This window comes from Salvia miltiorrhiza, chromosome 3, assembly GCF_028751815.1.
Source record: "Salvia miltiorrhiza cultivar Shanhuang (shh) chromosome 3, IMPLAD_Smil_shh, whole genome shotgun sequence".
Classification (NCBI taxonomy): domain Eukaryota; kingdom Viridiplantae; phylum Streptophyta; class Magnoliopsida; order Lamiales; family Lamiaceae; genus Salvia; species Salvia miltiorrhiza.
The window spans coordinates 42,335,902-42,407,990 of record NC_080389.1 but is presented as its reverse complement, the minus strand read 5'-3'; the positions used below and the strand labels follow the sequence as shown (position 1 = coordinate 42,407,990).

The following is a 72,089-nucleotide window of genomic DNA, read 5'->3' as shown; positions in this document are numbered from 1 at the left end:
TACTCCCTCCGTCCATAAAAACGAGCATAATTTTTCTTTTTCATCTGTCCCATAAAAACTGTGGCGGATCCAGAATTTTTAAATTGGGGTACGAAAATATAATCTCATAAACATAAATATAAAAAATATTTTATTAAAACATTGTTCAAAGATAGTATGATGCAAAAGAAAATTAAATAACTATATATCTAGTTTATCTTCCGACGAGTCTTCATTTCTTCAAAGCGTTTGACGACCTCGTCATTGGAAACTTGTAGAAACATATCTTTCTCAATGAAAGTGACCAAACAATCATTTAATACTTAATCCCCCATGCTATTTTGCAGCTTATTCTTGACATAAGTCATTCCATAAAACACTCTCTCCACACTTACAGTGGCAACCGGAAGAATCAACACCAACTTAATTAGCAAAAACACTAGAGGATAAGTGATATGTCTCTTTGTTTCAACAAGCTTCATCGAAAGAGAACTAATATCCTCCAAGTTTTTAAACTCATCATCTCTCCTTATATCTTCCATGAAAATATCAAGTTGACATTCAAGAATTGACAAATCAATGCTTGAAAATTCGGAGGGATACAAAGTTGCAAGTTTGAGTACATTTTCCTTGTCATAAGAAGATAAGCCATCTTTAGGATTTAATGAAGCCATGCATATGAGCAACTTCATATTGACCTCATCAAATCGGTTGTTAAGTTCTTGAAGTAGTAAATCAATTACCTCTATAAACACATCAACCCGAAAATAATTAAGATATGAAACTTGTTAAGCAAATCGCTTTGATCTTCCTTGAGGGATACAACAAGCCTCTATATCCGGGACAACAATCTCATTATTATTGCAAAATGAGATTACCTTATTTAAGTGAGTCTCCCATCCATCATCTCTCATTTTCTGCAATGTCACTTTGGTCAAAGTGACAAGTCTCATAGCACTAACAATATCTTCATCTCTTCTTTGCAAAGCAAGACACAAATCATTAGTGTACCCAAATATAGTAGTCATTAGATGTGCCAAAAATACAAAATTAAATGACTCTAATGAGTACAAAATGCCTTGAGCTTTTACCTTATCATTCGAATTAGAGTCATTATTCCCAATCACCACAAGAACCTTAACAATTGTAGAAAACAAGTTCATGACATTCAAAAGACTTTTGCAATGAGAACTCCAACAAGTTTCTCCAGGCCTCTTCGAACCAAGTTCTTGATTTAATCCCAATCCTGTTTCGAGTTCACCAATTTCCAAAGCTTGAGCAACTTTTTGTGCTTGAAATTCCCTAATCATTTATCTTCTCTTACAAAAAACGCCAATCACATTCAACAAGATTGCAAACGTATCAAAAAGCCAAACACACTCATTGTTCTTTTTTTGGCAATAGCTACAAGAGTTAGTTGAAGTTGATGAGCAAAGCAATGGACATAGTAAGCACTTGGATTATCTCCCCTAATCAAAGTCTTGATGCTATTTATCTCACCTTTCATGTTACTAGCCCCATCATATCCTTGCCCTCGAATCTTGGATGGAGTCAATGAATATTCAACAAGTAAGGATATAATTGCACTTCTAAGAGACAAAGCTGTGGTATCACCAATATGAACCAGTCCAAGAAATCGTTCCACCACCTTTCTCATTTATCCTTCAACATAACGCAAACAAAGAGCTAGTTGTTCCTTTTAGGGCACATCACTAGACTCATCGGCCAATATAGCAAAGTAGCCATCACCTAGCTCCTCCACAATTTGCTTTGTTGTTTCTTTAGCACAACAATTAATAATATCTTTCTGAATAATTGGAAATATCAATTGACAATTGCTGGGAGCATTTTCAAAAGTGACCTTTGAGATAACTTCATTATGTGTGTTCAACCATTTCAAAAGTTCAAGAAATTTCCCCTATTAAGGGATTTTTCATTTTTCTCTATGCCCACAAATGCCATCTCTTGTCCCAATAGAAAATGCAAATAAGAAATTGAAGCTTTCAAGCGAATTTCATACTCTCTTCGAATCACATCAGTGGCATTTTCAAAAGAAATAAGAATTGATTTTTTCTTCCCATCTCTTAAGTTTGCATATTTCTCATAAGCAAGATTGTGAGCACTTTTAACACCACCAACATGTTTAAAAAATCTTTCCGGTTTATTCCATGCCTTAAATCCTCAATTAACAAATTCATCTCCCCCAACATTAATCCCAACTTCATTCTTGAACAAATAGCAAACAAAACAAAATGCGGCATCTTTCTCAATACTATATTCAAGCCAATCCCATTTTTCAAACCAAGAAGCGCTAAATCGACGCAAACCTCCAAGGTCTTTGCGGGGAAAATCATGAGTTTTTGGTTGACAAGGTTTTTTCAGAATATATGCTCTCCTAACCGCATCTCGCTCATTTTGAGGATAATTCATCATGTTAATTCTTTTTCCCGGGTCATGAGGAAGAAACTCAACATCATAAATCAATTCTTTATCCTCTAATGGCACACTAGTACTACTTGAATCACCCAAATTTATAACATTTTCTTGAGCTTGAGGTAACTTATCTGTAGGAGAAGAAGAGTCGCTCTCTTGAGATTTCATTTTCTTGAATTAAATTGCCGAAGATCGGGTTGTTTTGTCATTCCTTTTGATTTTTTTGATTTAAGAGTTTCACTTGCCATTCCTATATGCAATACACAAATGTAAGAGTTCTATAAAAAAAATTAAAGTCTAAAGTTATTCACAAACATAAGCAAATTCGCATATCAAATAAATATAAATATAATTTACAAATAAATTGGTTATTTTATGAAATAGATTATGTGTATTATATAATATCTCTAATTTAAACAAAAAATATATAATAATACTTTAGAATTGAATGAATGAATCGAATTCTAAACGAAAAACTAGAGAACACAATAAACTTAAAATTAATAAAATATTTTTCTTACCTCCAAAACTCTCAATATTTCTTTTAGAACAGCTTGTTTTGTAGTCAATAAGGCGTGCAATATGCCAATATTTGTCCTCTGACTCTATTAACCTCTCTTTGATTCTAACTCTTTTTTCTTTGGAATAGTGTCTCACAGCCGCCACTTTTTCTCAAACAATTGTATTTGTAGGCTTGTAGCTCTCACAATATTATATACACAGCCGCCCTTTTTGAATGTTTAATGGGCCCAAGCCCAAATATATTTACGACACACAAACACAAATCGGCTGGATTTGTTTGGGGGGACAAAAATAATTAAATAACTCTAACTACATAATATTACTAGTAATTTTTTTTTTTGGGTACGGCCATCGCCCCCTATAGATTCGCTGCTGCATAAAAATATGCATACCCTATTTATAGTAATAACTCTCCCATTAAACATCACAATCAATGTGATATTCTTTCTCCACTCACACTACACTTTACGGGATTTCTTAAAACCCGTGTTGTTCTATATTATGCATGTTTTTATGGGACGGAGGGAGTACTAAATAGATTATGACAAACCTTTTGGGGACACTCCAAAAAAAAAAAAAAATTGGGGCAAACTAAATTTTTTGGGGACCAAGGGAATAATATCCATTCAAAAAATAATTTGTATGCACGCGACTTATAATATGTAGTACCAAATTACAATAGAATAAGATAAAATATAATACTAAAATATTAAAATACACGATGAAAGCTATAATTAAAAATTTATTAAATATGGTAGGAGTTCAGTTAGGCAGAAAAACAGGAAACTGATCGATCACTTCAACCCACGGGTTATCCAGCTGATGAGGACTGATAGTCCTCAAGGCCCGCCACACTCCACTGGCACACTTGAAACCCGACCCGAACCCGATCTGCCAAACACGGTCTCCCCTCTGAACCCGACCCTTGGCTTCGGCATAAGCCAGTTGGTACCAGAGCGAGCTGCTCGAAGTATTAGAATACCTATAAAGTGTCATCCTCGAGGGCTCCATGTCCCACGTCGTCAGCTTCAAACTCTTCTCCACCTCATCCAACACCGCTTTCCCACCGGCATGGATGCAGAAATGTTCGAACGCCAACTTGAAATCTGGCACGTATGGGGTTAGGCCTTTTATGTGAAGATATTTTCGAGCGATTAATGTTGCGAGGAACAAGAGCTGTTCGGAGATGGGGAGCACTAGTGAGCCTAAGGTGGTGATGTTGGCCTTGAGGGCTTCGCCGGCAACGACCATTAGGTCTTTGGATATGGACATGCCCAATATTCCTTCTTTGTCGGGCTCTTGGAGAACGCATCTGTAAGCGCGATCGTCAGCACCGCGGTGGGTGCGGTGGGTGTGGTTGAGTTCGTATTTGGAGATGTGGCGGTCGGAAGGTCGGTTGGATAAGAGGACCGCGGCGCCGCCCATGCGGAAGAGGCAGTTGGAGAGGAGCTTTGATCTATCATTGCCGAGGTAGTAGCTCGAGGTTGGGCTTTCTAGACTCATTATTAGGGCATAAGTATTGCGTCCAACCTGCAGTATCATATATATATATATATATAGGGTTAGCTTATATTGAGATTTTAAATATTTTGAGATTTTGAGATAAATGAACATATCAATAAATTCTTTGAACATAACCAATATAACTGATGAACATATGAATCTATTTAATTTATTTAAAAAACACGCCACTTGTAGGGATTGAACCCTAGACCAACGCGCGTTCATAAAAATTAATTGACAAGTTCATCAAAATGTACTTATATGTTCATTTATCTCAAAATCTCAAAATATATATAAATCTCAATTGAACCAATTCCTATATATATATATATATATATATATATATATATATATACTTAGCTCTTACAAACAATTAGACTGATATTATTATAGTATATTCAAATGAAAACCACCTCTTTTCGTGAGAACTAAGAACCATGAACAAACACATAAAATACATGAATAAGAGATGTTCGAATCTTGTATACATGCTATATTTAAGTATTCACGATCTGAATCTCTCTTGTTCATATATTTTATGTGATTGTTCATGGTTCTTTGATTTCACAAAAAGATGCGGTTCTCACCTTATCCTTTTATATATATATATATATATATATATATATATATATATATAGGAAGCGGATCATACATGTCCTCCCCCTTATCATAGTATATAGATCCCAACTATGAATCACACAATGTGTGTATGTGGTGCACTAGGAGCGTGACACATGCCTTCCAAAGGCTTACAGGGTGAAATACATGTCGGAGTAAAATATGAATATATTTTTCAAAAATTAAAATATATATATATATATATATATATATATATATATTTCTAATTTTTTTTGTTTTGGTTGAATTTTTTTTTTTTTGGCATGGCCGTCGTCATAATTAGCACATAATTGAACACAAATATGCATAAACATAAATATATATATGCATATTGTTGGATAAAAATATGCATGGGAATATACGACCCGTCAGATGCCCTCGCTGCTGGTCACCTGACGGATCGCATAGTGTTATGCATATAAATTTATGTGTAACATTATGCATATATGTGTTTATGTATATATGTATATTTGTGTTCAGTAATATGTATAGGGCTATGCCACACCGTCAAGTGGCTTTCACCGCTGGTCACCTGACGAGTCGTATAGTGCTATGCATATTTGTGTGTAACGTTATGCATATATGTGTTTATGTATATGCATATTTGTGTTCAACTATATGCATAATTATGGGAACGACGAACAACAGCGAGAGACACTTAAGGGGTTGTATAATGATATGCATATTTGTGTGTAATGTTATGCATATATGTGTTTATGTATTTGTATATTTGTATGCAACTATATGAATAATTATGGCAGCGGCCGTGTGAAAAAAAGAAAAAAGATTCGACGAAATAAAAATTTAAAAAAAAATTAAAAAAAAAACTTTTTTTATTTTAAAAATTTTATTTCTATTTTACACCGGCATGTATTTTGCTTGGGAAGGCCTTTGCCACATGTCGCGTGTCTAGTGAGGCATGTAGACAAAATAAGTGGTTCAAATTTAGACCTATATACTATGAGGGAGTGAGATCTAAAGGATCTCATCCATATATATATATAGGGATGAGCTAAAATAAAAATACATTTTAGAATACAAAATAAGAACTATTTTCAGCTCTTAGATCATCAAAATCTATGATTGATTCATCACCTTATTGGATGAATTCATGGTCTCGATTTCAAACCTTATAGGTAGCAAAAAAAATTATTTTTTGAAATTCATACAGTTACACAGTACATTCATACATGTTCTACATAGAATTCATCCATTTTAGATAGTTCTTATTTTATATAGAATTCATATCCTAGCCCTCCCCTATCTATCTATCTCTCTATATATATATATATCGAGAGAGTAGATCATGTAGATCCACCCCGTTATCATAGTATATAGATCCAAAATATGGACTACGCAATGTGTGTATGTAGCGCACTAGGAGCGTGTCACATGGCAGATATCTTCCAAGGGCTTCAAAGGCAAAACACACGCAAGGGTAAAATATGAATAAATTTTTTTGAAATTAAAAAATAAATAATTTTTTAGTCAAAAATTCAATTTTGTGGCACGGCTGCCGTCAAAATTATGCATATAACTGAACACAAATATGCATGAGAATATATCACCATGTGACTCCTCAGGTGCCTTTCGTTGCTGCTTGTCGCTGTCATAGTTATGCATATAGTTGAATACAAATATACATAAACACATATGTGCATAACGTTACACACATATATGCATAGCACTTTGCGACACATGAGATCACCAGCAACGAGAGCCACCTAATTTAGTCGCATAGTCCTATGCATATAATTGAACACAAATATGCATGTATACATAAACACATATGTGGTATGCATAACGTTACACACAAATATGTATCGCACTATGCAACCTGTTAGGTGACCAACGACGAGAAGCACCTGATGGGGTCATATATTCTCTTGCATATTTTATTATTTCTATCCAATGTAATGCATATATGTGTTTAGATTTATGCATATTTGTATTCAATTAAATGCATAATTTTGACAGCGGCCATACGAAAAAAATGAATTTTAGACCAAAAATAAGAAATAAATGAATTTATTATTATTATTTTTTGTACCCTTGCTTGTATTTTGCTTTAAAATGATTTGGAAGACATCTATCGCGTTTCGCGTGTTTAGTGAACCACATAATTAAATTGTGTGGCTTAAATTTAGATCTATATATTAGGAAGTGGTGGATATTACAAAATTTCATCCATATATATAGTGTTCGACTATTTCCGCATGATTTAAGAATAGAAGATAGAATCACGCACAATTTGTAGCAGAAGACCTTTATGATATACATAATCGTGCCCGTAACTATTAATTAGAAATATATCTATTCATCACAATTATTTTTTGGGTAAACATTATGAAAACCTCTAAATTATACTCGCTTTATCAAAAATATCTCGAAAGTTTCAAAATGTTATCTAAACCCTCAAACTATCAAGTTTTTATCAAATATATCTCGTATCTATTTTTCGGTCACAAAAAATGTGATGTGGCTCGTCGGATGCCACAATTTAATTTATATTCTATTCTTTTTTTAAAATGACATGGCAAAAACGACGTCGTTTCGTACCATATCATTTTTAAAAAATTCATTATGGAATTTAAAATTCACTTCTATCGTGTTTTTTTTAATATCATGTTTTTAAATTTCATAGTGGATTTTTAAAAAAATGATATGGTATGAAACGACATCGTTTTTGCCATGTCATTTTAAAAAAATAGAATATAAATTACACTGTGGCATCCGGCAAGCCATATCACATTTCTGGTGATCGAAAAATAGATGCGGAATATATTTGATAAAAACCTGGTTTGAGGGTTTAGAGAATATTTCAAAACTTTCAGTATATTTTTGAGAAAGTGAGAATAATTCAGAAATTTTCATGATATTTACCCTTATTTTTTTGGGGGAACTCATCTCAATACCCATGAAGATCACTAACCTGACTGCAATAGGAAACAAATGGATTATAGTATCAATTGATATTTATGTGCCTAAAAAAAACTGATATTTATGAGTCACTTTAATTAAGGATTAATAATTGGATACGATTGTACATAATAAATTATGAAATAGAAGATTTTATCTAATAGAAATATTCTATTGGATTTCCTTTTCATATATTATTTAAAGGACATCACTGATGATTTATTAAAGGATGGTCATGCATAGTGTTGTTAAAATACTAAGTGATATTTTACTCGATTGTTTTGGAAATTCGTTACCTGAGATAGTGTCAAACACTTATCCACTATATACTAATGATGTTTATTAATTACATGATATTCACTAAGGCTTCTCCCTCACGGGTTTTCCTTAATGAGGTTTTAACGAGGCTCGGCCCTAAGTCTGTTTTTCTGTGCTTTCAAGGGTTCTTTAGGTTTTCTTTTTTCTAATAAAATTATTATTAATTAATTTATTAATTACATGATACAACTATATATACTTGCTGCTACATTGGATGTAGTTGATATCATGAATCAATATATGATCAATTTCAATAAATTTGATAATAAAAATTATTTGATACTTCCAGAATGTTTTACGTAGGTATCTTAATATATTACTTCATCCATCTACACTTTTTTATTTGAATCCATTCAATTTTAAGTCAATATTTACAAAAAGGACTACTATTTACAACATCAACTTTAATTTGTCCCTTTCTCCGTTCAATTTTGGTGGATTATATTTCCTTTTTTACTTTATATATTGTATTTGTATTTTTAAAATTTTTTGTATGTTTTTTATATATTTGTATATTAATTATTCATATATGAAAAGTTTTATATATTTATAGATCGTGCATCGCACGGGTACAACACTAACTAAGCATTAATAGTTGGATACGATTGTACATAATAAATTATGAAATAGAAGATTTCATCCGTTTATTTATATATTTATAATTAGTTTGAAATTGTTTGCGAGCAATGGCAGAGACAAACTTTTGATACAGGGGATCTATTTTTTCAATGAAATTATTTATTAATTTAAAAATAAAAAAAATAAATTAAATTGAATAAAAAATTATTAACACAATTATAATATCATTAAATTATAAAAAGTATATTTCAAAATGACTTTCAAGTTCATACAAATAAACTTAAAGAAATTAAGACGAATAACAACACTTTGTAAGACAGTAACTTTCGATATCAATTTCAAAAAATGAATCTCTAGGCTCCTAGCACGCCATGCATAAATTAATTATGTACGTTCACTTCATCAAAACGTCTATTCAATTCTAAAGCTTGCATGTCAATTACAATATAAAATAGCTCAACTCGATAACGTTGAAGATAAAATCATATATATATATATATATATATATATATATAATATTTTAAAAAATTATAAAATTACCTCTACTTTCCTTGAAAATATCAAGGGAGTCAAAGTGACCCTGTGCCCACCCTAGCTCCGCCTATGTGTGTGGGGGATTAATCCATTTATAGATTAAAAAAAAAAAAATTAAAGGAATATATATATATATAAGAACCTGGAGAAGGTTTTTGGCGAGGTCGACGGCAATGAGACCGGCGCTGCAGCCCATACCTCCCAAGTTATAGCTCAGCACATCCTCTCTCAGCTTGTACCTATTGACGATCATGGCGGAGAGCGACGGCACCGGATTGAACGTCGATATGTTCACCACAACCACCCCAATCTCACTAGCATCCACCCCAGTCTTGGCCATCAGCTCATCCACAGCTCCGCACACCACAATCTCCGCCTCCTCCCTCGCGCACGCGAACGAGGATTTTGGCGGGAAATCGTGGTGGCCGTACACAAAGGCGTCGCGGCCGGCCCCCGACCTCTCGATGACCTTGCTGGAGAAGGCGAGGCTTTCCGGGCTGAGCAGGCCCGACATCGTCTCCCTTATAGCATCCCTATTCGTTAAGAAGGCCCGGTCGTGTTTGTAGCATGCAAAGTCCACCAAGTATACCTTTCTGCGACGGAGGAAGTAGGCCCTTGCCGTCAACAAGGTGAAGATGGTGGCGGCGGTGGCGATGAAACTCATGTGGTTGTAGAGATCATGGGGATTGATGGAGAGATGGTGGATTGCGGTGGAGAGGAGTGCTGGAATGATGAGAAATAGTGCGTTGGAGATGAGGTGATGGTAGCAGTGTTTTATCAAGATTTTGAGGTTTTTCAGTGCCATGGTTTGATCTTGGTGTAGGTTTGGCAGTGAGAATGGGGAGAAAGGTGGTGGGATTAAATAGGCGACAGAACATGGATAAATAAAATTTTGGATTAATTATCGTAAATTCACGAAATTTCATTTTTTTTAGATATTTTCCACGACTTTTTAAATTTTCATAGTAATCCACTACTTGTAAATTTATTCTTAATATTTCTGCAGTCATAAAATCGTGCCATTTTTTTTTTTCAAGACCATGCAAAATTACAAATACCAGTAAAAAAGAATCCCCAACCATTAATTAATACTCCCCCGTCCCAATAAATGTGGCCACCTTTTCATTTTGATTTGTCCCACTAAAAATGGTCACTTTCTAAAATTAAGTGGGCTTAATTAAAATTAGGGCTCTCTAATTAAATCCTCTCTCTCTCACTTCTCATTCACCCACGGAAAGCAGACCGACGCCGCCCCCTTCTTCCCCGGCGGAGAGCACCGTCGTCAGCCACGACCACCGGCCACCCCTCGCCAGTTACCCTCTCAACTCCCTCTCTCGTCTATCACCTCTTCTCCCTCCAAAAACACAACACCCTCACTAAAACAGATCTCTTTCTCTTTCTCTCTCTCTTTGAAGACTCCGCCGCCCACCTCGTCAGCAGTGCGGGTTTGCTCTTTGCCGCCGCAGCCGATTTGGGGCTAGGGCTTTGCTGCCGCAACCGCCGCCGATTTTTTCTGTCGCATCTGGTTTGGGTGTCTGGTTTTGGAGAAGTAGTCGCAGGCGACGCTGTTAGGGGCGAAGGAGCAGAGGTCGTTGTGAATCTTGATACGTGTGTGTCGAGTGGGGTAGAAGGCAGCGACGACGACGGCGGTGTTGGGCTACTGTTGTTCTGAAATAGAAGGAAAATGAGGGGGCTGGATTTGGGGATCTAGGGTTTGTAGGTGGCGCCGCCGCTCATATGCGGGCGGCGGTTACTGGGAAGCAGATAGGAAATGAGAGGGGAAGAAGGAGCGAGGGCAGCAGTTGTGGCCCTGCTGCGGTCGTCGGAGCTTGAGAGGCGGCTGCTCTGTCGTCGTTCCGACTAGAGCAGGGGAGAGAAGATGAAGGTTAGAGAGGGAGGCTGCGGTCGTCGGAGATGAGAGAGGGACGCGGTGGCCGTGGCCCTGCTGCGGTCGTCAGAGCTTGAGAGGCAGCGGTAGATCGCCGGAAGAAGATGAAGCCAATTCTTTAATTTCATTAATTAAGACATTTAATAATAGTGGGGCCACACAATTAAAACATAACTATCAATTTCTTAATCTCCGTGCCCAAAAGAAAGTAGCCACATTTATTGGGATGGAGGGAGTAGATTAGAGTTCAATGCTGAAGAAATTTTGTCAACGTGGAAACAATATTAGAAGAAATTTGTATGTAGTGGATTACTATGCAAAACTAAAACGTCATGAAAAACGACATCCGAAAAAAATGAAACTTCGTGAATTTAAAGGCAAACCCTAAATTTTTTAAATACTACTCGCTTCATCCTCTCACATTTTAGTATCCATTTGAGAATTAATTGCACGATAAGTTTTAATATATTGAATGAGTGTATTGTGAGTGAGATAAGGGTCTTACCTTTATGAAAGTGTTAATTATTAAAGTGGAGTAAGAGTTTTACCTACTTTTACTAAAAATAAAAATGAATACAAAATTGTGAGACAGACTAAAATGGAAAAATAACTAAAATGTGGAACGGAGGGAGTAGTAAGTAACCCGTCAAAATTCGACGAAAATTCATTATTATATGATCAAATAGCGGTCATATATATAAAAAAGAAAAGAGAAAAATCTAAAACCCCTGAAAGCACAACGGAGTAGACTAAGGGCCGAGCCTCATTAAAATCTATATAGGAAAACCCACGTGTGGAAAACTTCAGATAGGAAAAATAGTGCTCGTCTAAAACAATCCAACATTAGGAGAAACCAAAAACAAATAGCAGATGACGACTTCGGGAGTTCCGGCCTAACCATCGTCCCCAAGCCGTCGTAGCTCTCCAAAAACGCAACAAGAAAACAAACACCTAGCCCAAGGAAAACGGCAAAGCGCCGACGGACTAAAGCAAAAAACCAAGAATAAAATCTCATAAAAGAACACCAAGAAAAAGAGCTCATAAAAGAGCTGGACATGGCTCATTACTGACCAAAGCTCTCCGGCCAAGACAACTCTACGCCTACAAGAGATGCGTGAGCAATCTCCAATCGCGAAGCTACCAAAGAGACCTGACCATCCCGGCCCCAGCTTCGAGCGCACCCGAAAATTGAAAAAGAACCAAAATGATGCTCCCAAAGAGACCCGACCATCCCGGCCCCAGCACTGTATGCAGATCATAGCTCTCCAGGAGGAACTCCTGGCCGAACCACATCAAGAAATCGCTCCAGACAGGTCGCACGGCACCACAACTCCAGAATATGTGATCAATAGTCTCTGCATACCTTGGACAAAGCGAGCACCAATTAGGCGAAGTGAAATTGTTCCTGAATTCATTATTATATAAAATAATGAAATTATCTAATGCAATTTTTGATTCATGAATTCCATTTTACTAAAATAAAGTATTGAATGAAATAGTTTTAAACTAAAAACTACAACATTTATTTGAAACTAGCATGTCCGCCCATGCAATGCAAGGTTAGCATTGAAATTAAATGACATGTTTGAATAGATATAAAAATTAAACATAAAAAAAATATAAGCAAATGCAAGATATATTTTAAAATAAAATAAAATAATGCACTCAATTACTCAATAAAACCGTAAATTTAAAGACGTAAATTTTCAACTTTGTATAAAGTGTGATCATAATTATACTTATTAAATAATCAAAAATTATTTGACAATGAAAATTAACATTGCACATTATTATTATTATTATTATTATTATTATTATTATTATTATTATTATTATTATTATTATTATTATTATTACACATCGTAATAAATTAATAAATAAATATTTTCATACACAAACATATATAAGAATTCATATTTGAAATTATATTTTTAATATATACTATAACTAATTATTTATTTAATGGCTCTTATTTGAACCCCTCCCTATAACTAATTATAGGGAGAGGTTCAAGTAAGAACCACTAAATAAAATAAGAATGGAGAATCATTTTCAGTCATTCGATCATCAAGATCTACGGTGGATGCATCATCTGGGTTCGAATCCTGAAGGGAGCAATTTTTTTTTATTTTTTTAATGCATTAATTTTAACAGCGAATGCATTAATTTTTACAGTGGATACATTAAATTTGGTTCTAACGTTCTCACAAATAATGTAGTTTTCTCTAGAACCACACCCTATATATATATATATATATATATATATATATATATATGGGGGCGGTTATTCAATAAACCACCCTTATTTTAAGAATTACGAACCAGCAAAAATGCATGAATTTTATGTATAACACGCATGAATAAACTGTATAAAGGCATGAATTGCGAAAAATAATTTTTTGCTACTTTTGGGATTCGAACTCAGGACCATGAATTTATCCAATAAGGTGATGAATCAACCGTAGATCTTGATGATCTAAGGGCTGAAAATGGTTCCTAATTTATATTTTAAGAAGCGTTCTTATTTTAGCCTTCCCCTATATAGGGGAGGGCTACCGTGAGAACACCTTTAAGAAATAAGAACTAGAAAAAATATATGAATTTTTATGTAGAATATATATGAATTCGCTATATAAGGACATGAATTGCGAAAAATAAATTTTTGTTATATTTGGAATTCGAACTCATAAAATATGACAAATATTTGTTTTCTGCCATGTACATAAATGAGAATGTATCATACAGAATATATGAAACATCAATTTATTTTACTTTGAATATAAAAAATTGTTCCAACTAAAAAAAAATTGTTTACCAGATTAGAAGCGGCGCACCTTATTAAATTGCGATTTTATTAAAGAAGGAAAAAAGAAAAAAGAAAAGAACCTAAAACCCTTGAAAGCACAAGAAAGCAGACTAAGGGCCGAGCCTCGTTAAAACCTCTATAAGAAAAACCCAAAGGGAAAAACCTTATAGAGGGAAAAAGAGTACTCGTCTAAAACAAAGCCAGCAAAGGGAAAAGAGCGGAAAAGGGACCGCTTCCAGAACTCCGGCCTAACCATCGTCCTGAAGCAGACCCGGCTCGTTTCCCTAACAAAAAACAACAAAAAAAAACTCCAAAAAGACTGAGACCCGAAAGACCAAACAGATCGGCCAGTACAAGAACAAAAGCAGCAGCAAAACAAAACGAAAGGCAGCTCCACCATCATCAACGAAGGAAACGACAGAAACAAATACCAAACCAAGGGTTTTGCCTGAAGACTCCTGTCGCTAGCAAAGGCATTGCCACGATGCAACCAACGGAACCCGACTCCATATGACATTCACATGCTACACCTAACAAAAGTAGAGCAACCAATCCTTATCTAAATTACATTCACATGCTACACTAAAGATTTGGTTCATACTTTCTTATAATATCACAAAATATATGACATTTACCTACCTTGTTGAAATTCATTTAGTCGATAATAAATTCTGAAAATTCAATTTACAAAATTTAAGATTAGCTAACTGGAATTTCAAGTAAAAACTAGTACGTCCATCCGCGATGCACAACGAAATCGAAATTTTAAATAAATAAATATAAATATTAAACAAAAACAAAATATATATAAATACAAAATATGATTTAAAAATAAAATATCAATTACTCAATAAAATCTCGAATTAAAAATGTAATTTTCAACTATGTATAAAGTGTAATGATAATTATAGTTATTAAATAATTTAAAATTATTTGATAATGAAAATTAATATACACATTATTATATAGTATTCCACATAATAAATAAATAAATATTTTTATACACGGACATAAATCAAAAAGTTGTAAAATTTTAACAAAGAGAAAGAAAATAACATATTTTAAAACTTTAATTTCATATTCATTTTGAATTAATTTTTGATGATTTTTATACCATATTAAAGATCTTGTTACGAACTTTAACTTAAAATGCATATTGAATATTTCTTCATAAATTAAATTTGACGATATTTAGAAAATAATTAAAATTATAAAATATAGGGAAAAAAAAGATGGGTAAAGAAAGAGAGAGAAAATGAAGGGAAAAAATGAAGGGAGAAAACTCATCTTTTATGTATATCTTTTATGTATATTATATAGATATATAGATTACTTGTGCAGGGAAGAATGCATGGTTTCGGAAGGGATATAACAGATTGGAATATTTACCAAAAGTATATCTTCTTTAAAATAGAAAAACTAAATTTATCTACTTGGCATTCTACAATTCAAGCATTTTAAAATTTCTCTATTCTCCTTAATTCTCACATTTTCACAAGTCACGTCTCTTATCCCACATTATTTTTAATCAAACTTCATTTTAATTATCCCACATTATTTTTAATCAAACTTCATTTTAATTAAAGCCCATATAAATATTTGTGTAGTATCTCATCCTTTATGTATTTGCAGCACCAATTTAATTTAATCAATTAACTTTTAGTTGGCCAAAAAAAATAGTTATATTTTTATCAAAAATTAATTTAATTTATCTAATATTACTTTAGACAATAATTAAATTTATAGAAAAATTGAGTCCATATATTAAAATAATGAATTAATAAATTACATTTTTCTTATGTTATTTATATTTTATTAATTTTATGATTCAACGTTTATCTTTACGATATTTTAACAAATGTAAAATCTATATAAAATCTGATTTATAAAAATAAAATGATGCAATTTGAATCTCGTATTGATTTTTATGACACTTTTTCAGTTCATAACCTAAACAAAACTATATATTTTATGCAATTTTATTAATAAATTTTTAATCCCAAATACTTTTTTAATAAAACTTCACAAATTAAAAATCTAAATTGAAAATTACAAATTAATTTTTCATTAGACTTCACAAATTGAAAATATAAATAGAATGATATAATTTAAATCTCACATCAATTTTTGTCATTCTATTAAGATATAGGGTTAATTGCATATAATATCACGAACTTTGCCCGAAATTCATTTTCCCCACGATCTTTAAAAATTTCATTTTTTATCAAATACTTTGACATTTGTTCAATTTTCCCACGATTTTTCCCCCTCAAATCAGAATCGACGTGGCGCTGATGTGGCTCGCCGGCACACGCAATTCCGGTAAATGAAACGTTGCGTTCAGTGTAAATATTAAAACCCTAGTTCCTAAATTTAAAATAGCGCCCACATAAAAAAATAAGTGTCCCTTTTCTTCCACTTTCCCTCTTCTTCTTCTTTCTCGTTTTGCCTGGCGAAGCACTGGCCAGCAATCGGCGTATTGCCCGGTGAAGCACCGGTCAACAATTAGTGCCACCAATGGGCGAAGCACCGGCGCCAGCAATCGACGCACTGGTTTGGAATACTGGAAATACGAAGATTAATTATGAGGTATATGAGCGAGCAATCGGCACCACTGGCTTGGAAGAATTCGACACAAAAACATCCACATTGGTCTGGAGAGGAACCCTTCGACAGAGGTGGTGGAAAGAAAAGCAATCGTTTTTTTCTAGCGCCGAAAGCAATCTTTAATTTCCTTTTGCCCGAAAAAAATGATAAATTAAAATAAATTAGGGCTTTTAATATTATTCCACGTCAGTGTTACGCGTAAAATTAAATCCACATCATTGCTATGTCATTTTTCCGATATCGTGAAAAAACTGAACAAATGTCAAAGTATTTGATAAAAAATAAATTTTTTAAAGATCATGGGGAAAATGAATTTCAGGCAAAGTTCGTGATATTATATGCAATTGGCCCTAAGATATAACATAGTATATTACTTTACGTAAAGAAAATAAATATTTGTAAGCGTATCCTATCAATGATAAGCGTATTTAAGATATTCTATCAAGCTTCATAGGTACTCAGAACTCAATTTTTGCTCCAAACAATATGATGCTTACAAGTTAGAAGTGGTTTGTCAAGCTCCAAACAAGATGATGTTCGTAACTTAATTCTGGCATTTGAAGCTCCAAATGAGATAATACTTAGGACTCGGCTCCAGTATTTCGAACTCCACATGAGCGATGCTTAGAACTCAGCTTCGGTCTATCAAATTATGAATGAGATGATGTTCACAAGTTAGTTATGGTATTTCAAGCTTCACACGAGATGATGATAATAAGTCGGTTATGGTCTTACGAGCTCCAGATGAGATGATGTTCACAAGTCAATTCTTATCTTTCAAGCTGCAGATGAGATGATACTCAAAAGTTATTTATATTCTTTCAAGCTCCATATGGTGATACTCATAAGTCAAATCTCATATAACAAGTTTCAAACAAAATGATGATTAGAAGTTCGGTGTTCAAAAGTTAAATGTAATATTTCGAGTTACAGACAAGATGATGCTCAAAAGTCTTATAAGGTTCGAATGAGATGATGTTCACATGTAAGATGAGGTCTTAGATTTTTATCTATCAATTTAAAAAAAATTATACACCTATAACATTAGTAAATTTTTTCTATTTACGATTTACAAAAAATACAATGTATCAATCCTACATCATATTTGATGTCAAATTTATCTAAATTTTTTTCTTTCTTATTTTCTTAAAATATCCCACCCGATATCAACTTTTTATGAAATTTCATCAGATAAGAACTTATATAAAAAGACAATATAGTTTAGTTCTCAACAAAAAATTAAAACATATGACTGACAAAAACTGATGAAATTATTATAGTTTAAACTATACCACCAATTTGGTAAAATAAAATTGATATGAGATTTTTTTTAGAGATGCGAGAAACCCTAGCCTCAAGCCTTCCTTAACCGCCGCCGCCGTCCATCCTTCCGGCAGATGGATTCCACAGTCGTCGGTCCGGATAAGGGGAGACTCAATCTCCCTTCGGTTTCAGCCAATTTTGAAGCACCTCGATCTCAATCTACTTACTCATCCCTCTCTCATTTTCAGCGATCTCTGATCATGGGGCCGAGATCTTCTGCCGGAGTAGTTGCAGGTCGGCCGCGCTCGCCCGCTGCTGCTAAGGCTTCGATCGGTTCTATCGTTCCTACTACTGTAGCCGACAACAACACCTCCAACAACCCTAACGTGCATGAAGATAGGGCTTCTTATGCGCTTGCCACAGGCAAGAAGAAATCGGATCTGGCAGCGCATAACTTCCATGATCTTAAGCCCACGAAAGAGGGTGATCAATTCTCCCTCAAAATACCGATGGATTTGTATCTTAAGGAAGTCAAGGAATTCGAATTTGCTTTGACAGGGCGCTTGTTGCTTCGGAAAGGTGATAAGCCTCGATCAACTATGGAAATTAAGCTGGAACTTCAGCAATTATGGAGTTTGACATCTTATTGGCAACTCATTCCGTTGGGAAAGGGTTATTTTACGCTCCGATTTACTTCGGCAGTGGACTTTTCGATTGCAAAGGAGAAGGTGGTTTGGGAGCTCTCTAAGGGGCATCTCCGACTCCGTAAATGGACCCGGAATTTTGATCCTTTTAAAGAGAACTCCCCTTTGGCGAATGTTTGGGTTCGCATTCACTATCTGCCAATTGAGTATTGGAATCCACAGGTGATCTCCGGGATTGGACGGTTTTTGGGTCATCCGTTGAAGATTGATGGAGCAACGGTGGGGCGCGACTTTGGGCAATTTGCACGCATACTAGTTGAAATGGATATGTCTCACAATCCCCCGTCTTCTCTTCTGATTGACCGCGGGGATATTTCTTTTTACGTTGAATTTGTCTTCGAAAATTTGCCGCTCTACTGTGATAGTTGCAAAATAACTGGTCATGCCCAGGATACTTGTTGGAAAAAAAGACGTGTAGAGCCGGCCGCTAAGCCGACTGATGCAGGCGTGCCTGAACTATCAGATCCGACGACATTGCCTGACAAAGAGTGGCAGGTTGTTGAGAGGGGAAAGAAGCATGTTGATTCCACGGATCGGGCCGCCGGGGCGCAACAGCGTTCTCCGGGGAACTCCTTTGCTCTTCTATCGACGGAAGTGCATGCAAGAATTACAGCAAGAGCAGCAACAACTCCAGGAGGTTTCGGCGGTTCAGGAGCTGCGGCCTCTTAGTCCTGATCCGTCTGCTGCGGCGACGGTTTCGGATGACAGGGGGGATGAGATTCAGCAAGCTGGGAGCGATGTGGAGGTGGACGAGGAGCTTCAGGTCGAGATGCCGGATGGAAGCGCGGCTGAGGTTGCTTTGGGGACTGACCTTACTTCCTCAAATTCGGCCATTAAGGCTTCAGTTCATGACAGAAGCAGCGGGAGTGAGGATGCAATTGCGGCAGCGGGAATTTCTCATCATGGCAGGGATTCGGCCACTACTATGACAGATGATTTTGCTAGTCGCCTAGGTAGGTTAGAGGAGCAAGTTAACCAGGGCATGCAAATGCTCACTGACAATGTGACGCCTAAGAGACGGGGCCGTCCTCCGAAGGGGATGGAACGTCCACGTGTTCCACAGAGTTCAGAAGATAATATAAAAAATCGCCTCAGGAACGCAGTGGAAATGGGCTATAAGCCGAGAGACTTTGTCATTGATCATGGCAGAAGTGCTAGTATGCAGGTTATGAATAATATTGCCAACGGTAGATGGGCAGATGAAATGGAGTTGCAAGAGCAGCACACAAATATGGATTTTCCTTTTTATTAGTTAGTTAGGTGCTTAGGGTGCTGAAGCCTTTCAGGCTTGGGAGTTCTTTTTTCGTTGTTTTTCCTTGATCTCTTTTTGAGTCTCAATCTCATAGTCTGCGTCTTTGTGCTTTCATGAGATCCTTTTTTCTTTTTCCTTTTATATAAAACCGCATTTTAATAATTTGGTAAAATAAAATTAATTAAAAAATAATTTACATAAAAAAATTCATATACTGTGATTATAAACGATGTGATTCTCCGTCGAATTTGACGGATTACACGCAAGTAATGTATTTATATGAATTACTATACATTTCTCGCAATTATAGATTGATTGGGTATTTCTTTCTTAGTTAATATACATTTACATATTTTAATGTGCTAATATATCAAAGTACCCACTTTCTTATAACAAAAATAAATTTTACCCACTCAAATTAAAACTTAAAATTTTACCCACTTTTTTGTTGAAATGACTAAATTACCCTTCTATATAAATGGGCAAACCCTAATTTCCTCTCATTATCTCATTTCTCTCTCTCTCTTCTCTCTCTCTCTACCCGCTCTCTCCTCTTTCTCTCTGTACACGACACGCCCACTCTCTTCTCTCTCAGCCCTAGAGGCGCCGCCCGTGGGCGAAATCGTGCCCCGGGAAGTGGCTGTCGCCGTTGTTACTCCGACGTTTTCAAGGCGGCGGCGTGGTTCGATCCACGACGAGGCGACGTCGACGCCTTCTACCAGAGTGAGTCGCGTCGGTTGGTGGTCAAGGAAGAGGTCGCGGAAGTCGAGGATCCGCAGGGAGAGGATGATGGCTGCCAATTTCGCGTCTCGCGCGGCGGCGGTTCGTCCGGAGCTGGAGCATCTGATTCTTCTGAGGAGGAGTCAATCGGCGCCGCTATACGGCCGGATTGCTCAGCTGGAGGGAAGAGATGCGAAATCGGCTTTGTTGAAAGGCGATTTGTTTCCCCGTCGCAGACGCCGCGTTCGAGTGATAAGGCGGGGAGAGATCTGTGATCCGGTGAGGGGAGTTTCAAAGGGAGGCAAGACAAGGAGAAATGTGTTAATCTGGATTAATATCATCTGTTGGTGCAATTGGCTTTCTTTTAGGTTTTCTGTATAAGCTTTGCTTTGATTGAATACTAAGTATATTGGATCACAAATTGAAGAAATTGATGAAAATCGCTCAATTTTGTGCAAAAATGTTCTTGAATTCACAACTGAATTATCGGCGTTGGTTGTAAATTCATAATTGAAATAGTGTTAATTAGTGTTGATTGTGAATTTAATTTAATTGGTTGTGAATTCACAACTTGAAAAAATGTTGGTTGTGAATTCAAGTTTTATCGGTTGTGAATTCACAACTTGAAATAGTGCGGGTTGTGAATTCGTGTGAATTCACAACCAACACTTGAATTCGAATTGAATTCACAACCAGTGAACAGTGGGGATTTGTAAAATTTTATATGTAAGGGTAAAATGGTAAATGTGGGTATATTTTTAAGTTTTTATATTAGTGGGTAAAATTTATTTTTACTATATGAAAGTGGCTATTTTCAAAATCCACTCTATTTTAATTGCGTCATTTAGGCAGATTGATTAATCAGTTATAGCTTCCAAATGTATAATGAAAATGCCAGGTAAATATATGTATACAGTTTATAATTGAGTTAATAATAAATAATTCAATTATAATATAATTTATTTTTAAAATGAAAAAATAAATTGAGCATAAAAGGAATGTTTCGAACAATCTAGATTTAAATACACGAGAATAAAACTTACATTAATACCAATAAATTAAAAATTAGAAGCTTGACCTATTTAAAAACCAATAATAATTTCGAACAAATTGATATATCATTAATAATGTTTTTTTTTATTTGAGAGTAATAATGTTTCTTCTTCCTTCATGAGCTTCATGTGTTATTTTTTGTATTGAGGCTGAAAAATCATCGGATGAACATGGTAAATTTCTAAACATCAATTTATTAATCTCATAAAACATTTTTTCTTAATATGTTAACAATATTAAATAAAAAAATTTAAAGATCGCATCACAGTGAATTCAAACTCAAAACTTTTGGTCTTAGACATTAACCACTCTACCGCTTGACCAACACACCATACAATCTCATATAACTTTTGAATGTTAAGTAGAGCTTTCAACAATTAAAAGTTTTATTTTTCAATATTAAGTAGAGCTTTCCTAGATTTTATGTCCCAACATGTATTTATTAAATTACAAATTATAAGTAAAATAAAAAGTAATATGTATTTTTTTTTTAAAAGAAAAACTAATATGCATTTACTTGCAATTGTCAGAACTTTGTTATGTAATGCGTAAAATCTTCTCCTTTTTGGCTTTCACTTTTACTAACTTCCAACATATTTTGAGAGTTAATTATTTAAGGGCAAAGGTGCATATTGGTCCCTGAACTCGACTCCCCTAGAGCGTTGAGCCCCTCATACTCGGTCAAGGCGCATTGACCACCCTGAACTCCCAAAAAAAGGTGCAATTAAACCCACGAGTTTAACGCCGTTAAATAATTTTTTTTTTTTATTTTCTGGTCATCTTCTTCGGCTGGATTCCTTCAATTTTCTGGCGAGAACCACTGGCTCGGACGGCCAAGAATGGAGCGCCGCCGCCGCCGCCGCTCGCCTCCCCCTCATCCCTCTCTCGCGTTTCCGACAACGGATCTGTCTTCCCTCTCTATTGCGCATCTCTGACAGCGGACGACCAAGGATGGAGCGCCGCCGCCGTTCGCCTCTCCCTCATCCCTTTCTCGTGTTTTCGGCAACGGATCTGTCCTTCCTTTCTCTCTCGCATCTCCGACAGCGCCGGACGGCCAAGGATGGAGCGTTGCCGCTGCCGCTCGCCTCCCCTTCATCCCTCTCTCGTGTTTTCAGCAACAGATCTGTTCTCTATTTCTCTCTCTCGCATCTCCGACAGCGGTCGACCAAGGATAGAGCGCTGTTGCCACCGCTCGCCTCCCCCTCATCCCTCTCTAGCGTTTCCGGCAGCAGACGGCCAAGGAGGAGCCGCCGCTGCAGATCTGCTCAGGTTACGCCTCGCATTTGGTTGGGGTGGGGCGCTCTTCGGAGAAGAAGTGGCGCCGTCAAGATTTCCCCTTTCGACAGATGAATGTCGCCGGAAAATTGAAGGAATCTAACCGGAGAAGATGACCAAATTTAAAAAAAAACGTTTAATGGCGTTAAACCGCCGTTAAACTCGTGGGTGTAGTTGCACCTTTTTCTCGAGAGTTCAGGGAGATCAACGCGCCTTGATCGAGTATGGGGGGCTCAACGCTCTAGGGGGGTCGAGTTCAGGGACCAATATGCACCTTTGCCCATTATTTAATAACTAATCATAACTATCTTTATTTTGTAAAGTTCAGTCTTCATAATTAATTTCGTCATCAAATCTACTTATTATTATTTTGATATTTTTATATTTAAACGACTGATTAATCAATTCAACCAAAAATAGTTATATATCATTATTATTTTTGAAAATTTCTGCAAACATTAATCTTTAACTAAAATAGATTATGATGAGGACAAAAGTGTGCATTCCTGAAAAAATACAGTTAAAACCAACGAATTAAGGCAAAACCGACTTAATCCAACCGTTAACAGCGCTGCAAGCTTGACAACGGCCCTAATCAGGCGGGATTCAAAGTTATCTTGAAGAAATCACACGTCCGATAAAGTAGGAAATTAGTTCGAAGACTTGGATATATTCGAAGAATATATTATAGTTTTATTTTGTTAGAAACAAAGTCTTATTCCTACTAGGATTCTTAATATTTTTAGCATATAAATACACGAAAAGTTTCATTGTAAAATACGCACGCTATACGGCACACATTACGCACACGCAAATTACTTACCAATATTAGGAAGCACGTTTGACATTTCAAGAAAAAACTACTCAGAAAAAGCATTGTGTAAAAAAAAGTTTCAAGAAAAAATGAATTAATAACTGCAATATATAAAATTATTTAATATGTGTAATCTTTAAATTAGCATAATTTTTTCATTTTAAATCTTTTTTATGCATCCTATATTGAATTAAAGGTATTTTCAGTTATCTCTTATTCAAGATGCATATTGCATGTTTATTTAGGCCAAAATTATATGAAAAAAAAAAACGTGTTTTGTGCATAAATAGAGAATAAAAAGAACAAAGTATTGTTTTAAAAGTTTTGGCTAAGTGACTCGTGAATATGGCTCGATTGGTGACTCACAACGGCTCGCTTACAAACTTGGTGTAGTTCAATGTGTACGTGTACGAGTGACGTGGCAAAGGGCGAACACGTGTGGCAGTAGTTGCGCCACGTGCCACGAACGTGGCAGCAGTTGTGGATGGGTGGCACACGCCCTAACCCAGAGTCAGGAGACGCATCCGTTCGGACCAACTGCTCACACATGTTCAAGGTTCAATCGCAGGCACCTGTTCAGTTCAGTCACTATGAACCACCTCGCACCCTTCACGAACAAGCACACTCTGGCAATAAATAGGAGGCCCTCTCATGGTCAGAATAACAAGTCCAACATATCATTTCGATCGTATTCGAATGTTCTATCATATTTTGCATTTAGTTTGAGTCATATAAGTGATATTCAGACCCGAATATCGAAGAGTTCGTCAGAACATTGACATGTGGTGCAACATATCGAGTTCAACCTAATCGTTCTATTTTGGAGACAAACCTAATCGTTTTATCTTGGAGATATATGTTGTGGACCGCAAGCTCCTGTAGCAGAGCATTTTTATATTGCAAATAAAAAGTCCAACTCTTGCCTCGACTCGTCAATAAAAATAATAGTTGTTATTTCCGTTTTATTATTATTAATTTTGTTATATTGTTTTCCAATTTTTCAACGCTTCATATTTATATATATTCCATATATATCACAGAAACAACCAAACATAAAACATGAAAAATATTAGTTTTCTCTCATATACATAAATGAGAATGCATCATATAGAATATATGAAACATTAATTTATTTTACATTTAAGATAAAAATGATTCCAACTTAAAAATTAAAAAATGATAAAAATATTTACCAGATTAGAAGGGCCCACCTAACAAAAGCAGAGCCAACAACCCTTACCTACATTACATTCACATGTTACACTAAATATTCGGTTCGTACATTCTTATTATATCAAAAACAATCCTTAACTACATTACATTACATTCACTTGTTACACTAAATATTTGGTTCATACTTTCTTATTATATCACAAAATATATGACATTTACCTAACTTGTCGAAAATTCATTCAGTCGGATAATAAATTCTGAAAATTCAATTTACAAAATTAAGATATGCAAAGAATTTAAACATTTATAATGATATTATTTGTGCCGGGAAGAATGCATGGTTTCAGTAATGAGTTAGGGGGCTATCTTATCTTATTCCATTCTTCACTTGTAATATATAAATACTCTTGATATAGTGGAAAACTCGGAAGAACTCCCGTGGATGTAGGTCTCAATGACCGAACCGCGTAAATATTGTGTCGTTTATTGCTTTCTAGCTAGGTGTTGATTTCATGCTTCATCAGGAGGGGAAATAAGAAATTGAAATATTTACAAAAAGTAATATTTATATAAATTTCCATACATTCCTCAGCACTTTGAAATTGTAGACTGATTGGGTGTTTCTTTCTAGGTTAATATACACTAGTATTTGCACCCCGTGCATGCACAAGAAATATTTTTATATTTTTATAAAATTGATATCATTCAATTATCATATTTATCAATATAATAAAAAAAATAATGTTAACTCAATACATTTGAGTTGAATATTGAAAAAAAATCAACATAATAAAAATTGATACTATAAAAAAAGAAAATAATAAGTTAAAAAAATAAAATAAAAATAAAAAATTTAAAAATAGATTTATTTAAAAAAGGATGAGAGAGGAGAGAGAATTTTTTAAAAAATAAATCTTTAAATAAATACTCCCTCCGTCTCATTACAAATGTCTCATTACTTTTGGATACGGAGATTAAGAAATGTATAGAAGATACGAGTGGGTGGAAATTATTTAAGGGGGATTTGCAAAAGTACCCAACTTTGCAAAAGTGTCTATAACTTTTAACCAAAATTTGAATCATCTACAACTTTTAACCATTTGTATTTTTTAATCTATATTTCACTGCACATCTTCACGCGTGTTGATTGGTGTCAGATACTTTCAATTATTGAAAGTTGAAACAATTGATTAAATTGTACTTTGAGTCTCCCCCTTTTGTCTTGTTATGTTTTATCATTGTTTGTGCCTAACATTTATATATTTCAATAATTTTTGTGCACATATCTAATATCACATGAAAATAATATTTACAGGTTAAAATGACACAAAAGATTCTTTATACCGTCGGAAAAATAGAAAATACCGTCGAAAAAACTTAAAATACCGTAGGAAAAAATGAGAATATCGTTGGTCGATATTCTCAAATATTCAGACGGTATAGTGATTATGACGACGGTATTTTTATTTTTTCAACGACGGTATTAAATTTATTTCCAATGGTATTCTAAGTAGGGTTAATTGCTCGTAAATTCACGAACTGTAGCGAAAATTCATTTTTAACACGTTCTTTCAAAATTTCAATTTAATACACCAACTTTAACCCGTTGTTCAATTTTAACAACGATCAAATCTCCGGCGTATTAGAAACACACGTGGCTATGACGTGGCTTCTAGTTTCGGAGTCCAGATCTGGTGCGCCTCTCGCTTCATACACGAGCCACAGAGCACCCAAATCCTCCGCTACTTCCGCTAGGCCGCCGCGCCGGATGAGGATTTTCAGGAAGGGCGCGCGGCGGAGGAGGATGAAGGAGAGAAGGGTTTGAAGAGGGACATTGGAGAAGAAGAATTTGAAGAAGAATTTCAGAGAGGGAGAGGAAGGGCCGCGGGGCTGTGGAGGAAGAAGGAGGTCTGCAAGCTTAGATCTGCGAATTGTGGAGGAAGAGGGAGGGTGACGGGCGGCGAAAATCGTGGAAGAGGAGGGAGTGTGGCGGGAGGAAAGGAGAGTGTGGCGGGGCGGCGGAATAAGAGGGAGGGCCACGGGCCTAGATCTGTAAATCATGGAGGAAGAAAGAGGGCGGCGAGAGGCGAAAATCATGGAGGAAGAGGGAGGGCTGCGGGGCGGCGGAGGAAGAGGGAGGGCCACGGGCCTAGATCTGTAAATTGTGGAGGAAGAAGAAGGGCCATGGGGCGGCGAAAAATGTGGAGGAAGAGGGAGTGTGGCGGAAGGAAGAGAGAGTGCAGCGGGGCGGCGGAGGAAGAGGGAGGGCCGGCTGGGCGGCGAAAAACGACGACGTTTTAAGCTTCTCTAAAACGCTGCATATTACTCATCGGCGAACAATTACAAAAGCGTGTTCCGGGAAACCACGTCAGTGCCATGTGTGTTTTTAAGTCGCCGGAGATTTAATGATTGTTAAAATTGAACAACGGATCAAAGTTGGTGTATTAAATTGAAATTTCGAAAGAACGTGTTAAAAATGGATTTTCACTAAAGTTCGTGAATTTACAAGCAAACCCTTCTAAGTATGTCCGGCGCCTGACATTTTCACTTTCATGCGATTATAAAGTTCTTCCAAGTACACTCATGTGAATATAAAGTTATTCCAAGTACATTCACGGGTGGGTAAATTAAACACAAAAGACCTCCATGCATGTTGAAAGGATGAATCAAATATGACACACTATAATATAAACAAGTTGTCTCAAAGCAGAAGAAAAAAAATCTCAAAAAAAATATATACGCTTATATTTGTTAAGTTATAATTCTTCTTCTTGGAAGCTTTCGGGTTCTCAGCTGCCATTTCATTGGAAAGCCGGGAGAAAAATAAATTCCGTCGCATATCTATCAACTAAAGGTAATTTTTATTTTTATTTTAAATACTGTCACATATTTCGTAAATACCATTAAGTAATTGTTTAATACCGTCACATATTTATCGTTCTAGTTTACATGTAATTTGTTGCTATTATTAGGTATTTTTTTAATGTGAAAAACATACCTTTGAGTAATAACTTAATATCGTTGTATAATATGTAAATACCGTCGTAGAAATTGTAAATACCATCGCTAACTGATTTAATACCTTCGCATATCTATCATGTTAGTGTCCATGCAATTTTGTCTGTAATTAATTATTTTTTCAATGATTTGTAAAAACATTCGCATAATAGTTAAATACCTTCGTAATTTTGATAAATACCGTCGAATACTTGATTAATACCATCGCCTAATAGTTTAATACCGTTGCTTATTTATCATTATAATGTACATAGAAATTGTTGCTATTATCAGGTGATTTTTGAATGTGGAAAACATACCTTCGATTAATAATTTAATACCATTGTCTAATATGTAAATACCTTCGTCGAAATGGTAAATACCATCGCTTACTCATTTAATACCGTCTGATGTCTATCATGATAATGTCCATGCAATTGTGTCTGTAATTAAGCGTTCTTTCAATGATTTGTAAATACCTTCGAATAGTAGTTAAATACCTTCGGAATTTCGATAAATACCGTCGCATAATTGTTAAATACCATCGTGTAATAGTTTAATATTTTCGCATATTGATGAATACAGATTTAATTGATGGGTTCTTCGTAAATAATTTTTAAATATTTTGGTTTAGAGCGATTAGGGGTGAGCAAAATCGGATCAAAACCGACGGACCGGACCGAATCGATCGGTTTTTTCGGTCCAGGTCGGTTTTGGTCCATGTATTGGTCCGGTCCGGTCCTATTTTCTTGGACCGAATATATTTCGGTTCGGTCCCGGTCCCGGGGAGGCCAAAACTGACGAAAATCGGACCGAACCAAATATATATATATATATATATATATATATATATATATATATATTTTAAATATATATTAATATTTTTATTAATATTATTAATATTGTAAAAATTTAGTGCCCCAAATTACCACAAGTAAAAACTGTGAATTCGTAAGAGTAATGTTGATAGGAATGTTATCAACAGAATGTTAATAACATTGAAACCAACATGCAGCGGAAATTAAAGAACACACAAGAATACTTTTTCACGGATTATATCACTATAATCCGCGAGTGCCTCAAGGCTAAAAACACTATGATCATCAACAATACAGAGTACAGATTTGAGATCTCTTGGAGATCTATCTTTACAGAATAGCTGCCTAAGATAAATCAACCTATCTACTCGCTGCACTAGAATGTTGAATCAACACAGAACCAAAACACCCTGCTACGCTCCAATGGCCTTGTACTTCAATTCTTGCCCTTGACATCCCGTCAATACAAAGTGAGACTTTACAGATTAGCTGCCTAAGCCCTCTTTGTCAAAGCAATCCTTGAAGAACCGGTATCACGTTTGCAGCAGGAATGTTGAAACAACACAGCCGAGTGACTCGGACAAAACAGTCTGCTACGCTCCGATGTCCTCGATCTTCAACCCTTACCCTTGACCTCCCGTCAATACAGAGTGAGCCTTTACAGATGGGCTGCCTAAGACTCCTCCGTCAAGGCAAGGTTTGAAGAACTGGTGTCATGTTTGCAGCAAGACAAAATGACGAGTTGGTTGTGAGCGAATGTTAGGTCGGTGAAAATGCACTCCCAAAACGTAAGGATGAATGAGGCTTCTTGCTGCTTTTATAGACCTTCATGTCGTGGTTAGTTACCTCCACTTCCCACTTCCAGAAGCTTCCAATAACCGCTGCAATCCACCTCCGAAAACTGTCAGTCGACCAGTCTGGAATGTTGGTTGAGAGATCATGGGTCCTGAAAAATAAGAACTAATAGCCCACCACTTTGGACCATGATAAACCACCTTTCCACTTATTAAAAATGTGGTCAACAAGCATAAAACCTTTATTCCACAACCAAAGAATAAGAAAACGTGAAAGGAAGGTAAAGATTAAATATATACAATTACCAATGGAGAGTCAAAGTATGGAGTCAAGGCAGACTCCGGAATGTTGGTTGAAACCCAGAAATGTTGACACCATGAATGTTATCAACATTCCACCCAACATTGAAAACACGAATGTTATCAACATTGGTCCCAACATTGTCGGAGTCAACATTGACTCTAACAGATACAATATAGAATTTTAAAACTTTTTTTTGAGACGTATAGAATTTAAGCTAAATATTGATTTATCGTTTAAGTTAAATATTGTATTCCTTAATTACGGTGTAAAGATAAATATATAAAATATTATTTAAGTTAATAATTTATTAAATTGCCTATAATAGAAAATGACTATAATATCCCAATTATGTAAGTACATATTATGTTAATCTATCACTAGAAAATGCCAGGTAAATATATGTATACAATTTAGAATTGAGTTCATAATAAATAATTTAATTATAATATAATTTATTTTCAAAAAAAAAAGTGAGCATAAAAGGCAAGTTTCTAATTAACATTTATGTCTCGAATTCTGTAAAATTATTAGTGTTATACTAAAATTAGTATAACAATCTATATTTTAATACATGAGAATACAACTTACATTAATACCAATAAATTAAAGGGTTAAGGTGCGAATACACCCCTGAAGTGGACACCCCTAGAGCGTTGACCCCCTTATTGTCGACCTTGGCACAAAAATCTTCCACATAGTCCAGAATAAGGGTCAATTTAAACCCATAAATTAAACGGTTGTTTGGCGATGTTTTCTTATTTATTTTTTTATTTTTATTTTTGAAGTCATCTTCTCCAACTTCTTCTCCGGCTGGATTCTTTCAATTTTCCGGCGACATTCATTTTTCCTCAGCCGGTCGTACCTCATCCTCACCACATCCGACGCCTTGGACGTCGGGAACGTGTCGAACTCCTCGTCCAGCTCGTCCCGGCCCACCACGTCCGCCCCCGAGAGGCTCACGTCCATGTGCGGCGGGTGCCTCGGCTTCCACTGGTAGTTCCAAACGCCAATGAAAAACAGGTAAAGGAAGAAAGTCGGGAAGACGAGCTCAGGGTAGAGCACGAGTATCACAACTAGTATGTGAATCGGACGTTGTGAAAGGATTTCTCCACTGACAAATCTAATCAAACCACTTGGCAATACCCACCACACCACTCATGAAACTCATCACCCTCACGAAGATGGCAATTCCTGCAGCCAGCATCCTCGAAAACTCAGGTATCTAAGAAACACTAATTTATCCACCCCTTTTGGAAACCTTCGAGCTTTGAAAGTGACGCCATCAAAGTTCAAGATCCTCAAATGGCCGAATTCTGTGAGGTCTATCTCTGATTTTTGCTCGTCAGTGGAAGTCCAGGATGCACGCCAGCTTCTGATTGAGGTCCCGCCGGAACACCACCGTCGACGGAGGGTACAACACGTCGAGGACGCCGAGGTTGTGCGGGGTCGTAACAGCGACCTTCCGGTGGAGGCTGAGCGAGACTAGAGCGGTTGTTCAATGAATGTCGCTGGAAAATTGAAGGAATCCAGCCAGAGAAGATGATTTCAAAATAAAAATAAATAAATTTAAGAAAACGGCGTCAAACAGCCGTTTAATTTATAGATTTAAGTTGACCCTTATTCTGGATTATGGGGGACGTTTTTTATCCAAGGTCGACAATGGAGAGGTCAACGCTCTAGGGATGTCCACTTCAGGGGTGTATCCGCACCTTAACCCTAAATTAAAAATTAAAAACTTGACCTGTTTAAAAATCAATGATAATTTTTAACAAATTGATATATGATTAATAAGGTTTCTTCTTCCTTCATGAGCTTCATGTGTTATTTTTTGTATTGAGGCTGAAAAATCATCCATGAACACGATGAATTTCTAAACATTAATTTATCAATCTCAATTTTTTTAATATATTAACAATATTACATAAAAAAATTTAAAAATTGCACTATGTTGAACTCAAACCCAAATTTTTTGATCTTATACACTGACCACTCGACTAACACACGCACACAATCTCGGGTAACTTTTGATTCAACAAAAGTTGTACTTCTTAATGTTTAGTAGTTCCTACATTTGTGTCTCCGTGCAATGCACGGGGCGTACTAAGAGCATCTCCAATGCATTGGTGCTTAGAGGGGTCTTAGATGGTGGTCCCCACCTAAGACACACCCATCTCCAATGCATTGAGTCTTAGAGTGTGTCTTAAATCCTCATTTCCACAAAATTCACATATTTACACTTTTATTTTTAAATTTCAAATTTCATTAAAATTAAAATTCAACATTACAATAAAAATAAAAATTACATAATTTAAATTTTAATTTAAAATTTTATTAAAATTAAATATTCAATATTGCATCAATTAAAATAAAATATAAAATTTTAAAATTAAAAATATTACAATAACTAACCATCTTGTGAAAAAAATTAAAATAATTAAAAACCAAAATAAGAAAACAAACAATAAAAATGGTTATTTAGAGCACTCCCAGCAGATCACCTAAATGCATCACTAACTCTAAATTTAGGCTAAAACAATTGAAAATGAGATAAAAAAATGCATCCAGCAGATCCCCTAAATTGGATGGGGTCCATAAAAAATTTTACACCTACCTAAATTCAATCTTAAATTTACACCCACCCTAAATTTATTTTAAGCTTATAATTAGTAGGGCCCACACATAGTTATTATTTTTATGTAGAAAATAGGAGATCTGGTGTATGCATTTATAAAATCGGGATCCTAAAATTAAATAGGGAAGCTTTAGGGAAGAATATAGGAGCATAATTTTGGGATTTCTGCTGGGAGTGCTCTTACTCAACCCACCCACCGCCCCACTATCTCTTTCTTCCCCAAATTTCCGAACATCTCAAGTTTAGTTTCTCTGCATATTTATTCCCCAAATTTTTTAGCATCTCAAATTTTCGAGCATCAAATTTAAGCAAATTACAATTTTTTTTTTAAATGGGGCGCATCCCAACCATTTGTCCTCTTCGCCCTGGGTCTCCGCCAAGCATCGGCTTCGACCCCCCCCCCCCCCCCCCCCCCCCCGGTTCTCCAACGTGGAGCAGCTGAGGAAGCACTGGGTCGACGCCTCCTTCGCAACGAGCGTTGGAGATGCTCTAATATATTCTAAAAAAAAAAGGTGCTAACACCGTGTGCAACATATAAAATGCTGCAACAAAGCATATCACAACAATAAAAAGACTGCACTGCCTTGAAAGTTACATGACGCCTATATGCACCAAATTTTTAGGCAGACACAATAACACATTGGCATCAAAGGTTTCGTATCATGGCTGAATAAACTAGATCTCGCCAAACAAATCACAATTGAAGAACAAGCTGCAGCTAGCAACCAAATACCACAAGAGTCACTAAATAATTCTAATGGGAAATGCAAACCTTCGAAGCTACAAGTTCAAAACTTGATCTCAATCAACTAAGCAAAAAGTAGATAAACCTCACAGGGTCAATGATAATATAACATAATCCGAATCTAGATTGAATTAACTTAAAAGGTTACATAAAGAAACATAGCATGTCTTGAATGATGAAAATGAAAACACGAAACCAGAATCCATTCCTCAATCGCCCTTTCTCCGGAAGGAGCAGCCCTCGGTGAGCCTGGCGCGGCCGCCAGTCGGTTGGCACAGCACCGTCTGGCAATTTCCGCACACAACAACTGTTTGGGAGTGGCTGAACACAGTGGTTCTGCACACACATACACATACACATATTCACACAGATCAACAATCACTCAAAATCTCACAAATAATTCAACAAACTTGATTCACAATTTCACAAATCCAATTATCCAGTTTACAAAATCCGATGCAACTTACATATTGAAGCAACCCTGGCACTTGACATCCTACAACAATTACAAAAAACCAATAAAAAACAATGACAGAAAAAACTAAAAACCATAAATCAAATTAGCGAAAACGAAACCGAAATTGAAGAGAGGTTACCATGAAGAAAGAGTTGGGAGATTGCACAAGGCGCTTAAGCTTGTGCTTCCTTTTCTCAAGCTCCGCCGGTGGGTTGAGCAAATCGTAGTCGTTCGAGAGAACCTATCAACAAGCAGCAATTTTATCAAATTAGTGAAAAATCAATCGTCATCAGCTAGAGAAATTCGCAAGAACCGCGACAAAAATACCATCTTTGCTGTTGAATCGGGGCGAGACGGGAGAGAGAGAGAGAGAGAGAGAGAGAGAGAGAGAGGAGGCAATGGCGTGTTGGCGTCGCGTTGAGCTAAATAAAGTAGGGTTTTAGGTGTATTTGGGCGTTTCTCCGTTGGGCCAAATACTACACATAAATTTATGCAAATATGGGATCCTATTGGGCCGATGCAGAAATTAATTTAGGTCGCTCAGTTTTTCAGTAATTCAATTTTGAAGTTTACGAAACGAATGTTTGTAGATGTAGTCTATATATATTAAAAGAAAAGTGATTGTGTATATAAATTTATTAGAATGGTATAATTGGAATTGGAAAAAGATTATATTATCCACAATTAAAAAATATGGACAAAAAGAAAAAGAAAAAAATGCTACATGAGCTAATGATGCAATTACTCTGAATATTTAAACTTGAATGAGCCCAAAACTATAATTCTCTTACGGTAGTAAATACAATATTGGTGATTAGTAAATTTACTATTCATTAACTACTAGTGAGCTTTTCCGTGCGATCGGACTGATATTGATGAGAAGTAAAGTCTGCATCATCCAATAATATTTAACATTCATATATAAATAAGAAAATTCATGGAAATAATTATTGAAAGGTGTTAAAAAGCAAGCCCGCGAAGCCCACGCCATAGTAGATTCCGTGAGGTTCTTGCCCGAGTTGGGCTCACGAGGTCTCCCGCTAGAGTTGAATTAAGGAAGCTCAAGTCAAAGACGATCCCATTGAGCCTCGCCTCGAGGGAGGGGGGCCCACGAATTTCTTGACCTGGTTAAGCCTGATAGGCCCATGCCAGAGTTGAGCTGGAGAGGTTTGGATCATAGATAGGCTCGCGAAGCTTCGCCCCCAAGTTGAATACACAAAGCCCCTAGCCGGAGTTGAATGCGCGAGGCTCGGTACCAGGGTTGAGCCCGTCTCACACAAGAGTTGAGTTCGTACAACCCCAAGCCAGAGTGGAACACGCGAGGCTAGGCGCTAAAGTTGAGCCCCACAATCGAACCCGAGAAGTCTGAGGTCGGAGTCGAGCCCGCCAAACCCCGTATCTAAGTTGAGTTTGTCGAGCCCAAGATTAGAGTTGAGTCCGCCAAGTGTTGGGCCAGAGTTGAGCTCACCAAACGCAATTTTAGAATCAAAGCCCATATTGTTTTCAACCCCTGACAAAAGCTACAGAATTAGTTATAACGGAGATAAAAGGACAGATTACGACGGGGAAGTTAGAGAGTACCTACGGAGTACGTGAAGAATAGATTTTACATTTATACCCTTTGTAACCCACTCATATAAATAGGAGAATCGTCGTCATTATAAAGGATCACGCTGAAAAATCAATACAAAAACTAAGTGTTCTCAATATTTTTTTCCTTATTTTGTCCTCTGCCTTTCCTTTTGTATTTATGACATTTTGATTTATGAAAATATGCACTCATATAGTCATATTGAGCAATGAAACTCAATTTTCGGCTACTCATATGAAAAACACAAATTATGACCATTTTTTACAATTTCGTTCCAAAATAACCTGACCTCGCAGATCCTACTCTACCCAGCTCAACTCGTACACGTTATTTTCCCTCCGTCTCTCTCCCCCCTTTCTCTTGACACAAATGGGTATGATTGTGCCAAGTGTACCTAATGAATGACACAATTGACATGAATTTATCCATTTGTACCATCATTCAATCTTCAGTCACATTTGGCACAAAAGAGCATAATTGTGCGAAGTATAACTAATGAATGACACAATTGGCACGAATTTACGCATTCGTACCAACTGTACCAACATAACCTGCACCACCCCAACCCGAACCTGAAGCCCAACCCGCGCGCAAATCCGAACCCGGTCTGCCCTAATTAAGGGGAAAACAATCCTAAAACGTGGAAAATGACCAAAATTTGTGTTTTAGATGGGAAGCCAAATATTGAGTTTCATTGCTCGATATGACTATATCAAAAGTTGACTCTTGATTTATTATATTATGCACTTCTATTTATTTTATGTATAAAAATTATTAATATAACAAAATAACATTCTTCCTATCAAATTATATAGGAGTATTATAGTTTATTTTATGAAGGAAAGTTAATGAAATTAAAAGTCAAATATAGATGATTATGCAAAAGTTACAACATAAAGTCTTAAAAATTCAAATGAGAATAAATTGTTCTAAGAAGTGAAAAAAATTACTATATCAGTCCACGAAATGTTGTTATAATTTGTCATTTTGATATGTCCATAAAAAGTTGTCATAATCTATTTTTAATAAATTTGTGGGTTCCTTTCTCCACTCACTAACGTGTGGGCCTTATTTTCTATTCATTAACTTAACTACTCCACTAGTGGGCCTCTTACAATTTTTTTTCACTTTTCTTCATTTGTGGGCATCTTTCTCCACTAATTAAATAAACAACACAAATTTTCTTAAAACTTGTGCCACCCTTTCTTAGGTCAACATTTCATGGATAGAGGGAGAATAAAATAAATCACGAATTTATATTCATTTTGTAATTTCGATCTCACCTTTAAATCTTTTTTTTTTTTAATATATATCAAATATGAATTAACGAGATTTTTTAATACATAGAATAATATTTTTGAAAAGTAGACATAAAATTAATGTAATCCAATAATCTGCAGCAGCAAGTCGAGTCCTTTTTGATCATTTAAAGAAGGGCAAATTCCAAGTCTCCGTACATAACAAAATGGAATGAAAAAGAAAGCAGAGAAAAGGTAGTTGCAGAAGATGATTAATTATTTATGAGCAGAGCGTCTTGTAATAGTTCCAAGACAGTTATCCTTAGGCCTCGTATGCGGTAGGTACATCAACGGACTACCAGGATTATGGCGTTTCAGCCTGCAAACCACAACATATATAAATCTCAAACTCAAATCATTTCTCCAATCCAATCAAATCATGAAAACCTTATAACTCACTTGTAATTCAAGAGAAAATGGTGCAGAAAGATGGAGATTTCAATCTTGGCAAGATCATTCCCCGGGCACAATCTGCTTCCTCCACCAAAAGGAAGGAAATTCCCTGCCTTGGGTGTGAATCCCTACGAGACGCGTTTAAGGATGAAGTCAGTTTATCATTATATATTGGAGAGTCGAGGAGGAGGAATGAGGGCTCACATCCCATCTGCTAGGATCAAACTTCTTCGGATCAGGGTACGTCTCAGGGTCGAAATGAACACCTCTGAACCAGACCAACACTTTCCATCCCTTGGGAATTGTGTAGCCTGAAAGAGGAAAGAAACAACATACATGTTGGACTATTCGTTTCAATTGTTTGCTGCATCAAACAAGTTGCTAAGCATACCACAGACGTGGACATCTTTCTTCGCCTCTCTGAACATAGTGAGTGAGAATGTCACCAAACGAAGTGTTTCATCGATTACCTGTACAAGAAATTTGATGAGATGTTGGATGGAGTGTTCTTCATGCATTTTGTTTTTTGGAAGACATACCTTATCAAGATAGTCCATTTCACGTATTTCTTTGAGCGTTAGGCCTTTTTGACCAGGTGGCCTTTTCTTCACAATCTGTTCTTGCTCTGCCTGATTGAGTAAATTAACCGTACGTGTCACAAAATATTGATCAGAGTTTGGGATAATGATGATACAAATAGTAGTATATATACCTTAGCTCGTTGGAGGACATCGGGATGGTTCTGCAGGAAGAGGGTCGCCCACATAGTGATGTGTCCAGACGATTGATGGCCCGCATTGAGATACATAACTAAAACATCAATGATCTCCTCGTCTTTCAAGCTTCGACCCTTGTCATCTTGAGCATTCATCAGCGCATCCATCATGTCTTTCTTCGACCCTACAGGGTTCTTCGTCCTCCATTCCCTTCGTGCAGTTACTATAGATTGGAGAACAGCCACCAGCCATTTACGCGCCTGCAATGACCACCAATCAAGCAGAATGTTATAAAAGAGTTGGAAAGAATGAAACAACATGAGATTTGAAAGTGGTGTTACTTTGAGAGCAGAATGGTAAGCAAATCCGGGTATGTTGATTGCCATTGCTCGAACGCCATAGTTGAGCATGGTGTACTCCCTCTCCATTACCTCCATGACCTGCTCACTCTCTGAGCTCAGGAATATATACATGATTATTCTAAATGTGAGCTTTCTGAGCTCAGTCAAGAACTCCATCTTTCCCATGCCTGCCCATCTTTCTAAAGCGACTATGACATTGTCTTCGATGTATTTCATGTACAAGGACAACACTTCGTGTCCATTCACGGGGGCTGCTGTTAACTTGCGCAGCCACCTGTGCTCTTCATCAGAAATCGCTACAAACGAGTTCTTCCCAATAAGGTTCATCGTTGAAGATGGCCATCCCGGCTTGAAGGCCTCATCGTCAGTTAGAACTTTCCGGCATGCTTATGCCGTGGTAACAATTATACTAGGATTACCAAACATGTGAACTTTATACATTCCACCATGCCCATATCTGCAAAACCCACACACACTTTGTCAATATGCATCCATCCAAGAGGCACAATTCATGATTCATTTAATTAGCATAGTTTATGATCCTTTCAATGAAGATTTGCCACTGTTTAGATGGCATAAAAAGCTTTTACAAAGTCACAATCAATTAGTTAATATTTCACTTCTAATTTTCTTGTTTCACTCATGAATAGGCAACCATCACTTTCATGATTAAGTTTGGGTCTTCCTCCTAAATGCTCAATAATCATGGAAGTTGGGACTAGCATCACTGTCCAAATATCTTGACATGTTGGAGCATTTTTAGGATCTTGAAAGCCACTAATTGACAAGAAAACCAAACTTAATAACCACCAACAGAAAATCTTCAAGGAAATTACAAAATAAGATATATGGCCTAGCTAGTGTTATACTCTATAGATGAAAGATAATACAGGAGATGATGTTGAAATATCACATCAATCACAAGGCTGAAAGAGACTAATTTTCACTCTAAAGATTCCAATAAACAAAAACAAAACAGCATAAATCATGTCCTATGTGGTGTGGGAGAGTACTTTTTTTTTTTTTTGCATTAATATAATCGAACCATACAGTAGTAATAAAGAGGCCTGCAATCCTTTAAGGTTAATTATATTAGATTTTACCACTATACCAAGACAAAAGGAGCCGGCAAAAAGGTAAAATAAAAACCCTTTGTTCTCTTTTCCCTTTTTGATCTTTATTCTAACTATTGGGATACTACTGTCATTGTTACACTTTTGCAAGTTTGATAATAATCATACTGATAAATGCAACAACACTTAAACATGGGCAACTCATTAGAATCCAACAAAATGAATAGAGAGGGAGAGAGAGAGACCTGTCAACAAAAGAGGAGATGAAAGATTCAGGTCTGCTGCACATGAAAGCTCTAAGGAAGGACCATATATTGGCAATGAAAGGCCAACCAAGATCACCTGGTGGCAGTTCATACCTTCTCTCTCCTAAATTCCTCTCATAACACCACCCATTCAGCCTCCTCATAACACATATTGCCAACATGGGCATACTGATATATTTAAAAAAAAAAAAAAAAAAAAGTGCTCGCCCGTGTGCAACATATAAAATGCAGCGACAAAGCATATCACAACAATAAAAAGACTGCACTGCCTTAAAAGTTACATGACGCCTATATGCACCAAATTTTTAGGCAGACACAATAACACATTGGCATCAAATGTTTCGTATCATGGCTGAATAAACTAGATCTCGCCAAACAAATCACAATTGAAGAACAAGCTGCAGCTAGCAACCAAATGCCACAAGAGTCACTAAATAATTCTAATGGGAAATGCAAACCTTCGAAGCTACAAGTTCAAAACTTGATCTCAATCAACTAAGCAAAAAGTAGATAAACCTCACAGGGTCAATGATAATATAACATAATCCGAATCTAGATTGAATTAACTTAAAAGGTTACATAAAGAAACATAGCATGTCTTGAATGATGAAAATGAAAACACGAAACCAGAATCCATTCCTCAATCGCCCTTTCTCCGGAAGGAGCAGCCCTCGGTGAGCCTGGCGCGGCCGCCAGTCGGTTGGCACAGCACCGTCTGGCAATTTCCGCACACAACAACTGTTTGGGAGTGGCTGAACACAGTGGTTCTGCACACACATACACATACACATATTCACACAGATCAACAATCACTCAAAATCTCACAAATAATTCAACAAACTTGATTCACAATTTCACAAATCCAATTATCCAGTTTACAAAATCCGATGCAACTTACATATTGAAACAACCCTGGCACTTGACATCCTACAACAATTACAAAAAACCAATAAAAAACAATGACAGAAAAAACTAAAAACCATATCAAATTAGCGAAAACGAAACCGAAATTGAAGAGAGGTTACCATGAAGAAAGAGTTGGGAGATTGCACAAGGCGCTTAAGCTTGTGCTTCCTTTTCTCAAGCTCCGCCGGTGGGTTGAGCAAATCGTAGTCGTTCGAGAGAACCTATCAACAAGCAGCAATTTTATCAAATTAGCGAAAAATCAATCGTCATCAGCTAGAGAAATTCGCAAAAACCGCGACAAAAATACCATCTTTGCTGTAGAATCGGGGCGAGACGGGAGAGAGAAAGAGAGAGAGAGAAGAGGCAATGGCGTGGCGTTCAGCTAAATTAAGTAGGGTTTTAGGTGTATTTGGGTGTTTCTCTGTTGGGCCAAATACTACAGATAAATCTATGCAAATATGGGGATCCTATTGGGCCGATACAAATCTATGCAAATATGGGGTTCCTATTGGGCCGATGCAGAAATCAATTTAGGTCGCTCGGTTTTTCAGTAGGGTAATTATATTCACAATCCCCATTTTTCTCATATAAAATAATAATAATAATAATAAATTATTATAAATTTACTATTTCATCCTACAATTTATAGCCTCTAAATTAAATTCTTATTTTTGTATAACCCCCAACCTCAGCATCTCACGATAGAAATCCTATTTTATGCAACTATTTTATGAATCTCTGGACTCTAAATTAAATCCCTATCTTGATTCCAACCTAGTATCTTATAGAATCGTGAAGCTTATTGCTTAAAAATTATACTAAAGTTTAATGGTATATTCGAAATCCTATTTTATGCAACTACATATTTTTAGAATCAGTTTTCAATGTGCAATCATATCAAATCCATTTGTTTCCCATCAAACATATAGTTTGGGAAAGAGTAGGCAAAGCAGATGCGAAACAAGAGCTATTCTATTTTGAACACATGATTGGAACACAGAACAAAACCAATCACTCAGAAATGCTTGCACGTGTTTGAATTTAGCATCAGTGACGAGGGAATTGGTAATCTTTGTCGGCTACTGTGATATAGATGAAAAATGGGGGGGTAAAATTAAAGGAGTTTATAGCTCTTGCGTTTTTCATTTATCTCCTCACAAATGCTCTAGTCTCACTGAACACGGTATTAACATCGATGTTTTCTTTGCTTGCATGGGCTCTGTTATCTGGTGATTGTCTTACTGATAAATCTTAACTTGCTCCAGCAATTGGAGATGTATTCGCCTCAGATTGAGTTGCGTGTGATATGGGGCTTATATAAAATAGAGATTTAATTGGAGGTTATGATTGTAGGGTAAAATAGTAAATTATAATTCTTTATTAATGTTATTTTATATGAAGGGCTATAGTGAATAAAATGGGGGCTGGGAATATTTTTTTTTTTTAAAATTTGTTACAACCAAAGAAAGGAAAAAAACCCACTCACACTCTAGCTCCTAGGGTGACTCGAACCCCCGACCTATTGGTTGGAGGGAAAGCGTCTTACCAACAGACTGCGCTTCATCGTCATGGGGGCTGGGAATATAATTACCCTAAATACAATTGGTGGTTGGTAAATTCACTATTCATTAACTACTAGTGAGCTCTCCCGTGTGAACGGACTGATATTGTTGAGGAGTAAAATCTGCATCATCCAATAATATTTAACATTCATATATAAATAAGAAAATTCATGGAAATAATTATTGAAAGGTGTTAAAAAGCAAGCCCGCGAAGCCCACGCCATAGTAGATTCGGTGAGGTTCTTGCCCGAGTTGGGCTCATGAGGTCTCCTGCCAGAATTGAGCTTGGAAGGTGCAGGTTAGAGTTGAATTTAGAGAGCTCAAGTCAAAGACGATCCCATGGAGCCTCGCCTCAAGGGCGGGGGGGCCACGAATCTCTTGACCTAGTTGAGCCTGTTAGGCCCATGCCAGAGTTGAGCTGGAGAGGTTCGGATCACAGATGGGCCCGCGAAGCTTTGCCCCAAAGTTGAATACACAAATCCCCTAGTCGGAGTTGAATGCGCGAGGCCCGGTACCAGGGTTGAGCCCGTCTCACGCAAGAGTTGAGTTCATACAGCCCCAAGCTAGAGTGAACACGCGAGGCTAGGCGCAAGAGTTGAGCCCCAAAATCGAATCCGAGAAGTCTGAGGTCAAAGTCGAGCCCGCCAAACCCCGTATCTGAGTTGAGTTCGTCGAGCCCAAGGCTAGAATTGAGTCCACCAAGTGTTGGGCCAGAGTTGAGCTCGCTGAATTCAAAGCCAGAGTTGAGCTCACCAAACGCCATTTTAGAATCAAAGCTCGGATTGTTTTCAACCCCTGACAAAAGCTGCAAAATTAGTTATCAATGGGATAAAAAGACAAATTACAACGGGAAAGTTAGAGAGTACCTACGGAGTACGTGAAGAATAGATTTTACATTTATACCCTTTGTAACCTACTCATATAAATAGGAGAATCGTCATCATTGTAAAGGATCACGTTGAAAAATCAATACAACAACTAAGTGTTCTCAATACTTTTCCTTATTTTGTCCTTTGCTTTTTCTTTTATATTTATGACATTTTAATTTATGAGAATATGCATTCATATAGTCATATTGAGCAATGAAACTCAATTTTTGGCCACCCATCTGAAAAACACAAATTATGACCTTTTTTACAATTTCATTCCAAAATAACCTGACCTCGCGGATCCTACACTACCTAGCTCAACCCATACACATTATTCTCCCTCTGTCTCTCTCCCACTTTCTCTTGACACAAATGGGCATAATTGTGTCAAGTGTACCTAATGAATGACGCAATTGGCACGAATTTACCCATTTGTACCATCATTCAATCTTCAGTCACATTTGGCACAAAAGAGCATAATTGTGGTGTACCTAATGAATGACACAATTGGCACGAATTTACGCATTTATACCAACTGTACCATCATAACCTGCGCCGTCCTAACCCGAACCTGAAGCCCAATCCACACGCAAACCTGAACCCGGTCTGCCTAATTAATGGGAAAACAGTCCTAAACGTAAAAAATGACCAAAATTTATGCTTTAGATGAAGTGCTCACCCGTGTGCAACATATAAAATACAGCGACAAAGCATATCACAAAAATAAAAAGACTGCACTGCCTTAAAAGTTACATGACGCCTATATGCACCAAATTTTTAGGCAGACACAATAACACATTGGCATCAAATGTTTCGTATCATGGCTGAATAAACTAGATCTCGCCAAACAAATCACAATTGAAGAACAAGCTGCAGCTAGCAACCAAATGCCACAAGAGTCACTAAATAATTCTAATGGGAAATGCAAACCTTCGAAGCTACAAGTTCAAAACTTGATCTCAATCAACTAAGCAAAAAGTAGATAAACCTCACAGGGTCAATGATAATATAACATAATCTGAATCTAGATTGAATTAACTTAAAAGGTTACATAAAGAAACATAGCAGAATTAACTTAAAAGGTTACATAAAGAAACATAGCATGTCTTGAATGATGAAAATGAAAACACGAAACCAGAATCCATTCCATTCTATCAAGAATATGTTCCTCAATCGCCCTTTCTCCGGAAGGAGCAGCCCTCGGTGAGCCTGGCACGGCCGCCAGTCGGTTGGCACAGCACCGTCTGGCAATTTCCGCACACAACAACTGTTTGGGAGTGGCTGAACACAGTGGTTCTGCACACACATACACATATTCACACAGATCAACAATCACTCAAAATCTCACAAATAATTCAACAAACTTGATTCACAATTTCACAAATCCAATTATCCAGTTTACAAAATCCGATGCAACTTACATATTGAAGCAACCCTGGCACTTGACATCCTACAACAATTACAAAAAATCAATAAAAAACAATGACAGAAAAAACTAAAAACCATAAATCAAATTAGCGAAAACGAAACCGAAATTGAAGAGAGGTTACCATGAAGAAAGAGTTGGGAGATTGCACAAGGCGCTTAAGCTTGTGCTTCCTTTTCTCAAGCTCGGCCGGTGGGTTGAGCAAATCGTAGTCGTTCGAGAGAACCTATCAACAAGCAGCAATTTTATCAAATTAACGAAAAATCAATCGTCATCAGCTAGAGAAATTCGCAAGAACCGCGACAAAAATACCATCTTTGCTGTAGAATCGGGGCGAGACGGGAGAGAGAAAGAGAGAGAGAGAGGAGGCAATGGCGTGGCGTTCAGCTAAATTAAGTAGGGTTTTAGGTGTACTTGGGCGTTTCTCTGTTGGGCCAAATACTAAAGATAAATGTATGCAAATATGGGGATCCTATTGGGCCGATGCAAATCTATGCAAATACGGGGTTCCTATTGGGCCGATGCAGAAATCAATTTAGGTCGCTCGGTTTTTTAGTAGGGTAATTATATTCACAACCCCCATTTTTCTCATATAAAATAATAATAATAAATTATTATAAATTTATTATTTTATCCTACAATTTATAGCCTCTAAATTAAATTCTTATTTTTGTATAACCCCCAACCTCAGCATCTCACGATAAAAATCCTATTTTATGCAACTATTTCATGAGTCTCTGGACTCTAAATTAAATCCCTATCTTGATTCCCCACCTAGTATCTTATAGAATCGTGAAGCTTATTGCTTAAAAATTATACTAAAGTTTAATGGCATATTTGAAATCCTATTTTATGCAACTACATATTTTTAGAAGGGATATTTGCCGTAAAATACACGAACTTTCAACGAATTCTGATTTTTCCCATGACCTTTAAAATTTGAAAAAAAATACATAACCTTTCGATTTTTTCTGTTTTTTTCCCCCGAGTATAAAACACCCCAAATCGAAGCTGAGTTGGACGTCTGAATTCCAGCGTGGCAAGATCGCTGGTAAACTAATACAACGTCGTTTTATGAGAATCAAGTCAAATAAATAATTAGGGCTAGTGAAAGGCAGCAACTCATTCTTAAATCCTGCACTTCCAAGTGAAATCCTGCTCTTCGTCGCTCTCAGTTGCTGATTTTGATTCCAGATTTCTTGAGCAGCTCGCTTATTTCTTTATTTCTTTTCTCTCCGCGTAGAATAAAGAGAGAATCTTGGTTTTTTTTTTCTTTTTTTCTTTACATTCTTTGTTAGTAAAACAGTTGAGCGTCGACATTTGGGCTAGCTTCAGCTCCTCTGATTTCTTGTGCAGCTCGCTTTCTTTTATTTTTGATTTTTGGATTGCCTTTGCAAGTGTGTGTGTTAATATGCGCAAACAAAGAAGAATCGCCCCAAGAAGAATCAGCAACTCAAGGAATATTCGCAGTAAAAAAGGAAAAATCACAACAGTTGATTTTTTTTTCTTTTGATACCTTAAGCTTGAGAGAGTAGAAGTTCAATCGCAGCAGTTGACTTGTGTTTATTTTGATTCCAAATTTGGGAGTTAATCGTGAGGATAGGCATTAGCTTTAAGTTATTTTTCTTTTTTTTCAAAATCATTAGGAATTAAAATTGGCTTTAATTTAATTTATTCTGCCACCTCACTAAATAGAAAATAAGGTTATTTTCCACATTGGCATTATTATTCCACCTCATCTTTAATTTCACCGGAAAAAGTTACCGTGGGAAAAATCAGAAAAAATGGAAAGGTATTGTATTTTTTTTCAAATTTTAAAGGTCATGGGAAAAACTAGAATTTGTTGAAAGTTCGTGTATTTTACGGCAAGTATCCCTTTTTAGAATCAGTTTTCAATGTGCAATCATATCAAATCCATTTTTTCCCATCAAACATATAGTTTGGGAAAGAGTAGGCAAAGCAGATGCGAAACAAGAGCTATTCTATTTTTAACACATGATTGGAATACAGAACAAAACCAATAACTCAGAAATGCTTGCACGTGTTTGAATATAGCATCAGTGACGAGGGAATTGGTAATCTTTGTCGGCTACTGTGATATAGATGAAAAATGGGGGGGGGGGGGGGGTAACAATTAAAGGAGTTTATAGCTCTTGCGTTTTTCATTTATCTCCTCACAGATGCTCCAATCTCACTAAACACGGTATTAACATCGATGTTTTCTTTGCTAGCATGGGCTCTGTTATCTGGTGATTGTCTTACTGATAAATCTTAACTTGCTGCAGTAATTGGAGATGTATTCGCCTCAGATTGAGTTGCGTGTGATATGGGGCTTATATAAAATATAGATTTAATTGGAGGTTATGATTGTAGGGTAAAATAGTAAATTATAATTCTTTATTAATGTTATTTTATATGAATGGCTATAGTGAATAAAATGGGGGCTGGGAATATAATTACCCTAAATACAATATTGGTGGTTGGTAAATTCACTATTCATTAACTACAAGTGAGCTCTCCCGTGTGAACGGACTGATATTGTTGAGGAGTAAAATCTGCATCATCCAATAATATTTAACATTCATATATAAATAAGAAAATTCATGGAAATAATTATTGAAAGGTCTTAAAAAGCAAACCCGCGAAGCCCACGACATAGTAGATTCTGTGAGGTTCTTGCCCGAGTTGGGCTCATGAGGTCTCCTGCCAGAGTTGAGCTTGGAGGGTGCAGGTTAGAGTTGAATTTAGGGAGCTCAAGTCAAAGACGATCCCATGGAGCCTCGCCTCAAGGGGGGGGGGAGGCACGAATCTCTTGACCTAGTTGAGCCTGTTAGGCCCATGCCAGAGTTGAGCTGGAGAGGTTCGGATCACAAATGGGCCCGCGAAGCTTTGCCCCCAAGTTGAATACACAAATCCCCTAGTCGGAGTTGAATGCACGAGGCCCGGTACCAGGGTTGAGCCCGTCTCACGCAAGAGTTGAGTTCGTACAGCCCCAAGCTAGAGTGGAACACGCGAGGCTAGGCGCAAGAGTTGAGCCCCAAAATCGAACCCGAGAAGTCTGAGGTCAAAGTCGAGCCCGCCAAACCCCGTATCTAAGTTGAGTTCATCGAGCCCAAGGCTAGAATTGAGTCCACCAAGTGTTGGGCCAGAGTTGAGCTCGCCAAATTCAAAGCCAGAGTTGAGCTCACCAAATGCCATTTTAGAATCAAAGCTCGGATTGTTTTCAACCCCTGACAAAAGCTGCAAAATTAGTTTTCAATGGGATAAAAAGACAAATTACAACAGGAAAGTTAGAGAGTACCTGCGGAGTACGTGAAGAATAGATTTTACATTTATACCCTTTGTAACGTACTCATATAAATAGGAGAATCGTCATCATTGTAAAAGGATCACGTTGAAAAATCAATACAACAACTAAGTGTTCTCAATACTTTTCCTTATTTTGTCCTTTGCTTTTTCTTTTATATTTATGACATATTAATTTATGAGAATATGCATTCATATAGTCATATTGAGCAATGAAACTCAATTTTCGGCCACCCATCTGAAAAACACAAATTATGACCATTTTTTTACAATTTCATTCCAAAATAACCTGACCTCGCAGATCCTACACTACCTAGCTCAACCCATACACATTATTCTCCCTCTGTCTCTCTCCCCCTTTCTCTTGACACAAATGGACATAATTGTGTCAAGTGTACCTAATGAATGACGCAATTGGCACGAATTTATCCATTTGTACCATCATTCAATCTTCAGTCACATTTGGCACAAAAGAGCATAATTGTGCCAAGTGTACCTAATGAATGACACAATTGGCACGAATTTACGCATTTATACCAACTGTACCATCATAACCTGCGCCGTCCCAACCCGAACTTGACGCCCAACCCGCGCGCAAACCCGAACCCGGTCTGCCCTAATTAAGGGGAAAACAATCATAAAACGTGAAAAATGACCAAAATTTGTATTTTAGATAGGAAGCCAAATATTGAGTTTCATTGCTCAATATGACTATATCAAAAGTTGACTCTTGATTTATTATATTATGCACTTCTATTTATTTCATGTGTAAAAATTATTAATAGAACAAAATAACATTCTTGCTATCAAATTATATAGGAGTATTATAGTTTATTTTATGAAGGAAAGTTAATGAAACTAAAAGTCAAATATAGAAGATTATGCAAAAGTTACAACATAAAGTTTTATAAATTCAAATGAGAATCACTTGTTCTAAGAAGGAAAAAAATTACTACATTCGTCCACGAAATGTTGTCATAATTTGTCATTTTAATCCGTCCATAAAAAGTTGTCATAATCTATTTTTAATAAATTTGTGGGTTACTTTCTCCACTCATTAACACGTGAGCCTTATTTTCTATTCACTAACTTAATTAACTTTTTTCCACTTTTCTTCATTTTTGGGCCCCTTTCTCCACTAACTAAATAAACAATATAGATTTTCTTAAAACTTGTGTCTCTCTCCCTTAGGTCAACATTTCATGGATAGAGGGAGTATAAAATAAATCACGAATTTATATTTATTTTGTAATTTTGATCTCACCTTTAAATCTTTTTTTAATATATATCGAATATTTCTAAATTTTGCAATTGAGGCTTCTTTTTATATTTTGTTTTATTTTTATTTTCTCAATTTTAATTTATTATATGAATCAATGAGATTTTCTAATACTCCATATGATAGAAAAATATTTTTCAACATTTATTTGTAGTACCCCGACTTTCTCCCTTGATGAGATTTAAAGAAAAATTTTGAAATTTGAATTTTAAATTGATACACGCTCGAAAATAAAGTTGACTTTTAAATTTCAACAAAATGTGTTACCTAAATTTTATCATACTTGATAAGCAAATCCCTATGGGATACGTGTGTATATATAAGCTTTGGCCTTATTAATTCAGATTATTACTTAATTTATTCCAAACGCTTTGGTCTGAAATTATCCACTGCAAATTTTAGAAACGTAGACATTAAATTATGTAATCCAATAATTTGCAGCAGCAAGTGAAGTCCGTTTTGATAATTTAAAGAAGGGCAAATTCCAAGTCTCTGTACATAACAAAATGGAGTGAAAAAGAAAGCAGAGAAAAGGTAGTTGCAGAAGATGATTAATTATTTATGAGCAGAGCGTCTTGTAATAGTCCCTAGACAGTTATCCTTAGGCCTCGTATGCGGTAGGTACATCAACAAAATGGAGTGAAAAAGAAAGCAGAGAAAAGGTAGTTGCAGAAGATGATTAATTATTTATGAGCAGAGCGTCTTGTAATAGTCCCTAGACAGTTATCCTTAGGCCTCGTATGCGGTAGGTACATCAACGGACTAGCAGGATTATGGCGTTTCAGCCTGCAAACCCCAACATATATAAATCTCAAACTCAAATCATTTCTCCAATCCAATCAAATCATGCAAACCTTATAACTCACTCGTAATTCAACACAAAATGGTGCAGAAAGATGGAGATTTCAATCTTGGCAAGATCATTCCCCGGGCACAATCTGCTTCCTCCACCAAAAGGAAGGAAATTCCCTGCCTTGGGTGTGAATCCCTACGCGTCGCGTTTAAGGATGAAGTCAGTTTATAATTATATATTGGAGAGTCGAGGAGGAGGAATGAGGACTCACATCCCATCTGCTAGGATCAAACTTCTTCGGATCAGGGTACGTCTCAGGGTCGAAATGAACACCTCTGAACCAGACCAACACTTTCCATCCCTTGGGAATTGTGTAGCCTGAAAGAGGAAAGAAACAACATACATGTTGGACTATTCGTTTCATTTGTTTGCTGCATCAAACAAGTTGCTAAGCATACCACAGACGTGGACATCTTTCTTCGCCTCTCTGAACACCGTGAGTGAGAATGTCACCACACGAAGTGTTTCATCGATTACCTGTACAAGAAATTTGATGAGATTTTGGATGGAGTGTTCTTCATGCATTTTGTTTTTTGGAAGACATACCTTATCAAGATAGTCCATTTCACGTATTTCTTTGAGCGTTAGGCCTTTTTGACCAGGTGGCCTTTTCTTCACAATCTGTTCTTGCTCTGCCTGATTGAGTAAATTAACCGTACGTGTCACAAAATATTGATCAGAGTTTGGGATAATGATGATACAAATAGTAGAATATATACCTTAGCTCGTTGGAGGACATCGGGATGGTTCTGCAGGAAGAGGGTCGCCCACATAGTGATGTGTCCAGACGATTCATGGCCCGCGTTGAGATACATAACTAAAACATCAATGATCTCCTCGTCTTTCAAGCTTCGACCCTTGTCATCTTGAGCATCCATCAGCGCGTCCATCATGTCTTTCTTCGACCCTACAGGGTTCTTCGTCCTCCACTCCCTTCGTGCAGTTACTATAGATTGGAGAACAGCCACCAGCCGTTTACGCGCCTGCAACGACCACCAATCAAGCAGAATGTTATAAAAGAGTTGGAAAGAATGAAACAACATGAGATTTGAAAGTGGTGTTACTTTGAGAGCAGAATGGTAAGCAAATCCGGGTATGTTGATTGCCATTGCTCGAACGCCATAGTTGAGCATGGTGTACTCCCTCTCCATTACCTCCATGACCTGCTCACTCTCTGAGCTCAGGAATATATACATGATTATTCTAAATGTGAGCTTTCTGAGCTCAGTCAAGAACTCCATCTTTCCCATGCCTGCCCATCTTTCTAAAGCGACTATGACATTGTCTTCGATGTATTTCATGTACAAGGACAAAACTTCGTGTCCATTCACGGGGGCTGCTGTTAACTTGCGCAGCCACCTGTGCTCTTCATCAGAAATCGCTACAAACGAGTTCTTCCCAATAAGGTTCATCGTTGAAGATGGCCATCCCGGCTTGAAGGCCTCATCATCAGTTAGAACTTTCCGGCATGCTTCTGCCGTGGTAACAATTATACTAGGATTACCAAACATGTGAACTTTATACATTCCACCATGCCCATATCTGCAAAACCCACACATACTTTGTCAATATGCATCCATCCAAGAGGCACAATTCATGATTCATTTAATTAGCATAGTTTATGATCCTTCCAATGCCTAGGCCTTAGCCACTATTCAATGTTGGTACATACCCTTACTTGAATCAAAGTTAGATTTTTTTCTCGGTCCATATTCATGTAGATTCCAATGAAGATTTGCCACTGTTTAGATGGCATAAAAAGCTTTTACAAAGTCACAATCAATTAGTTAATATTTCACTTCTAATTTTCTTGTTTCACTCATGAATAGGCAACCATCACTTTCATGAATAAGTTTGGCCGACTAATTATGAGAGATAAAAGTCTTCCTCCTAAATCTACGGAAGTGTCTAACCTACACCCAACGCACTACACATCGCCGCTGCGATTATAACACGTGTCACACCATTTAAACCCATTGAATTCAACTTTTTGATAACCAAACCGTGAATTGGTTTTATAATACCACCGGTTCATAGAATCATTTGCTGAGAGTGGTTTTGAATTTGCATGAGTAAATTGTTGCCACGTCTCCACTAAGCTATAGTATTTATGAAATTTGAGTGCACGTCTGCATTAATACTAAATACTATTAACTATATTCATGTACATTAATTTATTTAGTGGTAATGATTATATATACAATATACATACGAGTATATCTACAATAATTATTCTCTTATATTTCTCTTATATAGTGTTATGTTAAAATTGAGGATTTTCTCAATTCAAATTGAAAATTTCATGAAAATAGAAATTGGGGATTTCACTTATTCGACTTGGAATCTAATTCATCAAACTACCATTTACACCTTAATATATATATATATATATATATATATATATATAGGGAGAGGTTCAGGAAAGAACCATAAATAAAAAAAGAACGGAAAACCATTTTCAGTCATTCGATTATTAAAATCTACGGTGGATGTATCATCTTGTTGGATGAATGCAGATCCTGGGTTCGAATCCTGAAGGTAGCATTTTTTTTTATTTTTTTGAGTGCATTAATTTTAATAGCGAATGCAATAATTTTTACAGTGAATGCATTAGATTTGATGGTTCTCTCGTTCTCACAAATAATGTAGTTCTCTCTAGAACCACACCCTATATACATATATATATATATATAATATTTAATATTTATATAAAATTGATATCAACTCAATTATAATATTTATAAGTATATCTACAATAATTGTAACTGAATATATTTAAGTTGGATACTGAAAATAAAAAAAATAAAGTAAAATTCGTAATAATAAAAAATAATACTCCCTCCGTCTCATTGATAATGGCTCATTAATTTTGTACCACTACAAAAAAACGCGTAAATAGCGACGGCGGCGCCGCCGCCGACAATTACCGACGGCACGGCGTCGGCAAAAACGGTGACCCGCCTTTTGCCTATTACCGGCGCATTACCAACGGAAAAACAGCCGCCGCTAATTAGCGACGGTTGCGCCGTCGCTAATTTAAAACATAACAATCTCTTTCTTAATCTCCGTGCCCAAAAAAAAGTGGCCACTTTTATTGGGACGGATGGAGTATATATTATTTTATATTTATTATTAATTATTTTAATAATATTTATTTATTACCGACGGCAATTGCCGTCATTATTTACCGGCGGCATGCGGCCGCCGCTAATCACCACCGCCGGTGACATCCGGCGATAGCACCACCGCCGTCCGGCCAAAACAGCCACCGTCATTAGTAAGAAACTTATAATTATAACTTAATAATGTTAATTTGATTAGTGATTCACTCATCACTAATCTAAGATTATTACTAAGAATTCAAGATTCTTAGTAAGAATCTTATAATTATAACTTAAGAATATTAATTTGATTAGTGATTCACTCATCAATCATCACTAATCTAAGATTATTACTAAGAATTCAAGATTGTTAGTAAGAATCTTATAATTATAACTTAAGAATGTTAATTTGATTAGTAATTCACTCATCAATCATCACTAATATAATATTATTACTAAGAATTGAAGATTCTTAGTAAGAAACTTATAATTATAACTTAAGAGTGTTAATTTGATTAGTGATTCACTCATCAATCATCACTAATGTAAGATTATTACTGAGAATTGAAGATTCTTAGTAAGAAACTTATAATTATAACTTACGTTGTGGGAATATCTTTTTATTATATTTTTTTATCAATAAATTTTGTTTTCTTGTCATCTTTTTGAAATAATTTAATTACAAATTATGATATTGAGTCTAGATTAATTGAGTAGCATTAACTTCGAACTCATTCATACCATTTCATTCAAATTTTATTGCATTGATGAAATTTCTAAATATATAACTACTTAAATTTAAATTGTCATGAATTGCTTAAAAACAAACTAGTTATTCAAGATAGTATTATATACGTATAATAAAATTTCATAATAAATAGGATTAGTTAATAATTAAAATATATTCTAAATCTAATAATGTAAGTATAAATTATTAGAAATATAAGAGAATAACTATTATAGATATACTCGTATATAGGTATATATCTATACATTACCACTATATATATTAATTTACATAAATAAAGTTTAATATTAATAATATTTTATGAAAAAGTAGATTTAAAATACTCTCTCTCCTATCCTCTCCACTGCACATTGACCGTGAACTCTCTCTCTTCTGTAAATCTGTAAATCTCTCTCTCCCCTCTTCAACCTGTAACTTCCCTGGCCCTTTCCGTCCGATTACTCTCGCCGTCGCCTGTACAGTATTTTCCCCTTCAACCTCCACCCACCCAGCTCTTGCTTCCTTGTCTTGTCTTGGCTGAAGATCCATTAACAACCAAAATAGAAAGCTAGAAATGTCTGTGATTCTGAGCTTCTTCGGCAGCCGCTGCAACAACATCTGCGATTCATTTTGCCTCGATATATGGGATTCATTAGAGGGATTTCTTCTCTCCAACCTCCCCTCCACCGCCCGTGAGACCACAATGCCCGAATCAACTGGAAAGAGACGATAGAGGCCCACCCATGTGTTCAAGGAAGAAAGTTGGAAGTTGGAGATTGTGGAATTTTTAAGATCAAGCTACAGACTTGGCTACAATTTACCAGGCACTAGTTTCAACTCAAAATTGTTCTCAATAAAGGATTTAGGAACTGGTGGTATTAGAAAACTAGCGGCAATGTGTAGTGGGAAGAGTGTAGCTTAGACATTTCCTAAATCTACAGATTCACTGGATGTAGCTCTTTAGTGGGATTATAGTCCATCAAAAAAATGCTCAATAATCATGGAAGTTGGGACTAGCATCACTGTCCAAATATCTTGACATGTTGGAGCATTTTTAGGATCTTGAAAGCCACTAATTGACAAGAAAACCAAACTTAATAACCACCAACAGAAAATCTTCAAGGAAATTACAAAATAAGATATATGGCCTAGCTAGTGTTATACTCTATAGATGAAAGATAATACAGGAGATGATGTTGAAATATCACATCAATCACAAAAGGCTGAAAGAGACTAATTTTCACTCTGAAGATTCCCATAAACAAAAACAAAACAGCATAAATCATGTCCTATGTGGTGTGGGAGAGTACTTTTTTTTTTGCATTAATATAATCAAACCATACAGTAGTAATAAAGAGGCCTGCAATCCTTTAAGGTTAATTATATTAGATTTTAGCACTATACCAAGACAAAAAGAGCATAAAATAAAAACCCTTTGTTCTCTTTTCCCTTTTTGATCTTTATTCTAACTATTGGGATACTACTGTCATTGTTACACTTTTGCAAGTTTGATAATAATCATACTGATAAATGCAACAACACTTAAACATGGGCAACTCATTAGAAACCAACAAAATGAATAGAGAGGGAGAGAGAGACCTGTCAACAAAAGAGGAGATGAAAGATTCAGGTCTGCTGCACTTGAAAGCTCTAAGGAAGGACCACATATTGCCAATGAAAGGCCAACCAAGATCACCTGGTGGCAGTTCATACCTTCTCTCTCCTAACTTCCTCTCATAACACCACCCATTCACCCTCCTCAACACCCACCTCACAATCAACACAAAACAACATCCCACTACCCATAACCCCCACCCCATCATCAACCTCCAAGATCAAATTTTTATTTCTATTTTTTTTTGTTCTGGTAATCAAATAGTGGGGAAAGACATGGCAATAAGAAAAAGAGAAGGGCTTGAGATGCAGAGGCAGAAACTCAAACATCCATTTTGATGAGTCCCTTTCAAGAATTGTGATGTATAATATATACTAGGAGGATTTGGATGCGACGAAAAAGGGGAAAAAGAAAATACAAATTAAATATGTGGGAATTGGAATGTAGTGAAGAAAAAGGTGCGTGACCAACAGTGAGGGTAAAAAATTATGAGGAGAGAGGAACTGCCGGCCTAAATCTAGTGGCTAATGGCTTTGTCTTGTTGTTTAGAGCAGGGATTCTTATAAGCGTGGAAAGGGGAAATTGAACACATATTTGCAAAGAGGGATGGGCGTTACCAATGTGTCTTTTTCTAGAGATACAATCCCACTTCAAAGTTACTAGTGACAAGATAAGGTGGCAACCTCATAAGATGATCCTTAATCTTTATGTGGTTGCATATTTGTATTTATGTCTGTGTGTGTGTTTAAAAGCTTCTTGTTGTTCCACTCAGTTTAAATCTATGGGGGCCATCAAGAAAAGAAATGGTGGATGTTACTCGTTTAAGTGGCCTACCCATAACCATGTGAAACTTCAACTTAATCAATACTAGTATTACTCCCGTGCGATGCACGGTGATATCTACTTAATTAAAATAGTAAAAAAAAATATTTTTTAAAATATTATGTTTAGATTATAAAATTCTATTGTATTATTTTATAAAATAGCTCTAATAACGATAATAACATTAAATGAAGATGAAACCATCTTATAGTTGGAGGCTAATATGAGGATTTTGACAAAAAATTTTTATCTAATGATTATTATTATTTATTTAAAATTTTCATCAACATTTCTAGATATTTTTCTTTCAAATTTTCTATTAGTATTGAAAGAGTTTTTGGAACTTTTAATTACTTTTTACTAATTTGCATTTAACAACATATTTTTTTTAGGCATTAATTGACTGTAAATCCACAATGTAATTAGTGAATTTTGGTATTTTTTTCAACTATATACAGTTGTAATATAAATACATAAACTTTAGCCCATTTAAAAATTTGCCCTGAATAATTTCGTTCAAATTAAAAAATATATGACAAAATTAAAAATGATATACTCCCTCCGTCCCAATATTGTTGGCCACATTTCCTTTTTAGTTTGTCTCATTATTGTTGGCCACTTTCCTAAAATGGAAATATTTATCACATTCAATCTCTTACTTTATCACATTATCTCTCTTACTTTATCACTTTATTACATTCTCTCTCCTACTTTATCACATTCTCTCTCCTACTTTATCATTTTATTACATTCTCTCTCATACTTTATCACCTTCTCTCTCCTACTTTATTACTTTTATACTATATTACCCACACACTTAAAATACTAATCTACAACTCCTTAATTCCCGTGCCGAAACCAAATGTGGCCAACAATATTGGGACGGAGGGAGTAATATATACACATTGTATTAAAATAACTTACACAAAATCTCCTGTACACCCGGGTGTACGGTACACCCAGAGTATTAGTATCATTTCGATAATATGATAGTGTCATTTCAATATAGTGTTAGTGTCATTTCGAGATAATGTTATTTATATAACATGATAGTGCCATTTGTAAAATAAATAATGTTAGTGTTAGTGTCATTTACATCCCGGTGTACATACCACCCGGGTGTACAAGTGACCACCTCAATAACTTATACAAAATTTCTACTGAAATATATACAGTACTAAAATATATACATATGTAGTTTGGCTCCCGTGCGAGAAATATTATTTTTTGATAATAAAATATTATTTTAAAGTATTATGTAGATTTAAAATTTTAATTTTTAATTAATGTTAAAAATTTTATGTTGTACAATATATGAGTAGGAACATTTATTTCTCATTCTTTCAAATAAAAATTATATATTGTTGATGTTGTTAGAGTAGGACGAGTAAGTGTTTAAAATGATGTCTTGTATTGGAACATCAAATGCTTTAAGTAATATATCCTCAAGGAGATGGGTAGATGCATAATCATCATTATCACCACTACTTGTTACATCTCTAATTCCTACATTTACTAAACTAGTACATTCGCCCGTGCGATGCACGGCGAATATAGTTTTGCACCAAAATTAAACGATGTAGTGTGTGTATCGGTTAAGCGATTAGGGGTTAATGTCTAAAACCGAAGGTCTTGGGTTCGAGCCCCCTGTGGCGCGACCTTTAAATTTCTTTATTTAATCATGTTAATTTATCAAAAATAAATAAATTAAATGATGTATCAAATAAATAAAAAATAAATATTAAATATAGTTAGAATATAAGTAAATGAAATTATTTTTTCTTAAAAATAAAATAATGTACAACAATTACTCAGTAAAGATCCTTAATTATTTTAAAATTTTGAAAAGTATCGTTTTTAATTTTCCATCTATTTGATGGAAAATTTTATTTTCTTCCCTAAAATTATAGAATAAACACATCATTCAAATTAAAAGAATCGAATAAATAATAAAAAAAGAGTTTTTACATCACAATTTATATTTTTAAAACATGAGCTAATCATGCATAAAATTATTTTTTCTAAGTTAGCTCATTACCTATGTCATCTTATTAGAAAACCTTCAATTGATAAGTAGGAAAATAAATTATATTATTAGAATTTATTAGAATACTTATAAAAGAGTTGAATAATTATTTGATACCAAATCAAAGATCTTGCATTTATCTTTAATTTAAGATATATATAGAATATTTTTTATAAATAAAATTTGATTTTTTAAAAAAATCATCAAAATATGAAAGAGAGAGAGAGTATAGAGAATTGAAGAATGCGTATGATGAAAGAGAGGAGAGAGAAAATATATGGGATTTGTTGAATTTTATAAATACCCTTTGATTGATTCTTTAATTACAATTTTGCCACAAACTGTGTTTTCATATAATAAATAGATGTATATAGATTTCAGTATTTCTTGAGATATGTTCTGTTTTTAACATCATCTTTTTTAATTGACCAAACTTTTATGTCATACTATTTAAATCTACTTTTCGCACTTTTGTTTCCTTTTCTTCAAACTAGTGATTAATTTCAGGAGATGAATAATTTAATGTATATCTATTTTTGAATGACATTATTTATTACTGCATCACAGCTTATGAAATTTCTTTAATATTTATGATTGAACAAAATTGAAAGCACGGCTTAGCTGTTTTTGTCGAAATTCTTTACAGGTGATTGGTTGACTCAATTTCAGTTTATTTATTTTTTAAATTATAGATAAGAAAATCTTACAGTTATTTATATACTACTTCATCATATCCTTGAATTATTGTAAGGTCTTTCAGATAATCTTATAGTGGGACTCTCTATAAATTTAATTTAATATGTTATCTATATGGTGATAATTTGTAGCATCCATACAGTTTTTAAATTATGAACTTCTTATTGTTAATCTCGTTACATTGGTATGCATCCAATTCTTTATTTTTGTTGAAAAAAAGCTAAGTAATTCTATATTTGAAACAAAAAAACCCACACTCCAGCTTCTAATATGCCATTTTGGTATTTTACACATGAATGGTTTGATTTTTATATTTGTCCAAATAGAGAAGCATAGTCACATGTGAGATTAATTACAACTATACATTCAAATGGTATTAATGCATACATCATTTTTTTAAAAATAAAACACATACAATATTCCTTAGAATTCAAATATATATCTTCCTGCTATAATATAATTTCAGAATATACATACAACATAGTTTGCCTCTGCACAGAAATATATTAATATAACTGCATATTATTAACTTGAATCCTGGATATTGATTTCAGAATGTGCTTACAAAAATATTAACCAAAGCTAAAGGTTTACCAAAAATATATAAAACTGCAGTGTATTAACTTGAATCCTGGATTGCCACGCTTCCTGCTTTATCATGTATTTTCTTTATTTTCTGTATTGAACAATTTGCAGTGATATGAGTTCTTCTGCCATAAAAATATTAATAAAGGCGTGTCAGTAAAACAATTAATAATTATGTTCATGTTAGTAGAATAATTATTAATCATGAGAAACAAAAAAATTGTATATTGAATACCCTCGTTATCACCTGTAAAAATTCTGCATCTCTGTTGTTGACTTCCTGAAAAATTCACATGCGAAAATATATGCGTGCATATGTTGAATCTCTATTGTTAAACTTCTTGAAAATTACACTTCTATGAAAATACATTCGTGAGAAATTCCCCGCTTCGATTTTTTGGATACATCTCTATTGTTGGAATGCAAGAAGAGATTATGTTCTGTAGTTGCAATGTTGTCTTCTTCCATCCGTGGCTGCAATTCAAGAACAATTTATGAGAGTAATTTTGTAAGTCGTGCAAAGATGGTATAGAGGAAGTAATATTGAGATTTACGTGATATTTATAAATGTTATTAAATCGTGCAATGTAACTGATGCAATCGTGTATGACAGTTAATATTTTACTTTACTGATTTTTTATTAAAGATTTAAATCATTTAATTTGATTGAAGTGGTTGATTACAGTTATTTTTCTATTGGTATGATTTTTTTTTTGATAATTTCTATTGGTATAAATTAAATAAGTATAGTGGATGCTAAAATAACTGACCATATATATTTAAACAAATCAAAAATTTCGGTGATTCAGTTTCAACAATTCAAAAAAAGATTTGAATTTGAACTCCACAAAAATAGGTTTTAATTAAAACTTTTCAAAAATGCGGTCAGTTACAATTTTTAAAAATTGGCGGGAAAATATAGCCGTTGAACTGCTCTTTTATATAATATATAGATTTTTTATTTACATTTACTGAACATGCGTGACCATTTTATACAAAAATATGTACTATATATTCCATTTTAAAAAATTATATATAATATAACCATTACCTATATCATATTTAAGAGATTAAAAATAACTAATCCAATAAATTATAGAACTATGATTATGTTATAATTAATTTTTTGAAATTATAATTGATACACAATCATAATGTTTGATTAATCTTAAATTTTAAATGTTTTACATATGTTGATTAAATATTTAAGAAATAATAAATAAATATCTTAAAGTACAGTTTTAATCATAAATCTTATCAATATAATACAGTTGTAATATAAATACATAAACTTTAGCCCATTTCAAAATTTGCCCTGAATAATTTCGTTCAGATTGAAAAATATATGACAAAATTAAAGATGATATAATATATACACATTGTATTAAAATAACTTACACAAAATCTCCTGTACACCCGGGTGTACGGTACACCCAGAGTAATAGTATCATTTCGATAATATGATAGTGTCATTTCAATATAGTGTTAGTGTCATTTCGAGATAATGTTATTTATATAACATGATAGTGCCATTTGTAAAACAAATAATGTTAGTGTTAGTGTCATTTACATCCAGGTGTACATACCACCCGGGTGTACAAGTGACCACCTCAATAACTTATACAAAATTTCTACTGAAATATATACAGTACTAAAATATATACATATGTAGTTTGGCTCCCGTGCGAGAAATATTATTTTTTGATAATAAAATATTATTTTAAAGTATTATGTAGATTTAAAATTTTAATTTTTAATTAATGTTAAAAATTTTATGTTGTACAATATATGAGTAGGAACATTTATTGCTCGTTCTTTCAAATAAAAATTATATATTGTTGATGTTGTTAGAGTAGGACGAGTAAGTATTTAAAATGATGTCTTGTATTGGAACATCAAATGCTTTAAGTAATATATCCTCAAGGAGATGGGTAGATGCATAATCATCATTATCACCACTACTTGTTACATCTCTAATTCCTACATTTACTAAATTTTTTATTTACATTTACTGAACATGCGTGACCATTTTATACAAAAATATGTACTATATATTCCATTTTAAAAAATTATATATAATATAACTATTACATATATCATATTTAAGAGATTAAAAATAACTAATCCAATAAATTATAGAACTATGATTATGTTATAATTAATTTTTTGAAATTATAATTGATACACAATCATAATGTTTGATTAATCTTAAATTTTAAATGTTTTACATATGTTGATTAAATATTTAAGAAATAATAAATAAATATCTTAAAGTACAGTTTTAATCATAAATCTTATCAATATAATACAGTTGTAATATAAATACATAAACTTTAGCCCATTTCAAAATTTGCCCTGAATAATTTCGTTCAAATTGAAAAATATATGACAAAATTAAAGATGATATAATATATACACATTGTATTAAAATAACTTACACAAAATCTCCTGTACACCCGGGTGTACGGTACACCCAGAGTATTAGTATCATTTCGATAATATGATAGTGTCATTTCAATATAGTGTTAGTGTCATTTCGAGATAATGTTATTTATATAACATGATAGTGCCATTTGTAAAACAAATAATGTTAGTGTTAGTGTCATTTACATCCCGGTGTACATACCACCCGGGTGTACAAGTGACCACCTCAATAACTTATACAAAATTTCTACTGAAATATATACAGTACTAAAATATATACATATGTAGTTTGGCTCCTGTGCGAGAAATATTATTTTTTGATAATAAAATATTATTTTAAAGTATTATGTAGATTTAAAATTTTAATTTTTAATTAATGTTAAAAATTTTATGTTGCACAATATATGAGTAGGAACATTTATTTCTCGTTCTTTCAAATAAAAATTATATATTGTTGATGTTGTTAGAGTAGGACGAGTAAGTGTTTAAAATGATGTCTTGTATTGGAACATCAAATGCTTTAAGTAATATATCCTCAATGAGATGGGTAGATGCAGGATCATCATTATCACCACTACTTGTTACATCTCTAATTCCTACATTTACTAAATTTTTTATTTACATTTACTGAACAGGCGTGACCATTTTATACAAAAATATGTACTATATATTCCATTTTAAAAAATTATATATAATATAACTATTACCTATATCATATTTAAGAGATTAAAAATAACTAATCCAATAAATTATAGAACTATGATTACGTTATAATTAATTTTTTGAAATTATAATTGATACACAATCATAATGTTTGATTAATCTTAAATTTTAAATGTTTTACATATGTTGATTAAATATTTAAGAAATAATAAATAAATATCTTAAAGTACAGTTTTAATCATAAATCTTACCAATATAATACAGTTGTAATATAAATACATAAACTTTAGCCCATTTCAAAATTTGCCCTGAATAATTTCGTTCAAATTGAAATATATATGACAAAATTAAAGATGATATAATATATACACATTGTATTAAAATAACTTACACAAAATCTCCTGTACACCCGGGTGTACGGTACACCCAGAGTATTAGTATCATTTCGATAATATGATAGTGTCATTTCAATATAGTGTTAGTGTCATTTCGAGATAATGTTATTTATATAACATGATAGTGCCATTTGTAAAACAAATAATGTTAGTGTTAGTGTCATTTACATCCCGGTGTACATACCACCCGGGTGTACAAGTGACCACCTCAATAACTTATACAAAATTTCTACTGAAATATATACAGTACTAAAATATATACATATGTAGTTTGGCTCCCGTGCGAGAAATATTATTTTTTGATAATAAAATATTATTTTAAAGTATTATGTAGATTTAAAATTTTAATTTTTAATTAATGTTACAAATTTTATGTTGCACAATATATGAGTAGGAACATTTATTTCTCGTTCTTTCAAATAAAAATTATATATTATTGATGTTGTTAGAGTAGGACGAGTAAGTGTTTAAAATGATGTCTTGTATTGGAACATCAAATGCTTTAAGTAATATATCCTCAAGGAGATGGGTAGATGCATAATCATCATTATCACCACTACTTGTTACATCTCTAATTCCTACATTTACTAAATTTTTTATTTACATTTACTGAACATGCGTGACCATTTTATACAAAAATATGTACTATATATTCCATTTTAAAAAATTATATATAATATAACTATTACCTATATCATATTTAAGAGATTAAAAATAACTAATCCAATAAATTATAGAACTATGATTATGTTATAATTAATTTTTTGAAATTATAATTGATACACAATCATAATGTTTGATTAATCTTAAATTTTAAATGTTTTACATATGTTGATTAAATTTTAAGAAATAATAAATAAATATCTTAAAGTATAGTTTTAATCATAAATCTTATCAATATAAATATTTTAATAATATTATAATTATTTATTGAACTGTTTGTTTACATTTTATTCGTAAATATAAAATATTTAAAAGATAAAAAATGAACTAATACTTTAATTGGGGCAACATGAAAAATTACAATAAAAAATTTCATATAATCTGAAGTAGACGAAATTAAAATTAAATAAAAAAAAGTTTATTTCTAAAAATAGTAAAGTGATTTTGGCGGGAAAACATAACTTACTATTTATATATGATACGATCCTTGCCGATCGATCGAACACAACGCACGCGGAAGACTGAACTGAAACGGAAAGGATGGAAATCCCAAAACCTCTGAATCTAACCCACGGAATGATTTAGGCGAACGGATCCCTAAACCCCAACGTGTAGTTGACGCAGCAACTCGGGGACGCTGAATGACACCCGACGAGGGTTGGTTGTTCTCGCCGTTACGTCGATAAATTGAATTCGTCTTGGAAAAATCAAGAAGAATTCGAAACTCTCAAGAGAGAATAAAAACTCACAATTTGATTAAAGGTAGGCTGATTTTCGTCCATCACAAGGGAGCCTTATATAGGCAAAGGCTAAACCTAATCTAATAAGGAAACAACTTAAAAACAAGCCCTAATAAGCCAAACAAGGCCCTTACTACTAAAATCCGAAAATAACAAGGCCCTTTTAACTAATGGGCTGCGAAAATAACAATACTGAAATAAATAAATGAAGTCTTCAAAATAAATAAATTCTTCAAGCTTCGGCCCACTCGCATGTAATGAGATTAATTAGACTTGGACCGACTCCACCATCTCCAATGGGTTTCTTCATCAACTCTTGAGCCCACACTTCTTGAACTAAGCTCATCAAGCTCTCCTTGAACTTCTTGGCTCGTGCTCTTGTAACCGGACCAACAGGAACATGCACCGGGTCTTGCACCAACGAACCTTGGGCTGCATCATTCCCCTCCTCTTGAAGAGGATTTGTCCTCAAATCCAAAGCATCACCTACATCAAAAGGACTCAAATCAGTCACATTAAAAGAAGCACTCACATTATACTCACCTGGTAAGTCCAACTTGTAGGCATTGTCATTGATGCGCTCCAACACTTGAAATGGCCCGTCGCCTCTAGGAAGTAACTTGGATCTCCGCTGCAATGGAAACCTTTCCTTGCGCATGTGCAGCCATACCCAATCACCGGGCTCAAACACTACTTTGCGACGTCCTTGGTTGGCTCGCTCGGCATACTGCTTCGTGCGCCTCTCAATATTCAGCCGTGCCTTCTCATGAATCTGCTTCACAAAATCAGCCTTTTTCTTGCCATCAAGGTTAGTATACTCATGCTCAGGTAATGGAGATAAATCCAATGGAGTCAAAGGATTAAATCCATACACAATCTCAAATGGCGAAAATTGAGTAGCAGAATGAACAGAACGATTATAAGCAAACTCAACATGAGGCAAACAATCTTCCCAAGACTTAATGTTCTTCTTGATAATAGCTCTAAGCAAAGTAGACAAATTCCGATTCACTACCTCTGTTTGACCATCAGTTTGTGGATGACAAGTAGTAGAAAACAAAAGTTTAGTACCCAACTTACACCACAAAGTCTTCCAAAAGTAGCTCAAGAACTTCGAATCCCTATCAGAAACAATAGTCCTAGGCATGCCATGCAATCTAACAATCTCTCTAAAGAATAGATCAGCTACATGAGATGCATCATCAGATTTATGACATGGAATGAAATGTGCCATCTTAGAAAATCGATCAACAACCACAAAGATGGAATCTCGACCACGCTTAGTCCTAGGCAAACCTAACACAAAATCCATAGAAATATCAATCCAAGGTGCTGTAGGAATAGGCAATGGTGTATACAATCCATGGGAACTCACCCTAGACTTAGCTTGTTTACATGTAACACATCGACCACAAATCCTCTCAACATCACGTTTCATATGAGGCCAAAAGAAATGCTCATGCAGAACAGCTAAAGTCTTAGCAATACCGAAATGTCCCATCAATCCCCCACCATGAGATTCAAGCAATAACAACTCACGTAAAGAACATTTAGGAACACATAACTTATTCTTCCTAAAAAGATAGTCATCATGCCTAAAATACTCTCCACTAGCAGCTCTCGCACATGCTATATAAATCTCACCAAAATCATCATCATGCTCATACAAACTCTTGATACACTCAAAACCAAGCAACTTAGCATCTAAGGTAGAGATCAAGGCATACCTCCGAGAAAGTGCGTCAGCCACCACATTCTCTTTACCTTGCTTGTATTTGATGACGTAGGGAAATGTCTCAATGAACTCCATCCACCTCGCATGCCGCTTGTTCAACTTGTGCTGCCCCTTCAAGTGTTTCAACGACTCGTGATCCGTGTGAATGACGAACTCATTGGGCCACAAGTAGTGCTGCCACGTTTGCAAAGCTCTCACCAATGCGTACAGCTCCTTATCATACGTGGGATAACTCAACGTCGCCCCGTTTAGCTTCTCGCTGAAGTACGCAATGGGTCGTCTCTCTTGCATCAACACTGCACCAATACCAACACCAGAAGCATCACATTCAATCTCAAAAGATTTGGAAAAATTAGGAAGAGATAATACCGGGGCGTGGGTCAATTTGTATTTCAACTGCTGAAACGCATCCTCTTGCGCCTTGCCCCACTTAAACTCCACATTCTTCTTGATGACTTCCGTCAAAGGTGCAGCAACACTGCTAAAATGAGGTACGAATCGCCTGTAGAAACTAGCAAGTCCATGAAAGCTTCGAACTGCTGCAACGTTCGTCGGCGTTGGCCACTCTTGGATAGCTCGTATCTTCTCGTCATCAACCTGTACACCCTGCGCACTAACAACAAAACCAAGAAACACAAGCTTGTCCGTACCGAAAATGCACTTCTTAAGGTTAGCAAACAACTTTTCCTTGCGAAGCACATCCATAACAGACCTCAAATGTTCAACATGCTCATCATGATTCTGGCTATAAATGAGGATATCATCAAAGTAGACAACAACAAATCTGCCAATGAAAGCACGCAAAACATGATTCATAAGACGCATGAACGTACTAGGCGCATTAGTCAAACCAAAAGGCATAACTAACCACTCATACAAACCAAGTTTTGTCTTAAAAGCAGTTTTCCATGCATCACCTTCCTTAATCCTAATCTGATGGTATCCACTACGCAAATCGATCTTAGAAAAGACACAAGAACCATGCAACTCATCTAGCATATCATCTAAGCGAGGGATAGGATGGCGATACTTTACCGTGATGTTATTGATGGCTCGGCAATCACAGCACATCCTCAAAGATGAGTCCTTCTTTGGTACAAGTAGGACGGGTACCGCACAAGGACTCAAACTCTCCCTCACATGCCCTTTGGCCAATAACTCGCCAATTTGCCTCTCCAACTCCTTTGTCTCCTCCGGATTGGTTCGGTAAGCTGGTCGGTTCGGCAGTGTAGCGCCGGGCACAAAGTCAATCTGATGTTCAATCCCTCGAATTGGTGGTAAACCGGCAGGTGTATCGTCGGGAAAAACATCATCAAACTCCTGCAAAACAGAACGAATAGAAGGGGGTAGAGAAGAGAGATCGTTAGTAATAATCAAGTTCTCCTGATATCGCAACAGCATGATCGGCCTCTCCTCCTGTACACACCACTTCAAATCACTAGCCCGAGCAAGAAAGGACTTATGAATCAACCCAATCTCCTTCTTCTCCACGGGCTGCTCCTTTGACTTCACCTTGTCCGCCTCCTTTTGCAATTGCACTTGATCCTCATAAACTTGTTTAGGAGTAAGAGGAACAAGTGACACCTTTTTCTGCTTGTATTCAAATGAATATTTGTTGGTGAAGCCATCATGAATAACACGGCGATCAAATTGCCACGGTCGCCCCAACAGGATGTGGCTCGCTTGCATAGGGATCACATCACACACAACCTCATCCTCATACTTCCCAATGCGAAACGGAACCTTCACTTGCTTCGTCACTTTGATGACGCCTGTCTCATAAGGGTCGAAATTATCTGGTATCAGTTTTCCAGGTTTCGTAAGGGTCGAAATTATCCAGTGTTTTGTTTTTCTGTTTGGGTCTTTACGTTCTTGAGAGAGTATGAGTGTCAGTTCTGCAAATCACAGCCATCCGACAGTTTTTGATGGTTGCAATCGAGATAAGACGTGTCGTTCGTGTCAAGGGTTCAGATCCCATGAGAGTGAGCAGTGGGCAAATTTCTGTCACACGAGAGTTCTTGTCCACGACAAGTTGTGCAGTGTGATCATTGATGGAGAAAGTTGCACGAATGTGGCGAGTAGATACATGGTGGAGAAATCGGGGCTGACCGAGGTGCAACACCCCAAGCCGTATCGTTTGCAATGGCTGAATGAGACCGGCGTCGTCGAGGTTACCACGCAAGTGACAGTGCCTATTCGCCTTGGCAAGTATGAAGATGAGGTTTTGTGCGATGTTATTCCCATGCAGGCGACCCACATTTTGTTGGGTAGACCGTGGCAGGTCGATAGACGAGCTATTCATGATGAAGTCACCAATAAGTACTCCTTCGCGTATAAGCAAAAGAAGTTGGCAATTGTTTCCCTTAGTCCTCAACAAATTTATGAGGATCACTTGCAACTGCAGCAACGGCACAAGGAGGCGGATAAAGTGAAGTCTACGGAGCAGCCGGTGGAGAAAAAGGAGATGAAGGTTGCAGTGGAAGTTGTGGTGGCTATCAAGGATGAGGACTCACGTGAGGAAGTGCTTGAGAAGTCTACTTCATCTATTTTGGAAGCAAAGGCTTTGTCGCAAGCTATGGGTATTGAACAGGAGCAGCGATGTGATGATGCAAATAAGTTCGAGCTGACCTTGTTCACGCAACATCAGCTGCAATGGCAGACTCATATTGGCGACACCAAGCTGATGAAGTTGGTGAAGGGTCCGTTCCACATCGATCAATATGAAAGGGAAATCTTTGGTGAGGCAACGCCGATGCTAACTACATGGCTGTTCGGAAGAGAGAAGAGGCATGGAGGTATTTTCAACAACAATTTCGGCATGATCCAAGTTCAAGAAAATTCAGCGTTTGAGCCGACGCATATGGTTTTTGATCCTGGCAAGATGATTGATGGACAAGAGAGACCAGCTAGGGTTCATCAATTGTTTCTTGTAATAACCGAAGATCTGATTTTTGATCCCGGCATTGGCACTCACGACTTGGATTTGAGGACAAATCCCTTTCAAGAGGAGGGGAATGATGCATGCCATGGAGGCCCAAGTTACGTTGCATATGTGGGCTGATTTAATAGAGTCTTTTATTTTGTTTTATCTTATAATTTTCGTGGGTTATGTTAGGGTGGCTGAAATTAGGCCTTAGTTGAGTCAATTTTGAGTTTTATACCTTGTTTTGACTAAGGATATGTTTCCTTATTAGATTAGGAGTTATTTTCCATGTTTATTCTCCTAGTTTGGTTAGGTTTTCACATACCTTATTTGTAGTCTTTATGATGGACGAAAATTAGGGTGTCTTTTGCTTGTTAGTCAAGTTAGGTTTAGTCTTTACTTTGCCTATATATAAGGCTTTGTGTTGGACGAAATTTACAACATACTTTTATCAATAAACTTGTGAGTTTTATTTCTCTCTTGAGAATTCCGAATTCCTCTTGATTGTTCCAAGACGAATTCATTTATCGACGTAACGACGAGTCAACCAACCCTCGTCGGGTGTCATTCAGCGTCCCCGAGTTGCTGCGTCAACTGCACGTTGGGGTTTAGGGATTCGTTCACCTAAATCATTCTGTGGGTTAGATTCAGAGGTTTTGGGATTTCCATCCTTTCCATTCAAGTTCAGTCTTCCGCGTGCGTTGTGTTCGAACGATCGGCAAGGATCATATCAATATAAGTGGTTGAGCTTTTATATATATATAGATATATAGATTTTGAAGATCAATCCCCTTGTCGGGAAGACATTCTCGAGTACTAGGAATTCTAATTTCTTCGTACCTACAAACAAAAATGCTGAAATAATTGTTGGAAATGGGTGACGTGGCACCGCGATTCTATGCGGCCGAGGCGTGTGGCGGGCATGAACCATTGCGACGGTGCTGTTCGCACCTTTGGGCCATGGACCGATGCATCACTTCGGGTAAGTGGTTGAGCCTTCGCGCCTATTCATGAACAGGCACCTAGCTAGCGGCTATAAATAGGACCGCGTATTGAAGCAAAAAGACCATTGAATTAGTGCGGCTTATCGTATTCGTTTTTAATTATTGTATTTTAAAGATGAATGTTGTGAAACCGCTTGCACTATAGCAAAATATTTTTTTCGTACATTGTAGAGTCAAACAAAGAGACTTCCCATGAATGTTTGCACCCTGCGAACGTCCGCATAAGAGATTCATGAAGTTCAACCATAGTCTTGATTTTTGTTTGCACACCGCTTTTTCTACACACTGTTTGAACAATATGGGTTTGAAGTCTGAACAGTGATGGAGGGAGTGGGCCTAGTGGGGGCAGCAGACCCCTTGGAAATATTTTAGAAAAATAGTACTCGCGTGTTTAGTAGAATGTGAGTGGAGTTATTAGTGGAATAATAGTTTTACTTTAAATGTTAAAGGACTCGTGTGAACCCTATAAATGAAAATGACAAATTTTTCGTGGGCAAACAAAAAAAATTATGAAAAAAATTTCATGGACAAAGGGAGTATATATATATATATATATATATATATATATATACATATATAGGGTAGCGCTATTCAATGAACTGCCCTTAGTCTATAAAATAAGACTTAGTTTTAACCTTTGATCTTGGTGTATAAACGGCTTTGATTAAATCTGAGTCCCAACCTTTAGTTCGTGAAGTTTTTAATACAATGCAGACCAAATCACAATCGAATGATATAATTGGTAATTGCAGTTGACCTTCCATATCTCCAACCAAACAGTTCCGATTTACTTGCTTTTTTTATTATGGACTTTAAGATTTGATTTGGTTGGTAATTGAGTATTTGCACACCAATAATTGAATGAAAATAAATTTAAACCAAATCCAAAGAATGATATAGGCGTGAATTACGAATTGGAAATTAATGATTTCATTAAGAATACAAATACACATTTGTTACATGAATTATTTTTGATTTATGTATGAACTTTTACGCTTTGGGATAATGTGATTGCATGAATTATTTTTAGTTTATGTATGAATTGGGATAATGTGATTGCATGAATAATTTTTGATCTATGTATGAATTTTTACGCTTTGGAATAATTTGACCTTCTGAACCAAAATACGCATGAATCTATATTTGTTGCATGAATTATTTTTTATTTATGTATGAATTTTTACATTTTGGAATAATCTGATTGCATGAATTATTTTTAGTTTATGTATGAATTATGGAATGTGGGATAATGGTAGAAACATAATCCATTAATTAAGGAAATATTATTTATTAAAATATTGAAATTATTTTTATATCCTAATACAAAATCTAGCGTTATTTTTATCATCAAGATCAGACCGTTGAATTAAGAAAATCTAATGGTCTATATTTAGTCTTATTTTATAGACTAAAGTTGAGTTTTATTTTAGCGCAACCTTATATATATATATATATATATATATATATATATATATATAGGGAGGTTCAAATGAGAATCGAGATTGAGAATGGAGAACCATCCTCAATCCTTGGGTCATGAATATCAACGGTAGATGCATAATTTTGATGAATGGATGCACCATCTGGGTTTGAATCTTGGAGGAAGCGAAATTTTTATTTTTATTTTTCATTTTTCCTGAATGCAATTAATTGTACAGTAGATGCAGTAACTTTACACGTCAGTGCAGTGTTCTCAGTTCTCATTTTAAATTATGATTTTCACTATAACCAACCCCTATATATATAGGGGTGGACTAAAATAAAAACACTTCTTATAATATAAAGTAAAAACCATTTTCAGCCCTTAGATCATCAAGATCTACGGTCCATTCATCATCTTGTTAGATGAATTCATGGTCCTGGGTTCGAATTTCAAAGGCAATAAAATATATATTTTTCACAATTCATACATTTACACAACGAATTCATATGTTCTACATAAAATTCATACATTTTAGCTAGTTCATATTTAATATGTTAAGAAGAGTTTATACCGTAGTCCTCCTATATATATATATATATATATATATATATAGGGTGTGATTCTAGATAGAACTATATTATTTGTGAGAACGTGAGAACCATCAAATCTAATGCATCCACTGTAAAAATTAATGCATTCGCTGTTAAAATTAATGCACTCAAAAAAATAAAAAAAAATTGCTCCCTTCAGGATTCGAACCCAGGATCTGCATTCATCCAACAAGATGATGCATTCACCGTATATCTTGATGATCGAATGGCTGAAAATGGTTCTCCGTTCTTATTTTATTTAGTGGTTCTTTCTTGAACATCTCCCTATATATATAAGTAATTTTTAATATTTACCTTTTTGGTCGGAGCGTCCACGTCGGCAAATTTTG

General features: G+C 35.4%; 5 protein-coding genes, 1 long non-coding RNA gene and 1 pseudogene across 6 annotated transcripts; 1 reads left to right on the top strand and 6 right to left on the bottom strand.

Moving 5' to 3' along the window:
* Positions 1–3,670: 3,670 nt before the first annotated feature.
* LOC131015859 (3-ketoacyl-CoA synthase 20-like) lies at positions 3,671–10,262 on the bottom strand. Its single transcript, XM_057944299.1, has 2 exons — positions 9,548–10,262; positions 3,671–4,464 (listed from the first exon to the last, which is right to left on the bottom strand). The coding sequence occupies exons 1-2, from the start codon at positions 10,208–10,210 to the stop codon at positions 3,697–3,699; spliced, it is 1,431 nt and encodes a 476-aa protein (XP_057800282.1). The 5' UTR covers positions 10,211–10,262; the 3' UTR covers positions 3,671–3,696.
* A 22,883-nt stretch (positions 10,263–33,145) lies between these two features.
* LOC131015866 (40S ribosomal protein S27-2) lies at positions 33,146–34,198 on the bottom strand. The gene is made up of 4 exons (XM_057944309.1): positions 34,035–34,198; positions 33,847–33,948; positions 33,718–33,746; positions 33,146–33,586 (listed from the first exon to the last, which is right to left on the bottom strand). The coding sequence occupies exons 1-4, from the start codon at positions 34,035–34,037 to the stop codon at positions 33,460–33,462; spliced, it is 261 nt and encodes an 86-aa protein (XP_057800292.1). The 5' UTR covers positions 34,038–34,198; the 3' UTR covers positions 33,146–33,459.
* Positions 34,199–36,693: 2,495 nt separating this feature from the next.
* Positions 36,694–39,676, bottom strand: LOC131015854 (ent-kaurenoic acid oxidase 1-like; annotated as a pseudogene).
* Positions 39,677–39,824: 148 nt separating this feature from the next.
* Positions 39,825–40,734, bottom strand: LOC131015856 (40S ribosomal protein S27-2). The gene is made up of 4 exons (XM_057944296.1): positions 40,620–40,734; positions 40,432–40,533; positions 40,305–40,333; positions 39,825–40,173 (listed from the first exon to the last, which is right to left on the bottom strand). The coding sequence occupies exons 1-4, from the start codon at positions 40,620–40,622 to the stop codon at positions 40,047–40,049; spliced, it is 261 nt and encodes an 86-aa protein (XP_057800279.1). The 5' UTR covers positions 40,623–40,734; the 3' UTR covers positions 39,825–40,046.
* LOC131015857 (uncharacterized) lies at positions 39,908–44,039 on the top strand. The gene is made up of 2 exons (XR_009098704.1): positions 39,908–39,980; positions 43,826–44,039. It is a non-coding gene; the product is annotated as an uncharacterized LOC131015857 (long non-coding RNA).
* Positions 43,703–44,628, bottom strand: LOC131015855 (40S ribosomal protein S27-2). Its single transcript, XM_057944295.1, has 4 exons — positions 44,482–44,628; positions 44,294–44,395; positions 44,165–44,193; positions 43,703–44,039 (listed from the first exon to the last, which is right to left on the bottom strand). The coding sequence occupies exons 1-4, from the start codon at positions 44,482–44,484 to the stop codon at positions 43,913–43,915; spliced, it is 261 nt and encodes an 86-aa protein (XP_057800278.1). The 5' UTR covers positions 44,485–44,628; the 3' UTR covers positions 43,703–43,912.
* A 4,560-nt stretch (positions 44,629–49,188) lies between these two features.
* LOC131015853 (ent-kaurenoic acid oxidase 1-like) lies at positions 49,189–55,752 on the bottom strand. Its single transcript, XM_057944294.1, has 8 exons — positions 55,035–55,752; positions 50,672–51,149; positions 50,327–50,590; positions 50,154–50,243; positions 50,006–50,084; positions 49,819–49,925; positions 49,621–49,742; positions 49,189–49,540 (listed from the first exon to the last, which is right to left on the bottom strand). Exons 1-8 carry the CDS (start codon positions 55,256–55,258, stop codon positions 49,438–49,440), a joined length of 1,467 nt encoding a protein of 488 aa, XP_057800277.1. The 5' UTR covers positions 55,259–55,752; the 3' UTR covers positions 49,189–49,437.
* Positions 55,753–72,089: the final 16,337 nt, after the last annotated feature.

Coding starts and splice junctions, on each gene's coding strand:
- LOC131015859 (XM_057944299.1), bottom strand. CDS start 10,210: ATGGCACTGAAAAACCTCAAAATCTTGATAAAACACTGCTACCATCAC. Junction 4,465..9,547: donor TCGCCAAAAACCTTCTCCAG/GTTCTTATATAT, acceptor ATGATACTGCAG/GTTGGACGCAATACTTATGC.
- LOC131015866 (XM_057944309.1), bottom strand. Junction 33,747..33,846: donor CTCCCAACTCTTTCTTCATG/GTAACCTCTCTT, acceptor TAATTGTTGTAG/GATGTCAAGTGCCAGGGTTG. Junction 33,587..33,717: donor TGCCAGGGTTGCTTCAATAT/GTAAGTTGCATC, acceptor ATGTGTGTGCAG/AACCACTGTGTTCAGCCACT.
- LOC131015856 (XM_057944296.1), bottom strand. Junction 40,334..40,431: donor CTCCCAACTCTTTCTTCATG/GTAACCTCTCTT, acceptor TAATTGTTGTAG/GATGTCAAGTGCCAGGGTTG. Junction 40,174..40,304: donor TGCCAGGGTTGTTTCAATAT/GTAAGTTGCATC, acceptor ATGTGTGTGCAG/AACCACTGTGTTCAGCCACT.
- LOC131015855 (XM_057944295.1), bottom strand. Junction 44,194..44,293: donor CTCCCAACTCTTTCTTCATG/GTAACCTCTCTT, acceptor TAATTGTTGTAG/GATGTCAAGTGCCAGGGTTG. Junction 44,040..44,164: donor TGCCAGGGTTGCTTCAATAT/GTAAGTTGCATC, acceptor ATGTGTGTGCAG/AACCACTGTGTTCAGCCACT.
- LOC131015853 (XM_057944294.1), bottom strand. CDS start 55,258: ATGATGGGGTGGGGGTTATGGGTAGTGGGATGTTGTTTTGTGTTGATT. Junction 49,743..49,818: donor TTGATCCTAGCAGATGGGAT/GTGAGTCCTCAT, acceptor CGCGACGCGTAG/GGATTCACACCCAAGGCAGG. Junction 49,541..49,620: donor CATTTTGTGTTGAATTACGA/GTGAGTTATAAG, acceptor TGGGGTTTGCAG/GCTGAAACGCCATAATCCTG.